This window comes from Ostrea edulis, chromosome 9 (assembly GCF_947568905.1).
Source record: "Ostrea edulis chromosome 9, xbOstEdul1.1, whole genome shotgun sequence".
Lineage (NCBI taxonomy): Eukaryota > Metazoa > Mollusca > Bivalvia > Ostreida > Ostreidae > Ostrea > Ostrea edulis.
In genome coordinates, this window is record NC_079172.1 from 21321136 (window position 1) to 21393224 (window position 72089).

General features: G+C 34.5%; 3 protein-coding genes across 5 annotated transcripts; 2 read left to right on the forward strand and 1 right to left on the reverse strand.

Moving 5' to 3' along the window:
• Positions 1-3652: 3652 nt before the first annotated feature.
• On the forward strand, positions 3653-6624 carry LOC125659926 (ankyrin repeat and SOCS box protein 8-like). The gene is made up of 2 exons (XM_048891730.2): positions 3653-3753; positions 5503-6624. Exon 2 carries the CDS (start codon positions 5537-5539, stop codon positions 6299-6301), a length of 765 nt encoding a protein of 254 aa, XP_048747687.2. The 5' UTR covers positions 3653-3753; positions 5503-5536; the 3' UTR covers positions 6302-6624.
• A 2266-nt stretch (positions 6625-8890) lies between these two features.
• LOC125660261 (protein FAM204A-like) lies at positions 8891-14650 on the reverse strand. Its single transcript, XM_056148830.1, has 7 exons — positions 14454-14650; positions 14003-14096; positions 13664-13787; positions 12381-12576; positions 11332-11388; positions 11129-11178; positions 8891-8989 (listed from the first exon to the last, which is right to left on the reverse strand). The coding sequence occupies exons 1-7, from the start codon at positions 14601-14603 to the stop codon at positions 8947-8949; spliced, it is 714 nt and encodes a 237-aa protein (XP_056004805.1). The 5' UTR covers positions 14604-14650; the 3' UTR covers positions 8891-8946.
• A 23-nt stretch (positions 14651-14673) lies between these two features.
• Positions 14674-54623, forward strand: LOC125660262 (WD repeat-containing protein 6-like). Of its 3 annotated transcripts, XM_056148829.1 has the most exons (25): positions 14674-15049; positions 17596-17694; positions 19809-20020; positions 20381-20490; positions 22521-22668; positions 23791-24030; positions 24519-24581; positions 24939-24986; positions 32463-32573; positions 33520-33587; positions 33966-34123; positions 34588-34700; positions 34922-35089; positions 36011-36244; positions 37809-37988; positions 45391-45445; positions 45615-45674; positions 46763-47153; positions 47287-47810; positions 48082-48213; positions 50824-50918; positions 51588-51658; positions 52621-52649; positions 54390-54445; positions 54572-54623. In XM_056148829.1, exons 1-24 carry the CDS (start codon positions 14962-14964, stop codon positions 54398-54400), a joined length of 3408 nt encoding a protein of 1135 aa, XP_056004804.1. In that variant the 5' UTR covers positions 14674-14961; the 3' UTR covers positions 54401-54445; positions 54572-54623. The 3 variants fall into 3 exon arrangements, 2 of the variants coding, with proteins under 2 accessions (XP_056004804.1, XP_056004803.1); XM_056148828.1 differs by lacking the exon at positions 52621-52649; XR_008798488.1 differs by lacking the exons at positions 52621-52649; positions 54390-54445; positions 54572-54623 and adding an exon at positions 50264-50395 and having other exon boundaries at positions 51588-51631.
• The last annotated feature ends 17466 nt before the right edge of the window (positions 54624-72089 follow it).

The window sequence follows — 72089 nt, forward strand, 5'->3', positions numbered from 1 at the left end:
GTAATTGACAAAAAAAAACCCATACTAAAACTAATAATAAGAACTGTATCGCTCTCTTATGATCTACTTGATCTCCATTAGATTAAGATAACGACAAACAGTAGTAATTAATTATCTCCTATCAGTCATTGGCATTAAATGTCAAAGATGGATTCGATCATGCTGCTGTCTTGTTGAGAGGAAGGTACTATGGAACTAGACCATTATGTACAAACTTTTAAATTTACCTTTGTTGGGTGATTATTAAGGAAAAAATGAATTTGCCCAACAGTATGCATTTTCAATAATATAATATTATTATTATGTCAATAAAGCTTGTTCAATGATATCAATTACTATCGACTTTTAAAAAGCATGGAAAATTACGCTAATGTAATATGAATGAAAAAGAAAAGATAACGAACAGCGATAAATATCAGAGGCATAGCTTGACAATTTCATAAAACAGTAGGATAGAAGCACCGAAATGGGATAGGTGGTGGTGGTGGTGGGGTCGTCCCCTCCCGCCATAGAGGGGTGTGTGGAGACAGTTTTGAAAAATAGGACTGATGTACGCGAATGTGGACATCAGTTTTATTGTAATAGGTTTATACTATAGTGCATATAGTGCAATTTTCATGGATTTTTAAAAGGCTATTTAGATTAGGGAGGGACTGAAATGTATACGTATACCAGCTGAGCTCATCGTCACAAGGACTTGCATATCGGTATATGGAATGAAAATGATAGGACAGGATGAAAAAGGTTTTCTTTGAATCAGATTGTTCAAATAAACAAGAATACATTCTCAAACACTCAATCTTTCGAATCTGAGAATATCGCAACCAGTGACGGTCTCTCGAAAGCTCAAGACGGCTGGACACGATTGACGGGATGTTGTAACAAAATTTCTGGAACTTTAAAATTATATATACAGTATACAAAATATATTCTTTCAGTTTTGGAATACACGTTCATTAATACCTTCTTCTCTTATCAGTGGTGGATTCTGAAATTTCTGAACGGGAGAGGGGGAGGGGCAGTGAAAGATTGCATGGGGCTTGTCTTGTTTGGACACAAATATGGTAGGATAATATGTTAGAAAATTTTAAAATATCAAATCTATGAGACAAGAATACAACGATATCAGGCCTCAACCGTGCGCAGCTACCTGTGCGCCGTAAATCGAAGGTTTTTATAAGGGGCAGATCTGTAGCTCTCTGATCTGTCCCAATATTTTTTCCGAGAGCTAGTTCTGCAGCTACCGTACAAGTCTTAATTTTCCACTTTAAATGTGATCCCTAAAATGTTTTTAAAAAACAATGGAAAATGAAAGGAAAGACATCAGTTTTAGTGTGCTAAAACTATTCTCTTTAGAGAAGTCGAGAGGCATAGCCTTGATGAAGGCTATGCCTCTCGACTTCTCTAAAGAATATGCTAAAACAACTCTTTCTATTTTCAACTTTAAGGTAGTACTCTACATCGTCATAATGGCTGACTTCCTTTAAAAACATGGATGAAAAAATCGATATCAGCAATATTTGACTTTTCATTTTCCAGTTAGATACCTAGCCGAGTAGCTCAGTAGCTTAGAATACCGACTGCAAAGAGAAAAAAAAAAAAGAATACCGACTGCTGACCTGTAGGTCGCAGGTTCGAGTCCAACAGGGGTTTTAAATTTTTTTTCAGATTACCTTCTACTAAAACTGTATTTTTTGACAAAATAAAGTAAATTTGAAATTTTTCAACTTCAAAATATTTTTGTACATATCCTCCACTTTTCATCTACATCAAATTTCTCTGGTGTAACACACCTCCTTAAATTGTCCGGAATCTGGATTTTTGATTCATATTTCACCTTTAATTAAGATGTCAATATCTGGATAAGTAGGCAATTGACTTTATTCAGAGAGTTTTATAAAATTGTTAGTCTTGTTCATAACACTGTTGCTGGAGTCAGTCGACAAATATTGATAGAAATTGTTTAGAATTTTTGCAGATTCTAAACTTAATATTTTGTGTTTGTTTTATCAATTGCACACACGACTGTTGTTCTATAGTTCGTATTACCTGAACGAAATAAGAAATACAACCGTATGAAAAAAAAATCCAAGGAAATAATTTTTTTGTTAGATTTTCAAAAATATTTAAACACTAGGAAAATTTATGAAACTTTTCATTGTGTGCTTATTTTACGTCAAAATATATTATGACAATGTGTAGGCACGTGCCAACTCGACCGTAACGACGTTAGATTCCTATAAAGAATACAAAATTATAGGGGAAACATGTACCCGAACACCTAGAGATGGGATCAGGTGCCTAGGAGGAGTAAGCATTCCGTGTTGACTGGTCATACACTCCGTGAGCCTTAAATCTTGTTCAGGTAAACGAAGTAACCCGTAGTCAAAACTTAGCATGTAAAGAACAGCGGGGTCCAAATCTAGAATGAAACATGCCTAACAGTATTATATAGATCCATTCTCTTCCATCGGCTCATACATTCACTGTCTGAGAGAGTAACGAACGACAATTCTGTATGGGATATTGCTTTAAACCTGGTGATAGTGTGATGATCAGAGAAAATTCAGATTAATAAGTTAGAACTCATTTATGCATTGAAAATCTATAAAGGTTATCAGCCAATCAAAATCAGTCTAGGTAGTATATAAATAGCGCAGTCACTGCAGTTCCTCACTTCGTTGGTAGAAGAAAAGATGAAAACACCTTAGGTAAGACAGGGATTAGACGTGGCTGAACAAGCTTTTCCTTCGATCCCTATCTCCCTAATAATAATTGGACAATCTTTATAACAAAAGATACATACTTAGTTACGGTAAGTGAGCCAGCATCTGAATCAACAAGTTTTTCCATCCCATTTAGAGTTTTTATTAGCTAAGAACCATTGCTCCGTCTCAAAGTTGTACATATATTATAATTGCTTGTTTTATTATTTTTGACATTGACGGTTCTCAGAAGTTATCTGGGCTTATACCATGAATCGGAACAAATCATTTTTTGAGCAGTTGTGGAAAATAGTTTTACTGTATTTGTATTATTATTTATTGTATTTGAATAATTTTGGTAAATCCGCTCGGTTACACGTCACAATAGCTTGTATTATTTTGTAAATTAAATCGTTATAACAATCATAGAATATTAGCGAAATGTTGTTTCTTATTCAATGAGACTGTTGAAACCTCTGTAATATAAACTTATTTGTCAGTAGCCTACCCTATTCAAAAATTGATCATACATAGAACATGCTCTCATGTATCGAATCAGTTCAGTGAGAGACATAAACACCAGAATATCGCGACACAAATATGGGAAGTTAATGACATAGCCTCAAAGCTGAAGTCATCTCGTTTGTCATATTTTGTCGTTGACGGCTAGATGTTCAATAAAATATCCAAATATGAAGCCAGATATGGATCGAAGATTCTGTGTTGTCTTTTATTTTGAGTTCTCATGAAGTTTCTACTTCTAAGTAGGCGCACAGGCTAGAACCGAATCCCCGTGCTAATAGAACACCTCTCATGAATTCGTCACAACAGCTCTCAAATATAAAATTTCTCCCCCCCCACCCCAACGATAAGACTATTTAAAGCTAAAGCTTCGTAGTAGAAGTAATCTAAAATGCATTTTACACGAACCCTCCCCGGATCGACTTGTTTATGACGTAGAAGCCGGAAGTTAAATTTTATTTGTAAAGAATCATTTGATTTGTAAATAAGGAAATTGGTCGCTCTCGGATATGTCAGGGATGTGCATGTGAGCGCTGTGTTTAACAGGTTGGGAACACTTCCCCTATAGCGAGATATTCTCGCTAAAACGCGATTATCCCTCTTTAGCGAGAAATAAACATTACCATAAACAGGTGTTTTGGCGTCTTTATTGAAAATAATGGCAAATCCCGTGCAACGCTGAATAAGTGCCGATGCAAGTTGTTTCGGCCTTTTTACAGTTCGGCCCTAGGTTCGTTCGGCCTCAAGTTTTTTCGGCCTTTTGTCGTTTCGGCCTCAGATACCTAGTCGTTTCGGCCCAAGTTTCGTAAGCGACAAAATACCGACAATGTGATGTTGTTTTTGTTAATATAGATGTGTATTGAATTTATGCTATTGTTGAAATGGAAGCTGTTCGAGTGTAAGCTTTTGAGACTTTAATGAAGAGGAAATTTTGTATGATGAGGAAATAATTGGAGGTAGGCCTAGTGTTAGAAAAGATAATGAAATATATGCAAATGCCCGCACACCGCTTGTCCTCACTAAGCTAATATTTTGTATCTACATCTTTCACATGCTGTAGGTCACATGGTGCAATTCTGTCCGCTCACAACTTCTGTCCATTGGTTGAAATTTGTCCTCGCGCGCGCGCCTCGCGATGTTTTAGATTCAGTAGAATCAAGAATATTGAGAGAGAGAGAGAGAGAGAGAGAGAGAGAGAGAGAGAGAGAGGGGGGGGGGGGGGGGAGATTTGTCATTAAAATATTTGTGCCTTAAAAATAACTGCATCATATGGTACCGGTTTATAATTTAATTAGCATCATAATGTGCAATGTTCATAACAAATATATTATATATGTTTTGTCATTTTTGTTTTTAAAATACAAGCTTATGTAATCTGTAAATAGCATATCATTTTCTTTGATGGTGTGGACTTCCTTGTTTACACCATAGACATATATAACAGTTTACACAACAAAGAAATATCAATTTTGATATAGTAAGATGAAAAAAAAAAAAGATTTATTTTTTGGTATTACAAAGGTATTTAAAAGTGAGGCCGAAACGACTAGGGCCGAAACGACATTAGGCCGAAACTACTAACGGCCGAAAAAACTTGGGGCCGAACTGAAAAAAGGCCGAAACGACCAGAAATCAATAAGTGCGACACGCACTCAACATGATGCGAATTGTTTCTATGAAATTGACAACATAGTAATGAAATTGCATACCGAAGTTGCTGCGTAAGAGGGAATCAGTCTGAAATCCAATACACATTGTGAGTGTTTTTGTTTTGATTTATATATTTGCAGAAGTATCAGACATTTTAGCACTTTTTCTTCTTTTCACGTGAATCACGAAAAGATGTACTCCGCGGGTGTTTTTCTCTGTTGTACTCGATATATTTATTCTCGCTAGAGAGGGATAATCGCGTTTTAGCGAGAATATCTCGCTATAGGGGAAGTGTTCCCAACCTGTTTAAGAAAGACATGAGTGAAAATGGAAGATGACAAATTACATTATTTAGAACGTTTCTTCATTAAAATTGGGACTGTTTGTTCTGATTGATTTGGAATAAACTGGAAGCACAAAATATTTACCATGCCAATATTTACAAAACAATATTTTAGAAAAATGAATGTGTTGTGTATATTGAATTTATTCTAATTGGGCTCATTACGAAAATAACTTTATAAATCAATGTAGGTAAAATTTAATCTACTAGGTCTAGGTTTTCTTCCTCACCTTAAATATATTATATCTTTTTTTTCTTTTTAATTAAATTATTTTCTTTCAGGTGAAAGGCTACTTATACAGAAAGTCAAAGGAAAATGGATCTGTTAAATCTTATAAAGAAGAAGTCATCCCCTCTGAAGAAATTAGAACTAGCCGTCCTAGAAAACAATAATAAGGAACTGAAAGAAGTGCTGGAAAATGGGGTGGATCCAAACGTGGAGATTCAATATCACGGAGGAAACTGTGCCTTACATATTGCTGCACAAAACGGGTATTTTCTCTGTGTGGAGACTCTGTTAGAATACAATGCTGATCCCGACAAGACAAACCATTTCAATTTGACTCCACTGTACATCGCACTCAGAAGGAATCATGCCAGGTGTGTAGAAATTCTCTTGAGAATAAACAAACCACTTCTAAGCATTGAGCCAGTTTGGATGAACATGGACAATGCAGCTCGGGTGTGGAATGATGCGAAGGATACAATGATTTCTGTATTAATAAAAGCCACGCCAGATTTAGAAAGATGTAGGAGCAACTTGAGAAGTAACTTGTTCTTCTTGTGTAAAAACAAAATGATGTATACAAGTCTTCATGCAATGTACATGGGAGGTTATAGTCTCGGTCCGGAGGAGATACAGATGTTTATGAACTCGGATCTTGAAAGTGATAAAAACTTTTATGACTGGGTGCACAAGTTTAATCGACAACCTCAGGGACTGATGCACTACTGTAGGTTATCTGTTCGTCGGAGTTTTTGTGGAAACTGCAATGTTTATTATGGAGTGCAGAAATTGCCTCTTCCCAGACTTGTTAAGGACTACATTATCCTTAAGGATATTAATGGAACTGATACGTGAAAACACAATGTGCAAAATTAATGGTAAACCAATAGACAAAATGTATAGAAAATTTGTTTGGTCTATAGTGAGATGAATATTTTAAGACCGGAGTGTCTATACAGTGAATTAATGCAGTATTGAATTCAAGACAGTTACTACGTACAGTATTTGATGTTCTGTAGTTCAATTATTATTTGCCACCGCTATTTATATGAATTAGGCTTTCGAAAATATCACCAAAGAATAAAAAGTGTTTTGAATTATATATTATCTAAAATCAAGTGATAAATCTGTTTCAAGTTCAGAAGGAAATGAAATACAAATAAAGAGTACAATTAAAATTTTGAGTATTTGTTTGGCTGATGTTGGTCTATAGTAAATCTGTTTCATTCAGCTGAATATACATGTCATTGTTTACATTCCTTTGCTTGATAAAGTTCTATTCAGTCATTGTTTATATTTCATGGTTTGACAAAGTTCCATTTAGTCATTGTTTATATTTCATTGTTTGACATTTTTTATTCACCTGCATATACTCAAAATGTCCACTAAACTTAGCATGTCCACAAAACTCAGCTTTCTACTAAACTCAGTTTGTCCCCCAAACTCAAAGTGTCCACTCAGTGTGTCCTAAAAACTTGGCATGTCTAAAATGGTCACAAACCATGGCCAAAGTGTATGATCCTCTTCCGTAGAGAGCTATACATCTGAACTCTGAACCATGGCTTGAGACGATGCATTTTGCGTTTTTGAAAGTGATCAGACATTTAAAAAAAAAAATTTTTACTTTAGTGGAACTTTGTCATTATTTACACGTCTTGAATAGACGGTACCAAATTTTAAAATAAACTCCTTTTACAGCATTTATTTGACATCGTTCAGACTTATACAGCTGTTATGGAAGCATTGAAGATGTGCTTGTGTCTTTTTGGAAGTGATCAGACTTTCTTTGAAAAATTTACACATGTAGTTGATTGATTTATTGTATCTTGCTTAACGTTCCTCTTGAGAATTTTTCACTCATATGGAGACGTCACCAAGACCGGTGAAGGGCTTCAAATTTAGGCCTTTGCTCGGTGCTTACGGCCATTGAGCAGTGAGGGTTCTTTAGCGTGTCACATCTACTGTGACACAGGACATCCGTTTTTAAGGTGGTCTCCAAGGACCTCTGACATTCACACCTGATGAGTGATGCCAAGCGTTTGGCGATGGAACTGTCACTACCTGTTTTGCAAATACATACTCTACGCAGTTTCTCACATCACTTGTGTGTGATGTCATAGCTATTTCAGGTCACAGTGCAACCTGCATGATTGCTCAAAAATCAAGCAAGTTTTAATTCTCATACATTTATGCTGATCAGGCAGTCAGTAAGATATATTCATTAAATTAGTACATGGTTTGTAGTTGATTTACAATGGTTTATACGTGGTCTGTAAATCAATTACTGAAAAAACATCCTCCTCATTGTCCAGTAAACACACCTCACATCTCGATACCACGCGACACAGGTCTGTCGTGGCCGGGATCCAAACCCCGGCCTTCCGCATGCGGGGCGAACACTCTAACCTCTAGACCACTGTTGAACTTTGTCATTTTTTAAGCATGGCCAGTACCTACTTTGCGTAACCAACTCCTCTCACAGCTTTTACTTCAACATTTTTCAGACCTTGTACATTATAGTTGTTATAAAAACACTAACATTTTAAAAAATCAGAAACACTTTTAAAATTTGATATGTAATTTTTCCAGTATGTTTTGTAAAAAGGTTACCTACATAATCTGGCTGTGATAAATGTATATGAAAATCTGACACATCTCTAGGGTAGACTTCTTAAAAGCATCACATAATTGATTCTCTATCGCAAATACTTCAGTTTATTTTTATACAATCTGGATCCATATACTGCTGTCTCTATGATAGATAACATATTTTAAAGCAACCTGGCCATTTCTGTTCTTGAATCAAACTGTCCACCCAAATAGGGGAGGATGACCTCAAAATCATGATCATAATTTGTATAAAAAAAAATTCAACCAAAGGGGATGGGGAAAGGTTGCAACACAAATAACTTTCTAGATCCACCACTATAAATAAATAGTGTAATACATACATAAGTAAGAATAGTCACTGTTTGTTATCTTCACATTTCCGTACATACTGACACCAGAATTCCAATTTTGATACTAAATGTCATCTTTCTGACCAAGAAATCTAGATTTAACAAATTGCATTTGCTTTTGACTATGGTGGACCATGGCTTAAATCTTTGTGAGGGACCCTGGGTCCATGACTTAGGTTTGTGTGGTGGTCCATGACTTAGGTCTGTGACTCTGTGTGGTGGTCCATGACTTAGGTCTGTGACTCTGTGTGGTGGTCCATGACTTAGGTATGTGACTCTGTGTGGTAGCCCATGACTTAGGTCTGTGTGGTGGGCCATGACTTAGGTCTGTGACTCTGTGTGGTGGCCCATGACTTAGGTCTGTGTGGTGGTCCATTATTTACATCTGTGTGGTTGACCATGAACAGAGTCTTTAATAAGGACATTTCTCATTGTGGAATGGAAAGAGAATGATTTGTGCTTCAAGAGTGAAAACAAGATAGAATAAGATTTAACATATTTTAATCAAACAGATACAGTGTACACAGAAACACAACTAGGCTACATCGCAGATTTTGTTTCCCATCTTTGTTTATGCTCAAACCTGAAAAGAAAATTAATTGTTTTTCATGCATAAATATCATATGCCTCACCTTTCCCTTTATCACATATACTGCCATAGAGGAGGAGCAGCCCCTTGTAACAATGCAGAGAGGGGGAGCAGCCCATTGTAACAATGCAGAGAGGAGGAGCAGCCCCTTGTAACAATGCAGAGAGGAGGAACAGCCCCTTGTAACAATGCAGAGAGGAGGAACAGCCCCTTGTAACAATGCAGAGAGGAGGAGCAGCCCCTTGTAACAATGCATGGATATCTGATGAAATCTGAATTCAAATGACATCCAAGATGTGACAATTTTCCTTAAAATTTCAGGAAAATCAAACCCCTTGCATTCTACATATCTTCAGTTTTAGTGCAATCATCTTGTGGTCCAGGAGTAAACGGTCCAAGCGTGAAAACCCACAGAGGAATTTGTTTGAAAAACCACATGCCCTTCATTGAGTGATTTGTCCAGAAACAATTAAGTACAAAAGCCCAAATTTGACAAATTGATTTGACTTCACTTGGTAATGAACATTTCTGTCAATCATTTGATGTATATTGTTGGAGATACCATATAGAATTGAAATACAATGTCTCCCCCTAAAAAGTTGGGGACATAAAAATCTTAAGGGTACCACTGTTTCATAACAAATGTGAAATGCAAGTCTAAAAAAAAACCAAATATAAGGTAGACAAAGAGAAGGGACATTTCAATTATTCTGACAGAGCTGAGACAAACAGAGATGAGCTAGCTCTCTGAGTAAATATTGGGACAGAGTACGACAGACCCAATGTTTTCTCAGAGAGCTACAGATCAGCTACTGATGATAAACATGTATAAGAGTATTTGGTCATTATAAGCTCTTTCAGTTGAAGGCAATACACAAACATGAAATTTTCAGGTAATTCAGTTTTCTTCCTGAGAATAATATTTTTAAAACATTCGAAGCTTTGTGATGAATATATCAAATAAAGGGCCATGAGCCTTCCTGGTCACCTGTCCACAAGCATAAACTTATTCATGGGCAGCTCAATCTATTATCGGTAAACAAGGTGCTAATTATTTGTTTTAAAAATATTCAGTTTTGTTCAAGAGGAAAAGAGCATTTCAAATAATTCATTGCATTTCCCCTACATACCCATTTATGCCCCATCCTAAGACCTGAACTACTTTGACCAAGGACCCTTGCTCATAATGACTACCTATGGTTTGTCTGCTACATGTAGATTTATAAAGACTGCAATTCAAAGGTTTTGATCCCCACCCAATCCCTACATTCCCTGACCTTAGGGGCATGATGTCCAGAAGTTAAGAAGATCTTCATAAAGAAATAACATATTTTCACTACACTGTATATGAAACACAGACAACCCATCCTAGCACCAGATCTCTTGACCCAGGGGCTAGGGATTTCACTTCTTATCATTACTATGTACTCAGTTTGGTTGTATGAAGTCCAGGAATTAAAATTAAGGTTTCTAAAAAATAATGTATTTTCCCTAAATGAACCATAAAGCCCAACCTGGCCTGGATTTCTGGAAAAGAACTTCAGTCGAAACTTGGACTTAAAGTCTGGGATTTTACTCAGATTGTTACTGCTAAAAGAAAGCTCAAACTTAATTAAGTCTTGATTTTTCTTTGAGAAATCCAAGCCTGACACCATATCTTCTGACCCAGGGGCCATAAATTTCACAATTTTGATAGAGTTATCCTTGATAATCATGACTAAACATACAGTTTGTCTGCTTGATACATGTATCTCCAAGAAAAGAAGATTTTTAAACATTGCATTATTTCTTTGGTTTTGACCTCAGACCTAAGTGATGCAGTGACCATGAAATTCACAATTTTGATTCCCCATAGAAATTCCATTGTAAATTTAATTTGATGAAAATAGTCATGATGTATGTCATGTACTTTCAAAGAAGGAGTTGAAGTTCAAATATTAATGGATGGTGTTTAGACAATTACTAATCACAATAGGTCACTTGTGTGACCCAGGTGACCTCAAAATAATATACACCCCCTACAAAAATTCAATTTTCTCCAAAATAATGAAACAGATCTTTTACTCTGATGTGCATAGATGGAAAATAACAGACTACAGAATTTACAGGGTGTTTTCTTTTAAAATAACATACCCCCAGGGTAATTTCTTTTTCTTCTTTTCTCTACTCGACTCCTTCTTCTCCTTTAGATATCAAATCAAAATGCAAATCATATTAAGAGAAGTGATACATAAAACATACATGTTTATGCAAAGATTGTGTTTTATCCAATTAAAAAACAGCAAGAAAACAAAATGCACTTATAGTAGTACTCAGTTGAAATCAAAGTTAAATACCTGTAACTGCTGATTAAATTTTTTGGCGTCAATAGCATCTGCAATCTTTTTTCCAAACTGTGATTAAAGAAAATGTTTGTGACAGTTGCATTATTTCTTTTGTAACAAGACTAACGTTCACACAGCAAAATATGCCAACTGAATATATTCAATAATGCAGTAGTGATAAAAAAAAAAGGATTAACATAATGATTTTAGATAAACCATTCACTGTCAAAAAATGGTTCTAACAGTGTTCTCCGATATCCGAGAGTATTAATTGATAAAATTTAGTTCTATTAACATGGCATTATTAAACACTGAATTGAAGAAAGATTTAACTCTATTTAAATAGAATTATTACTTTTCAAAATATACTTGGTGCCAATACTGTGGGGAACATGTACATGATTAATGATCCCATCCTTAGTATCACTCTCTTTCCTTCATGATTACCCATGATTGTATAACCTTGATCTCTGACCTTGAGAAATAAAGGGCACCTCCCTCTCGCCATTGGGCACATGTGTATCAGATTTGACTATCTAGCCATATTAGTTATTCTTTTTGTCCTTCCCATGTCAAGATGTTGATGGATGAACATACACACTGAAACACTGTACCATAGAATAAAACAATCTGTTTATGATGGTTGAATACATGTATCAAGTTTGACTATCCTAGCCTTATTAGTACTATCTCTCTCTTGTTTTTTTTTTACCCTACACAATTGCCCCAGTATCTTTGACCTTGACAATCCTCTCATAATTGGGAACATGGGTACCAAGTTTAATGATCATAACCGTTTTCATCAGACCCACAAAGTGCTGACAGATGGACAGACACACCGCACCATATCATATACCACCCATTTATGAAGGGCATGTAAAAATAATTGAAAAATACAGCTGACCAGACAAGACCAAGACAACTTGTGTAGTTTAATTGGTATGTCTTCTTCATAGAATAAGTTTAAAATTGACACAGACAACACATTCATCCATGTTGAATTCTGACTAAGAAGGCATGCATCTAAAAAATAATGATGCACTGTGATGTGCTAAATCTACCTGTCTAGTTGACATGTAATCACTGAGTTTCTCCGCTTTTTCAAACTCCCCTTTGTTAATAGAGTCATCGATCTTTTGTTCTAGCGAACACTTTGGTCCGTATTTCCCCGGGTCTGTGCCCGTCAGATGATCGTTCACATTTAGAAATCCTTTGATGTTCTTCCACTCACTACTCCCTGGCTCATCACTTTGTTTTCTGTTAAAATTAAAACAGTGTAGTAAATATACATCGTGTTCACAATTTCATTATACATATACCAGGTGATTATGTATACAGTTCTTGAAATTAAAAAATAACCCACCTCTGGCTCAGTGAAGGTCATTGATAAATGGGGTTTAAGCTCATCACAAAAAACTTACAATATCAAGATGCAGTGATGAAATATGAAAATTGTCTGTTGTGGTTCACTTGATCAACAAAACAAAAGTGATTAGGTTTGTTATCATGGATATATATCTCATCTTGTTGTCCATGCTGGGATTGATCAAGTTGTTATATTTCCGTAGCCATTTAGTATCAAACCTACATGTACTACATTTACTCATGGGACCAACCTGAATTGTTCAATATAACCAAAGTTCAATATAACCATGCAATTTTGAATGTTACAGAGGATTCATTTTACTTCATTATAACAGATAGTTCAATATAAGTGACTTCATTAAAACAGAGAGCTCAATATAAGTGAGCTCAATATAAGTGACTTCAATATAAGTGGAGTAGACTGTACATGTAACTAAATGTAATCATATATTACAATCATACTATATACATATATTCAAGTATGAAATAAAGTAAAATACTTTGAAAGAAACAGATATAAAGGAAAGGAACAATGAATTCAACATCTAAAGTTAAAATAGTTGAGTACATTCCTAGATGTAAATTCCATGTAGCCCATGATAGTTTGCAAACTAGACTTCACCTGAAAACTTTAACCAGGATACCAACATGGATACTAGGAGAATATAGCTTTAAGCTTTGCCAAAGTGAGTTAGAAATCCTTTGATTAGAGGTAAAACACAAATTCAAATACACAGTCATTTTGTTTACAAAAAAAAAAAAAAATAAAAAAAAAATAACAAGGTTCTTATTGTATATAACGAATTGTTTTTTGCTGGCCCTAGAGGTTTGTTATAACCGTGTTTTACTGTATATAGTCCTAACAGTCTATAATTAATACAATAGTTTTCTTAATATAGCACTGCAATCATATTTTCGGCATTGCATGTGACTTTCAACATGTTCAGTCTTTCTTTTAGCATAACAATTCTGCCCATACTTTTGACTTTCAGGGTGTTTTCTCTTCCTTGAGAAATTTGAGTCTTCTGCAACTGCTGGTCCAAATTTTACGTCATGTTGACGTAAAATATCTTTGTCCTCTTCATCTGTAATCTCCTCTTGAACTAAAAGTGAAAACAGTACACTGGTGTATGTATATCTTTGTGTCAAATTTTAATATGTGCAATCTCACTAAATCTTAAATGTGCTCCCTGTTTTGATACGAGCCTATTGAGTGACACAAATTAAAATTTATAACTATATTAAGATTAAACAGACAATTCACAGAGATGTAGCAGAATGTTCAAAAGCAGATCATAATGATAAATATTGCAAATACTTTTCTGCATCAAAGTTTTCTGTAGATGTTTAATTCTCTTTTCTGTTGACCTCTTTGTTACTTCATCTGTCTTTTTCTCCAGCATTTTAAATTTCTACAAATGAGCAATATTGTTACAAATTTCAGTGAACAGTTCAACAGTTTATTCATTCTTTCATCTATGATGTTATCATAAATACTAGTCTTGTTGGAGTTAATTAATAATTATTAGTGTTTTTGCAGTTACATAAATTGTAATACATATACTATAGTCTTCTTGCAGACTTCTTTCCTGACATTTCTTTTCAGAATGCATTTCAATTTCGTTTGTCAATTCATGTAGTTGTTCTAAATCATAGAAAATTATGAGTAAAATATGTGATACCAAATTCATACAAACAACAGCTCTGCCTTCACTGTACAGTGTACACACTAGACTACATGTACAAAAATTAAATGCATGTTGACTTACTTTCCATAGATCTGATCTGACATTCTTTGGCTTCGTTGCTGCATTAGATGAATTTTCTATCGTGTCATTTGAGTCCTCAGCCTTTGACTCACTGTTTTTTGTTGTTTTTTCATCTAAATCAGAACAGACAGGTGGAACACGGCCGTACATACTTTGTTTACAAGTTTCTACTTTCAGTTTTACAGGAAGTCTGGGTAGTTTATATGCTTTGATATCTTTCTATTTTAATAAACATTTGGTTGAAATGATGTTTTTCATTTTCATGCAATAATATCTATTGCCTGATAATAGATTCATTGATTGCTTTATGTGAATAATAATAATGATTGACAGCTGGTGATAACATTGGAGACGAATTAATCCGGAATTCCAGTTTGTCGCATTCTGACATTTACGAAAATATCATAGTCATTCAAACTCTTTAAGAACATGTGTGTAAACTGTTACATCTATATGATATAGAATGTTTGACGGAGTCCTAGCTAGAGTATTAAGAAAGGGTTGAAGTATGGAGAGGATAGCAAACGTTCAGTGTGATTTTCTGACAGGGCCAGTGACAGCCGTACATACTGTCAGAGATAATATTGTTTTGGCGGGTAAGATCTGAAGATATACGTGTCTTAAACAGTTAAACAGTATAAGAAAATGTTGGAATCGAGTTTTAACATTTCTAGACTTGTAATGTACACTAAAGATTGTTTGAATAGAAAACAGTTACGCCATTTATATGGTCTGGGTGTATATATTTATCATCTTAAAACATGTCAATGTATTGGGTTAATTTAGACATTATACACTATCAGTGACAGTTTGACAGTAATTATACCAATGTTAATTAATACCTGATACAGTACGACAGACTGCTGCAGTGGCCGAGAGGTTAGAACAATTGCCTGCATGCGGAAGGCCGGGGGTCAAATCCTGGCCGCGACAAACCTTAGTTGTTAAAACAAGTAGTGACAGTTCCATCGCCAAATGCTCGGCATCAGGTGTGAATGTTACAGGTCCTCGGAGATGACCTTAAAAACAGTAGATGTGGCATGCTAAAGAACCCTCACTACTCAATGACCATAAGCTCTGAGCATAGACCTAAATTTGAAGTCCTTCACCAATCTTGGTGTCGTCTCCATATGAGTGAAAAATTCTCGAGAGAGAGAGAGACATTAAGCAAGATACAATCAATCAATACAACAGCCATACAATGCTAGATTATCAAACATGTTAACTCAGGGCCTTTGATCCGCCTATGTAGTTCACTGATGTCATTTTGAGTTTCGTATTCTGGTAACCTGATGTTATGTCCTTTCTCATCCAATAAAATCAGCACCTTCGAATTTAGGTACATATGCTTTACAGAAAGTTTTGCATACTAATTACTTAAGAGCTGTGGTGCAGAGATGAAAAGATGAGAAATTAAGATTTATAACTGACATTTACTGATGATTTATGTAGATCTGCTACACACTTTCGTCAGACTTACAGACTGTGTTAATGGCAATGTTTAATTTAATAGAAATTTTATTCACAGAACTCAATTTTTCTCACACCAACATTGTTACAGACTTACATCAATCTGTTCAGTTTACCACTCCACAAGAAATTAATAAGTGTAAAATGCTGTTATCAGAATGCAGGGTTTGGGCAGTTAAAACCGCCCCCGGTTTTAACCAGTGGTTTTAACCGTCCCAGTCAATACTCCCCAAGTGGTCAATAATGGTCAATTGTGATTCAAACTGTCCATTTCCCTATTTTTGTACATTTCTTGCAAAGATAAAGATAAATTAAGTCTTTTCATTATATGGATCAATTGTTGATTAATATTTTTCATTAGATAATCAAATGTAATTTCATAAGTTTAATATATTTGGTTTGCTGAAACTGACCAAAATATCTTCAGTACCTACCAGAGGGTCACAGTTCTATAGCATAGCTTGACGATTAGAGACAGACCTCTTAATACATGTACCAGGACAGATTAAGAATAAAAGGTAGCTGGACATTACCTGAGCATGGGAAGCAGAGTTGACAGGTGTTAATAAGCATAGGCTGGGACCAGAGTTGACCAGTGTGCCTGTTATTGTTATGAAAATATCACCAACCCACACCCTCAAATGTTTATTCAACAGTTAAAATGAAGATTGATGAAACAATACTTATAGCTAGTTCTTGTTAAACTAAGGAATTTGAACAGAAACTTTTACATCTTCCCCAATTCAACAGAGTCATTTGTACATTATTTATTTAATATTATGACTTATAAGTATATTATAAACTGATAGTGCCAACCCTGTCAGAATGACTCATGAGTTACACCCGGCCGGTGTCCTATTTTTTCTACTGTCTAATCGTGTCTATATAAATAGGTTTTAATACCAGTGAAATTCTAGTAAGAGCTGAATGTAGGCACAGATTCATTCAGCTTTTGAAGTTACTCATGCTGGGATAGACAAATATAGCCTTGGGTCATCAGAACATGACTCTCAGTATAGGAATAGCCTTGGTCATCAGAATGTGACCCTCGGTGTAGGAGTAGCCTTGGGTCATCAGAACGTGACCCTCGGTGTAGGAATCTAAGCCTTGGGTCATCAGAACATGACCCTCGGTGTAGGAATCTAAGCCTTGGGTCATCAGAACATGACCCTCGGTGTAGGAATCTAAGCCTTGGGTCATCAGAACATGACCCTCGGTGTAGGAATAGCCTTGAGTCATCAGAACATGACCCTCGGTGTAGGAATAGCCTTGGTCATCAGAACATGACCCTCGGTTTAGGAATCTAAGCCTTGGGTCATCAGAACATGACCCTCGGTGTAGGAATCTAAGCCTTGGGTCATCAGAACATGACCCTCGGTGTAGGAATAGCCTTGGGTCATCAGAACATGACCCTCGGTGTAGGAATCTAAGCCTTGGGTCATCAGAACATGACCCTCAGTATAGGAATAGCCTTGGTCATCAGAACATGACCCTCAGTATAGGAATAGCCTTGGTCATCAGAACATGACCCTCGGTACTTCTGATTTATATGTCCTTGTGTTTTGTAATTCTAATTAGATTGTTGAAAATTAATGGGAAGAGAGATGGAAAAAAATCTATTTGCTTTGAATTACGTACAAATCTAACATGTTCAGTGTTTAATTTTCTTTAGGAATAGGAAGCTATCTTCATACTTTTGATATTGTGGAACAAAAAAGCATAGGATGTGTCTTGGTATTGCCGTGTCACAGTATCCATGGAATCCGAGAAGGTTTGTAGTTCCTTGTGACTTAATTGACATTGCCGTGTCACAGTATCCATGGAATCCGGGGAGGTTTGTAGTTCCTTGTGACTTAATTGACATTGCCGTGTCACAGTATCCATGGAATCTGGGGAGGTTTGTAGTTCCTTGTGACTTAATGAAGAACATTTACAAAATCATATGTATTAAAGATTGGGTTTTTGTCAATGAAAAGCTATTAATAATCTTGTATTTTGAATGTTTGCTATAAAACTTTTTTTGGGGGCTATCTCAATTTCATAAGTAGTACATTGAGTACATTGTTAACCCAAATAGCATTTTATATGCCCACATTCTTTATGTCAGTACAACAAAAAATATCTGGATTGGTGAAAGCTTATTTTAGTATATTCTCTTTGATTTTTTTGTCTGTCCACTGTCAGATTTAAAGGCACTGATTCATGATTTTTCCCAAAATTTTGTTTTTCACTTTTATTGATCAGAATCTGCTGCCTAATGTATTCAAAAGATTTCACATAAAAATTAAAGTTATATATTATCACAGAAGCTCATTTTAGAGAGTTTATTATTTGTTTTGTAAACAAAGATTGCGGTATGTTATTGTTTATGAAATTTTCAAAAGAAATGGATATCGACCTAAGTTTATCATATCTTTCACATTTCAAGCATTCTTCGGGTAAAATGTGGCATCTAAAAGTTAAAAGGAGTATAGTGCACTTGGTATGCAATTTCACCTACATATTAAATACTTTTTTCTTGAATATCATTTTTTACAAATATTCTGCTATACAATGTCAGTTTATACTTCTGTTTACCCAAATTACTTAATAAAGATATCTATATGTTGATAGTTTCTTTATTTGATAAGCATAAACATCACTGTGATCATATAGAGTATATAGTAGATGTAACGTAATGGGCCTAAAAAATTGCAAACTGTTGCAAAAGGCCATCCTAAACCAGAAATAAAACACTGAAATCATTTTCATCATAACTTCCAATATTTGCAAGTTACGACTTAAAGTAAAGGAATTAATTTCGAGATCACTGTAGTTCCGTTTGTTTACACTAACATGTTCCTGTGTGCACAGGATTTTCAAACGTAATGTGGCTGACGAAAAGCTAAACAAATACTACAAGAAAAAGGGCACAAATGCACAGCATGTAATAAGTAAAAATAGGTCAAGGGAGGAAAAGATCTGTTATACAGTTTGACTTCTGAAGAGTAAATATAAAAACTCATGTAGCAACTGTCATATGATATTTAGGCAAAGCTAAACAATCGAATTATCAACCAACGGCAAATGAACTGATGAAATCTATTAAAGGTGCTGCAGTCATGTCAGAAAAAGACAGTCAGTTAAGTAATGCCACATGTAAAAGGGTTGTTGTGTAATTAATATGAATGCACCTATGAAAATATTGTACTGTCCATCATTCCAAATAGGAAAATGGTTTATTAATGATTAAAGAACAACTCATATAAATGTCAGTAATGATAAACTGCGGCAGTTATTTATCTTGGTTAACGAAACATCACAAACGTTGGCCTTATATCTAAATATAACACGCCAGTCTATTATTGGAAACCGGTGTTTTCCATTTAGATTTCTGAGTCGGCCTTTTCGTCAGCAAATGCGCTATACCTCTTTGTGACTATTCAAAATTAAGATGCTTAATATTACAACATTGATATCTCACTGGTTTGTTTGTATACATAAAAAGACTCAAGTCTTTGTTTACATAACACCAATTTAAGGCTAAAATAATGCTTCTATTCTTGCATTCAGAAGGTCAAAATGTTGGCTGTCAAAATTAAATGACTTATATTTTTAATGTTTCACATCAAAAATGAAAAAAAAATATCTAGTTCAAAAATCGTGAACCAATCCCTTTAAATGGGAAGTTAATGTAAATTGTTTTCTAATCTTCAGTAGACCATTCAATCATGCTAAATGCTTACTCAGTTTTAATTACCCTATCTAAATTTTGTCTGCTTTGTCTTTTGGTGCACAGCAACATTTACCGGAGTTGTAGAAAAAGATGATTTTTTCAAGGAAATTTAGAAAGTTACTGAAAAATACTGAAAAATGTATCTATAAATATTGTATTGTCTGTCTTAGCTAGGGCAAATCAGAAGACATCATCAACTCTTGCTGTTTTTGGAGAAAAGTACATCACTGTGCTGGACCTTCATCTATTGGTAGACAATTCACAGAGGGACGCAGATGATGCAAACACTGGTAACCATCGTGACTGTGTATGCAATGTGACAACAAAAGCAGAAATGAAGGAGTTTGAGGATTGGATTTGGGATGCAATTTTTCTAGATCCTGTAAGTCTTTCATTTTTCAGAATTTACTCCATATTATACATATTTCTTTATCATTTCTCTTTATATTTAAAATTATCATCCATTGTAATTTATTTACTTTTTCACAGTAACATATGAATCAGGTGTATGTCATGTGTGGTCATGTATTTTGCTATTATAAACTGGAAACACTTAAACCAAATGGATGAATTTTTAACACGGACTTTGCAGTCATGAGTGCACAAAACTGTTTTTGCAGAGTATATTTATAGTTCCAAGGAATCACACATTTATTTCTATGTATTGTTTTATCTCAGTATCGCAGATCTCTATGATGTTGCAAGTTCATCACTTTGATGTGTCACTGATTTTTATTTACAGAGCGAGAACAGTAATTTGGCCCTGGCCCTGGGGCACAACACAGTGATTCAGTGGGACTGGAAACAGGGCCTGATAGTTGAGGCAGTCACCTGTGTGGAAAACTGTATATTGTATCTTTTGTGGAGTGAAATTGATACACCCTTTTTGTTTGTGCATTGCAAAGTGATATCTATATTCTCCTGCGAGGAAATAGTGAACATTGTATTGGATATGATGAAGTTTGTTTTTCACTGGCCCTGGGGGTTCACTATAACTGTTTTACTGTATAATGAAGTTTTTTTTTCAATGGCGTTGGAGGTTTGCTATAACCATGTTTTACTGTATAATGAAGTTTGTTTTTTACTGGCCCTGGAGGTTGGCTATAACCATGTTTTACTGTATAATGAAGTTTGGATTTTGCTGGCCTTGGAGGTTTGTTATAACCATGTTTTACTGTTTAATGAAGTTTGTTTTTCGCTGATCCTAAAGATTTGCTATAGATGTGTTTTACTGTATTTTGTGAAGCTACAGTATTGTCTTCATTTCTTGATTTTTACCTGGTAACCCTATACTTTTACCTGGTAACCCTTTACTTTTACCTGGTAACCCTTTACTTTTATGGCAAGTAGTAAAAACAAAATTGTAACAAAAATAAAGCTAGACCCATTAATAAATTGATATACAGTGAAATATCTCTATCTCGAAGTCCGAGGGACCTCGGAAAAACTTCGAGATATCCGGGGGTTCGAGATATCCAAAATCGATCTTGGATATTTTTTTTTTTGAAGGAGGATATTTGATGCATAGTATGGGATTTGCATTATAAACAAAAACCCCGTTGCCGTTTCTTATAGTTTAATACAAGTTGATAAATTAATATTGTGGAATTTCAAAGACAAACATTTCATTTTTTTAAATATAAAAACATCCAATTGAATTCACAATGTGTTTCAAAATTAAGATAACCGTGTCTGTATGCTTACTTTAAGTTTACTGATGTCCAGGCTCGACTGGGATGTAGTTTTTGCATTGTAATGAAAGAACCTATCATGCAAGAAACAAAAAAGACGGATTTAAAAAAAAACAACTTTTAAATGTTAATATTAAATAAATTTTCGTGTTTTCTCTGTACTAGTTTTAATGATAAAGCGTGTGTTATTAATTGCGTTATCGTTATTAAGAGCATTACCTTCAAGCCTACTTCGACGATTTTGTGCGTTTATCTAACCCAAATGTTAATGAAAGAGTGTGTGTCTTTCAAAACACCATCCCTGGCATAATCGGGTGTGTTAGTTCATAATTGGCGGTGAACTATAGCCGTGATGTTGGAAAACTTCACTTATCACCCAAGCTGTTGAATCGTTTATCGGAAAAGGCGCGCGTGGATTAGCGGTCATTGATTGTAATTGATGTAGCAGCGGGTGTGAATGTGTGACTTAACGCCGCCAGGTATGGTAAGCAGAGCGGAAAATTTACTGCACTTCGAGATAAACCAGGTGAATTTAGGGACATAAGCGGAGTATTCGAGATTACCGCGTTCGAAATATCAGAAGTTTTTTTAATCATTTATATAGGGAAAATGGTTGGGACCGGCGGTCGACTTCAACTCAAGTGGGGTATTCCAGACAAACCTTATTCGAGATACAGATATTTTACTGTATTTTGATCTGATTTAATCAGATTTATGTTGGTCTTACATTCTTAATACATACTTCAGTTGTGTATGGCAGTAAATATTTGTATGTACATGTATATCTTAGAATGAAACTCTTGAACTTTGTAATAAATACAGAGTCTACAGACAATAAAAATAACTGTGGTTTTCAATTAATGTATTTTATTTCTCAGTAAAAGTATTATAACTTTTCGAATTAACATAAAAAACGTGCAGATAAAAAAAATGTGTAAGGATTAAATGTCTTTAGCAGGTTGTTTGTATTATAGGGATCATACAATAGAAGCTGGGAGGGATTTCTGCATCTTCAACTTCAATGACCCCACACATCTCTTGTTAATATACCCCCATAATACAAGCGCATTCCCTAGAGAAATGTTTTTGAAAATTATCACAAATAACATGGAGAGAAATGTGCAGTGTAATCTATGGTTAATTAGTTTTACATGTATATTTGCATATGTGTGCCTTATCTTGTGTTGTTAGATATTGTGCCAAGTTGATAAATTCCAGATGGGATCATCTCTTGTTGGCTGCTGGAACTGTGTTCAATGAAATACTACTATGGGCTCCAAGAGGTCAAAGGTCACCATCTGGTCATGTGACTGTCATGAAGAGTCTAAAAGGCCACAAGGTGTATTACCAGTATTTAATTCTGTACAGTCTAAGCAGTGGTACATGTATTGTATGAGATTAAGTCATGTAATGGAGTAATAGTATTGTCAGATTAATGAGATTAAGAGTCATGTAATGGAGTAATAGTATTGTCAGATTAATGAGATTAAGAGTCATGTAATCGAGTAATTGTATTGTCAGATTAATGAGATTAAGAGTCATGTAATGGAGTAATAATATTGTCAGATTAATGAGATTAAGAGTCATGTAATCGAGTAATAGTATTGTCAGATTAATGAGATTAAGAGTCATGTAATCGAGTAATAGTATTGTCAGATTAATGAGATTAAGAGTCATGTAATCGAGTAATAGTATTGTCAGATTAATAAGTCATGTAATCCTGTTAGCCTATGTGTACAGTCAGGCCTTGTTAAAGAGAACACTTAAATAAAGAATGTTCTGCATATGTAAATAACATCTGTAAAATGCAATTACTTCAAGATGTAGTACCATGGGGATCCGGGTTAGAATAGGTTCTCAGTACCCCAACCCCGGGAATCCGGGTTAGAGTAGGTCCTCAGTACCCCACCCCCGGGGATCTGGGTTAGAATGGGTCCTCAGTACCCCACCCCCGGGGATCCGGGTTAGAATGGGTCCTCAGTACACCTTTCTTGTCGTAAGAGGTGACTAAATGGGGCGGTCCTTCAGGTGAGACTGCAAAAACCGAGGTCCTGTGTGGCATGATAAAGATCCCTCTCTGCTCACAGGCCGCAAGCGCTGAGCATAGGCTTAAATTTTGCAGCCCTTCACCGGCAATGGTGATGTCTCCATGTGAGTGAAATATTCTCGAGAGGGACATTAAACAATAATAAATCAAATCAAATAGGTGTGTTGGTGGCTTATGACCCAGGTCTGTGTGGTGGCCCATGATTTATGTCTGTGTGGTGTTAAACAATATACAATCAATCTATAAGATGAATAAATAAATTGCCAGACATTGGTTTCTAGTAATATCGTCCAGAATCTTAAACATTCAGATGAGTGGCATCTGAAATGATAAAGCCTGATTGAAATCTGACCAATGAACAGTGTAAAAGTTGAAATGAATGCAGGTAATAATCTTTTATAAAAATATTTGTAGGGGGTAATTTTTTCTGTGGACTACCTGAATCAGAAACAGCTGATGTGTTCTGCCTCGGATGACCGTAGCATTCGTCTGTGGCAGTGTACGTTTCATAGCTCTTCCACTCCATGCGGGACTGAAATACCACTGGAATTCTGGGAAAACTGTAACTGTTCATGCATCCATGTGTTGTATGGACACTCGGCCAGAGTGTGGGACATCAGGTTACTGACCTCTACTTTGGTCAGTATTGGAGAAGTAGGTCAAATGAAAATATTTGTATTTTAAATGATAAATTTCACTTAATTACCATGCATATAAGGATTTCTTGGGCACTGTCAGAATTTTTTGAACAATGCCTTCTTTATGTTGATGTAGTTTATTCAGTCTGATTTCAATTTTGTCCATTTGTGCATTGTGCATCTTATATTTCATGAAGAAAGAGAGTGAACCATGAAGAAAGAGAGTGAACATATTTGATTTAACATTAAACAATGTAATGTTTATTGTAACAATGTGCAAACCTTTTTTTACTTTATCCAGAATTTTTTTGATTTTACAATTCTAAGTCAACAAATGGTAAATGTAGATATTTAGAAAAGATGGTAATATGAATTCATCGCAAACCACGGGTTATTGTTTCATTCCATTCTATTTGTGGAATCTAATGAAACAATAACCCATGGTTTGCGACAATGATGGGAGATCTGATGATAGGATTTTTCAATGCACAAAACAAATTTTAGGATTCTATGTGCTGTGTTTGGGACTATGAAGGAGCTGTTCTTCAGAAGTTCAAAGGTCATAAGGTAAATTTTTTTTAAATACTGAATATTGATTCCCATGATTTCAAACTGCTAGTGTACTTAGTGATAAGAAAGCACTATTCAGTGATTGAATTTCATGTTAATCTAATGGTTGTATAAAGCTGATGTGTATGGTATGGTGGATGTGTATTTGTTTTAGTGTTTTGGGTCAGATTCACAATTTGTGTAATCATGGTTTAGTGCTTGATCCATGTATGATGATGAGTAGATATTTTCATATATTAATGCAACATTCAATTAGTGTTCTTACTTTACTGCCAAAAGTGCTAGAATATGAATCCTGCTAGAATAACTTCACGTACAGTATTGTTTATACAATGACACATTTGTGTATTACAGGGTAAAAGTATATGGAGTTTATCTGTAGATGACAAAGAAAAATTTGTGGTATGTGTATTATTTCTTTAATTCTCCTGCATTGTTTTCCTGTTGTTTATCATTATGTTTTCTCAAGAACCTTCACACCATTTTTTGTAAAATAATAAAAAAAAAAGACCTTGGCACAAAGTTAAAGTATCCTCTTAAATTGTCAAGAGGATTCAAGTTCATTCAAATGAATAGACATACCCCCTACCAAGGGGAGATAATGAAGATTGGAAGTAGAATGGGGTGATTAAAATCTTTTTATCAAGGATCATAAAACCAGAAACACTTGAAAAGTTTCTTCGATGGAAAAGTTTCTAGTTTGTTCAAACCCTGACCTTCATGGTCCTACTCCAAGGGTTTCAAGTTTTTGCCTTTGATATCTCTACAAATTGTAATGATAGCCATTTTCTCGTGAATGTACAGCAGTTGTGAAGAATGAACATATAATCTTATTAATTATAGCACACAACTGGAGATTCAGACAATGAATTAGAATGTAAATTGAATGAAACTAGAGCCAAGCTCGTTGCAAAGCAACGAGAGGTCTTCCGTCGGAGCTGTATGACATAAAAATCTTAAACTTGACCATATGTCCTTGGGTCAGGTCCTAATGCAGCCTAGTTAACATGAAAATACAGGAACCGTACATGAGTATGTGTGTGTGGGATCTAACTATCGCCTTCATTCCCTCTTGATATGTTATACGTAACATCACCCCGGGAAAAATTATTTGAAATACTTATCCAGTGATTTTACAAAAGACGAATACAAGTTAAGTTTTTAGAAAGAAAATAATCAACTGTGACAGGAAGATAAGTACTGTAACGATATAAGTAGTTTGGCTACGCTGGCGATTCTGACTTCTCGTATGTACTTATGAAATAGTTTTAGAATTTAATATATATCATTGAAATGAAGCTTTAAAAGTGTGCTATAAATTTTTATCGTTAGGTGTTTAATAAATTTATACTACTCAAGTACATGCGTGTATGATCTCATTCCACGAATCAGTCTTTTGAGGCGCGCGTGTTTGTGGGATTAAATTCTTTCAGCATTTAACTTTTCAGTCCCAATAATGAAGAAAAAATTACTATTTAAATTTATGAAATTTATGGCTCAGAGCATACAATAAAGGTTTATAGCTGTTACCAATATTTTATCATACAACAAAATTATGATAGCATAATATTCCGACTGAAGAGAATGATTCATTGAGTTTGAATTATTTATACATACAAATCAAATAAATTGCTCTCAAATCGTGAATATTTTATTAAACTTTAATATCTATCTGCGTAAATACATGTAGGTATATTATGTACACAGTGCGCACAGAAGTCGCGTATGAATTTCACGCCAGGGGCACGTGCCGAAGTAAGTTATACGCATATTTTCCCCCCTTCATCTACCTAATGATACGGTTACCTGTTTGCGGGTCAAGCTTTTTACTCATATATAACACAATACTCGAGTTTATGAGATCAATAAGATGTTAAAGAACAACTTTTCCAGCGAAAGCCATATCGAAATATTTACCGTTTATGAGTTATAAAGCGAAAACTTTGAAGATCCCCAGATCCCTAATTTAAGGGGCCAGCCCCTTTTTAGGGATATCAAAAGAAAGCTCTTAACATTTTGTACAACTTTTGTTCTACACGTCTTAACAAAATATTTTTAGTTTAAAAGATACAAAGGAAAATATGTGTAATTTTTTGCTCCTTTAGCGTCCTCATTTTTTAACCCTGTCAACCACCATTTCGAACGCTGTAATCAAAAAACAAAAAACAATGTGCACAACTACAATGCTACTACTTTTCATTTTCAGTGCATTTTCTGCTCAAGCTTATACAGTCTCGGAGCCTTTGTCTGGAAACCAAAGCCCCTAAAATTTCATTCAAAGGGGAATAACTCGTGAACAGAAGGGAATTTCTGAAATGTAGTACATGATTTTAAAATCGTTCTGTAAAGTTTATAAACCCTGAAAATTTGAGCAAAATCCATGCAAAAATGAGCGCGATATGAAGCTTCAAAGTTAGCGTCTAGGAAAAAGAAGAAAAAAAAGAATAATATTAAGAACTAGAGCAAAGCTCGTTGCAAAGCAACGAGAGGTCTTCCGTCGGAGCTGTGTGACATAAAAACCTTGAACTTGACCATATGTCCTTGGGTCAGGTCCTAATGCAGCCTCAATTAACATGAAAATCTGTTGTAAGTGTGAAATCTAAATGTTTCTTCATTACAGCATATGGTCAGGACAGGGTTTGTATTTTCAAAAAAGTGAACTTGACAATATGAGCATGGGTCAAGGCCAGGACACTTTCTTTGATCATATGGAAACTTTTCTTTCAGTATTAATTAAAATTTGCCATTAGTTAGATCTATTAAGACTCTAATCAATTTTTAACTTTTAGACCTTTAGAAATGGTGCAAATGACCTTACATCAAGATTATTTATGTTATTGTCATTAATAATCTTTATGTGAAGATTGAGCTTACGGTGTATTTTTAAAAGTTGCGGTCTGGGCACATTTGCACGGATAGGCGGACTTGGTGATATCTTAAACTTTGTTTGCTGGAACTATAATTAGTGTTCGGTAATATTGCTATCTGTTCTTCCGGCTCGAAGAGACAGTCTCTTTTGTTAGATTGTCAGATATTAATGGGAAGGTTTTATGAAAAGTAGTGTTTTATGATGTGGATATCATAAAAACATTGCTTTTCACCAAGGTGCAATGGGCAATAACGGTGACGGTTTTCCATTGAAATGCAACCTGTTTTTGGACCGATAAAATGCTGAAAATTGTAAATGATGTTGTTTTTCATCCTTGGATATATGTAACATCATCCCCCCTCCCCCGACAAAAATGGTTATCCTGCTTTCCCAAAGCATCCACAGATACAGAACAGGGAACAGTGGTCAGAAAGAGGACTAATATTGCTTTGTTTCAGACCATACTTTGATTCGTCGAGTCAAAGCACCTTATCCTGCTTGGTTGTTTTTTTTTCTTTGAGTTCACCCTCGTGATTTTATGATTTATTTAAGATTTTTTGCGTCTTTACTGATCTTTGAAAATGTCGATATCTTTGGGTTTCTACGCTGCGGTTAGGGGCTTAAGTCTCGAAGCCCGCGTATCAGTTTGTAGGCAGAAAGATAGGGGGTTGTGCATAATGCAGATTGAGAGGGCACGGTCGTAAATTGAGGCTTTTGTATTCTTTTGTAAAGCGTATATTGGCAAAATTAGTGGGTAGTAGGGACTTCAACTTGCTGTGCATCCTCCTTTCACCCATGTCTGTGACTAGAAAGTCATGAACTGACGTTTGTCAATTTCGATTTTCTAAACTCTTGTTTTATTTATTAGTGTTCATATCTATTACAGAATTTTGTTACAAATCGTATACATTTATATGTGGTGTTGAGGTTGTATTTATAAGATGTATAATTCATATTATATATCATTTTGTCCTAAAGGAAGGGTAGAACCTAAATCAGAACTTGTCTCACAAACTCTGCACCCTGATAAATCAATAGTTATTCATTATTTGATATAAAAACTTATCGTCAATTCATTGTACTGAAACATTGCAGGTATAGTAAATTGTCAGCAGCTCCAGTTTCTAACGATGTTCAAAAATATTTTGATCCTTTATAAGAGCATAAAATCCGACTTGACCAATAAAATGTTTCAAATCACATTGAAAATGCTCCCGCGGCGCCAAACAAAGTAAACAAAATCGAGTTTTTTTCCTTATGATTGTTTGTATGTTGTTTTTTCGGAAGGGGGGGGGGGGGGGGGGGGGGGGGGGACTGGTGTCCATACAGCACGAGTTCATGATAACTCATGCATTAAATATTTATTGATTGCTTTCAAACACTTTGTTACTTTTTCTATAAAACACATTCCCATATCTGTTATTAATGGTGTTAGTTTCTCAATGATTTAATTTATTATACATATTGTCAAATTTACTATTAGCAACATGTATACTCATACTGAAAAAGACATGTCACATTCCTTTGTACATATTTTGTTTCTTATTTCTTTGTCATGGATTTATTTATTGATTAAGTATACAATTCTGTTATCGACAATTTTTCTTTGAAATTTGCAAATAAGGCAGATTGAAAGCAGGCACGTAACATCGTTTTTGAAAGGGGGGGGGGGGCAGCCAGAAAAAAAAAATTCCACTTACCAAAAAATCTTTGACAAGCAAAAAAAAAAAAAAAAAAAAAAAGAAAGAAAGAAAACGGACAATTTCCCAAAGTCAAAAATCCTATTTCGTGGGGGGTGGGGTGGGGTAGGTTCCAACTTTTCTGTACACCAAAAAATTTGTTCTTTACATAACATTAGCGCATTTCAATACAAAAGTGTGGGGGGGGGGGGGGGGGGGGGCAACAGGCCTTCTAATGACCATTTTCATAGTAAATTAACAGTAAAACGTTAGGTTTCCTGCCCCCCCCCCCCCCGGGTTTTACGTGCCTGGAAAGGGCATGACCGTAAATTAACGATCTGTATTGTATACTGTCAAGCATATGTTGGCAAAAATATTGGAGGGTGGGAACTGGAACTTCCTGTCCTTCCACCAATCATTTGAAAAATCCGATTTTATTAAAAACATAATTTTCTGTAAATCGTTGTGTTTGCAAATTACATTAAAACGGTAATGTTTTTGTGTGTACATGTATTGCCGCTGATCGCTGGTACACATGCGATGGCTCCGAACTCGGGCAATCGAGCCATGGGTTACGTAATTGTAAACAAGAACAAACCCCGGTGTGTATGTAAAATGCTTGCAGTTAATGACTGAATGAAATGAGACTGATTCGATGTGGATTTCTGATGATTTTCTATACATGTTTAGAGTTGGTATAATCATGATAAGAACCCGTGATTTAAAAAATAAAGTTTATAAATTATTTGTTATGCTTACAAAAAGGATCCATTTTTTTCACTTTGTAGAGAATGCAGAAAGCTTGTGTATCAACTGGCTAAAGTAGAGTTAAATCACAGATTGCTTGTCCACATGTGATGAATCTCCAAAATTAAACACAATAAGACGCTTGAGATGTATAAATATATTTGGGGCGCTCTTGCCTTTTACATTTCACTTATAAAAACCGCATCTACTTGCACGCATGATTGTATTTAGATGAAATGAAATGAACCGACAAATAAATCCTTCTGTATGCAGACAATTATAAGTTAATAAAACTTAAAACTACTTCATTTTATTTAGTACGATTTTTTCTGACAATTAGAAACGTCACATACCCTTACCGTAAACTTATTGTGAGGAAAATGACAACCCGATAAATAATCAGGAAAATTGTGTAGGTTTTTTAAATGTATGTATAACTTGACACAAATATTATGAGGTCCATTGATCACTAACTCGAAATGTTTGCGGTAGCATCTTTACAATTACTTTATAATTGAAATAAAACATAATATAATTGTTAATTAAGTATGATATAATGTAAAAGGATTCAAAATGATTTCAAACATAATTTTCCAGTAATTGATGTGTTTATTTATGCGATGGACGAAAGCCGAGTTAGCTTCGATGTTTTTGTTTTGATTATGCAAGCTTGTCACTCTGGCCACCTGCGAGCGAGGCGAGAGTTGGGTTACATAACTGTATAAACAACGCTGACCGTGAAGAATGTAAACAGCTTGCAGTTATTGACCATGATTTATTTTACGTTTGAACGTTTTATTTTTATGTATATTACTTATTTTAATTCTAATATGAAACAAATAAAAGATAATTTATCTCTCTCCTTTTGTTGTTGTTGAAGGTTTGTTTATGTTAAAACGAAAGAAAAAGAGAAATGCATCACTAAATAATTTGTATTTGAACCACAGAGCATGTTAAAAACCTTATTTAAAATGAATATTAGTATCTATTGTAGTCATGTATGTTATTTTTAGCAAGTTTATTTCAGTTATACGCATGAAGAGTTCTCGCTCACTTGCCAAATGAAAATGGCTACTTGTTTACGGGTATAGCTTTTTACTCTAATATAACACAAGATTCGAACAAAATAACAATTTCATGAGATAAATAAGATGTTAAAGAACAACTTTTCCATCGGAAGCCATATCGAATTCTTTGCTGTTTTTGAGCTATAAAGCGAAAACTTTTAGGGGCCGTAGATCCCTAATTTAAGGGGCCAGCCCCTTTTTACTGGTGTCAAATAAAAGCTCTTGAAATTCTACACAACTTTTATTATACATGTCTTAACAAAATATTTTTAGTTTAAAAGATACAAAGGAAATTATGTGCAAATTTTCGCTCTTTCAGGCGTCCTGATTTTTGACCCCTCTCTATCGCCATTTTAAATGGCGAAATCAAAAAAACAAAATATGATGTGCACAACTACAATGCTTCTACTTTACCAATTCAGTGTTTTCTCTGCTCCAATTATTATAGTCTCTGAGCCTTTATCTGGAAACCAAAGCCCCTAAAATTTCACTAAAAGGGAAATAACTCGCAAGCGGAAGAGAATATCCAAAATGTTTAAAAGTATTTTGAAAGTCTTTAGTAAAATGTATTAAAGCTGAAAATTTGAGCAAAATCGGTTGAGGAATGAGTGAGATATGAAGCTTCAAAGTTAGCGTCTAGGAAAAAAAAAAAAAGAAAGAATAATAAGAATAATCTTAACCAGCACAATAAGTAGAAGGTCTTCCGTTGCTACGGAAGACCTTAATAATCTTAACCAGCACAATCAGTAGAAGGTCTTCCGTTGTTAAGGAAGACCTTAATGATAAACATCTACCATCGAATAACATAATAAGCATAAACTATCGAATGAAGTCTCAAAGTCTAAAATTTCTCAAACCACAAAAGTTTAACCCTACAAATATATGAAATGATTTTGCACTATATACATCGTGTTATAATATATTTACATGTTTGTGATATGTAAGTTTATGTTGCTTGTTTTTCTCAATTTTTTCTGATTCATTATAAACATAATTTGTTATATCCAATATTGAATAAAATCATGTTTTCAAACTACAAGGAATGAAAATCACTTCGCTCTAAGCACGAATTCATTATGAGTGTATTCATTGTAACTGTGTTATACTGTAATCATGAATTCATTATAAGTGTGTTTACTATAACTGTGTTTTACTGTAGTGTGAATTCATTATAAGTGTGTTTGCTGTAACTGTGTTTTACTGTAAGTGTGAATTCATTATAAGTGTGTTTGCTGTAACTGTGTTTCACTGTAAGTGTGTATTCATTATAAGTATGTTTGTCGTAACTGTGTTTCACTGTAAGTGTGTATTCATTATAAGTGTGTTTGTTGTAACTGTGTTTTACTGTAAGTGTGTATTCATTATAAGTGTGTTTGTTGTAACTGTGTTTTACTGTAAGCATTAATTCATTATAAGTGTGTTTACTATAACCGTGTTTTTTCGTTTTTCATTGTATCCATGTTGTCCTATATGTATATGTGATGTTGTAAGTTTATCTTTCTTGTTTTCGGTATAGGTGACGGGAGGGGGGGATGGTAGTGTTCGTCTCTGGTATTTGTCATCGAAGTCAGAAAGATCAAATTACATCACCCACTCTTTACAGTTACCACAAACTTCATCTGGGAAGGTAAATTGATATTTGATTTATTTGATATTATATGATTATTTCTCTGATGATTTTTGTTGTAGAGTTGTGTAACTTATGGATTGTTTGAAAACATAGCATTACACAGGAAAAGAATATTCAGTTATTGACTGTGAACTTACAAATAACTGCAGTACAAGTATAATAACTAAATCCTAGGGGTGGGGTTTGGGGGGGGGGGATTTGATCCCAGAAACTTGTATTCCATACTGGTTCATGTTTTAAGCTTTCAGACAGATGTCTTCCACATTATATACCCCAGTAGTTATATTCAAACACGCATCTTGAAAAGAAATAATAATAATAATAATGATTGGTTTTATATAGCGCTTTTTCCAGCGTATGCTGCTCAAAGCGCTTTACAATGCATTATTACCCCAGCAGACCTTATATCAATCTAGAACTTTCTCAGCCTCCTAGGAAGCATACAGTGCAAGCTGCCATTACAAGCGCTAGAGCACTAACATTCTAACAATATTTTTCACTGTCTATAGCCAGGTACCCTTTTACACTTGGGTGGAGTGAGGAAATTCATGTAAAGTGCCTTTCCCAAGGACACGTCGGCCCTGCCGCGGCCAGGACTCGAACCCACGACCTTTCGGTCAAGAGTCTGATGGCCTAACCACTAGGCCACGACACCATTTTTATGGTACCTTTGATCCAGGATTAAAGTAGCATGAATTTAAATGAGGATAAATGTGTTTATTCTGAAACCTGTGCACTGATTGATTTACATAATCATTAAAACTAAGTGTGGATTTTACCCAAAGATATGTATAAGAGTATTTTTAATTTGGAATGGTACTGAATATCAGCCCCTGAGAAGGGACTGGTAAATCCCAGATTTAGTGAAAGGCCATCGTGTGTTTTCTCCACAGCATTTTTTATATCATCAAGCAGGAGTCATGGAGTATTTGATTTATTTTAGGAGGATGACTATCCCCGCTCAGTGAGTCTGCTGGATTACGATGAGATCGTCATCAACACTAACGAAGGGTAGGTTACCACAATGATCCCTCTCTATATCACTTTAGGTATATCCTGATAGAGATTTAAAACGGCATTTTGGAAATCCTGTGAAGATTTTTACTTCACTCTCTAAGAAAATAGTTTTTGTTTTTGTACATGAGTAACATAATGCAGTCACATGTATGATGAGACTGTGAGTGAAATGAATTGATGAATTTGAAAACAAAAAAGTTAGATTTTTAAAGTTTGGTCAAAATAAGCCACTGCCTCAGATCTGACTGGACAAGAAATGGTGTAATCAAACATATATATTGAATAATTACGTGTTATGTTTACACTAAATGCCTCAGAACTGGTTGATCAATTCCTGACTTTTTTCACAGTTGATTGAACTTTTTATGACAGGTTTCTGTTCTTGTACGGGATTGAGAAGAACCAATGGAAGACTCTACAGACAGACCCAGAGTTCAGGTCATACACTATAATGGCTGTAGCCCCCACCAGCCACAGGTGTGTTGCACTGGGAAATATCCATGGAAAACTGAGGATTTTTATGTCAGACGGTAGGTGAGCAAACCAGCTACCCCTCACCCCATCCACCCAGCAAACCATCTACCCCCTTCCTCCACCCAGCAAACCAGCTACCTCCTCCCTCCACCCAGCAAACCAGCTACCTCCTCCCTCCACCCAGCAAACCATCTACCTCCTCTCTCCACCCAGCAAACCAGATACCCCCTCCCCCCACCCAGCAAACCATCTACCCCTCCCCCACCCAGCAAACCATCTAACCTTTCCTCTCCCCCTCTCCCTTCCCCCACCTCCAACAAATAAAACAAAGGAATAGTGGTCTTCATTAACAGACACAAAAGTACTTGATATTCATACCACGTCCAGTATTTGTTCTGTTATTGTTAGGTCCTCCGTTAAGTTGTTGTAGTATGCACTGGCAGTATTTGTTTTGATATTGTTCGGTCCTCCGTTAAATTGGAGTAGTAAGGACTGGCAGTATTTGGTTTGATATTTTTAGGTCCTCAGTTAATTTGGAGTCATAAGGACTGGCAGATATACAATGGAAAGACTATGAGCATCCATTGGTTGTCTGGTACCCGGCTCCTGACATCCGGTCCTGAAGGAGAAATTGTGAGTATCTCTGTAGTAAACTAGATTATCATTAGAAAATATCAATAATATCATTTAATGCAGAATTGCATTTTATCAATTAAACAATGATTTAATTCACTGATATGGAGTTTGTGATGTGTAAATATCTGCATTATGTACATGTAACAGTAGATTTGAATTCTGTTGGTAGTTTCATGTTTAGAAGGATTTTATTTATCTGGTTCCTTGACTTGTTTCAGAAAATATGGAATTTTGAAGTTGTGTCTTTGACTCTGGAGTGTTGTGGGCGGTACATTCTACCAGCCTGCAAACAGAGGTGGGTGTCGGCAGCTGCAATTGGTCACAGTTCATTGGTTTGTGGTGACAGAAGTGGAACCGTCCATGTGTATCAACTCACAAGTGAAGGTGTAAGTAACTATTGACTTTGCAAAGAAGTACATGCAAGTGTTTTATTATTTGCAGTTTAGTTTTATTAGCTCACCAGAGCTGAAGGCTCAAGTGAGCTTTTCTGATCAAAATTTGTAAGTTGTCTGTTGGTGTCGGCGTAAACTATTCACATTTTCATCTTCTTCTCCAGAACCATTGGGCCAATTTCAACCAAACTTGGCACAAAGCATCCTTGGGTGAAGGTCTTTCAAGTTGGTTCAAATGAATGGCCATGGCCCCTTCAAATGGGAGATAATCACAAAAATGCAAAAATAAGTTGGGGTCATTTAAAAATCTTTTTCTCAAGAACCACTGGGCCAGAGAAGCTGAAATTTACATGAAAGCTTTCTGACATAGTGCAGATTGCAGTTGTTAAAATCATTACCCCAGGGGGTAGGATGGGGCCACAATAGGGGATCAAACTTTTACATTCAAATATATTGGAAATTTAAAAAAAAAAATCTTCTCAAGAAACACTGGGCCAGAAAAAGCTGAGATTTACATGAAAGCTTCCTGACAAAGTGTAGATTCAAGTTGTTAAAATCATGTTCCCCGGGGGTAGGATGGGGTCACAATAGGGGATCAAAGTTTTACATTCAAATATATAGGGAGACAATCTTTAAAAATCTTCTTCTCAAGAGCCACTGGACTAGGAAAGCACAAATTTACATAAAAGCTTCACGACATAGTGCAGATTCAAGTTTGTTAAAATCGTGGCCCCCAGGGATAGGATGGGGCCACAATAGGGACCAAAGTTTTACATGTGAATATATATGGAAAATCTTTAGATATGGGGCCAAGGGGACTCAAGTGAGCGATGTGGCCCTTGGGCCTCTTGTTAAAACATGTGATAGATTTTCCTCTAATTATTTTTCATATGTTCTTCTTGTTTTCTTCAAAAGAATCCAACACAAAGTTTTCCAAAAATCCATGGAAAAACTGGAGTGACAAGCGTCAGTCTCTATGGAGACAGTGTTTACACCACAGGTAGAGACGGTTGCTATAGAATCTTCAGTCATGACAACGGTTGCCTTACTCTGTTAAACACCTACCGTGTGTACAAAGGATTTGAGTGGGTCGACAGGCTGGAGGTAGCTGAAGAGGAGAATGATTGTTTTATTTTTGGATTTCAATCAGTAAGAAATCTTACTAGTTACTCATTTCATGAAATACACTGTACTTTCATAATTTGCTATGTTGCCCACACATAATAAAATTTCAGTAATGATAATCAAGCATTTGCAAATGATTCGTTAAAACATGGGAGTTTACAATGATTGATAATTTTAATTCTGACATGGATTGTTCAAGATGTCTTCCAGATTTGCAAACATTGTTGTCCGCTTAATATCTTGATAACCTTTTGCTTGACAGAGATCAGACTTGATACACTGGTACATCTTTTAAAAGAAGTAGATGACCCCTATTGAGTGTGAGGTCACATGGTCAAAGGCCAAGGGTCAATCCACTTTAGACATACATGTAGGAAGTTACTGTCTGTTCAACATCTTGAGAACCCTTTGCTTGACAGACATTAAACATAATTCACTGGTTCATCTTAAGGAATGGATGACCCCTCTTGATTTTGAGATAACATGGTCAAAGGTCAAACTGGACATAGTAATTTATTGTCTCCTATGTTTTAAGAATCATTTGCTTTATTGACACCAAACTTGGTACACTCATGACTGGTACATCCTAAGGATATGATCAAGGTCAAGATATTGTCCGCTCAATATCTTAAATTTTTTTTGCTCTTCTATCAATTAAATGATGCATGTGTACAACCCTTTTCAATTTTGCACCATAGGGGGCATGCATGTTTCTGAAACATTTCTTGGTTCATTTCTCTTGCTGTATACCTTTTTTATGGGTCGTACGAGCTCATGTTGCAATTTTGATCCATTTCAACCTTTTTTTTGTAAGAGTTTTTCAATCTACTTAAAATTTAATGCTATTTGGAGGTACATCTAGTAATATATGATTTGTCCATTTAACTCCTCCCACAGTTTTCAAGTGAGGACCTTATTAATTTACCTACATGTGTAGTGTTTATATGGATTTAACTCCAGTTTTAAAGCTAAGGCCTTTGTAAACAATTTTCTATTTTTTGTTGATGTTTGAAAAAATTACATGTGGTTGAACTTGGACAATTTTGGGAAATATTTTGCACATGGATCTCTTTGTTTGTCAGTCTATCTTCTATCACAGTTTTTAAGCTAGGACATTTTATTGATGTAAAAGTATGTCACAGCACAGATTGATGATGGCTGATATTTATACCTTAAGTAAAGTTCCACAACTCTTGTAAGAAAACACCCTACATAAGCTTGTATTATATATTGATTCCCTTAATACTCTTGTCATGGAATGAAATGTAAGATATACATGTAGATGAATGTTAAACTTTTTAAATATTGAATCACATATAAAAAATGGGGAAAAAAACCTTCTGATTTTAATAAGTTGGTGGCAATATTGTTGATACTAAACCAACTTTTTTCTTTTTCTGCAAAAAGAAATTTTAACAAAGTAATACAGTATACCAATTTGCCCAGTGTTATTTTCATCAAATGCAAAAATTTGGAAAATGGTTCTGTGCAGTTTTAGATTGCCTGAAAAAATTATTCTGTGCTTAATTTACGACAGAAGAGAAAAAATGGTTTGCAGTTCATATTCTATTTATTCATATTTTTTCAGAGTGACTTTGTTCTTTGGAGTGTGAATAGCAACCAGAGACTTCTACAGATTCCCTGTGGTGGAGGTCATAGGTCATGGGACTGCAAAACAAAGGGAGATAACTTTAGATTTGTGTACCAGAAAACAGGGGAGGTGGTGTTCTGCAACACCAAACTCCAACATAGTCAATTCAAGCTCAAGGTACACGGAAATTTCTGAATTTTAATTATTGAATAATTGAATGCATGTTCAATTGATTTTATAGAAATGAATGTAAATTTTTAAAATACATGAATCAGTGCATGATGGCATAAAGCGTTGCAGTGCATGCCCTCGTGTAATTTCAAAAATTAGAATTTATTTTTATGCCCCCCTTTGAAAAAGAGGGGCATATTGTTTTGCACCTGTCGGTCGGTCGGTCGGTCTGTCGGTCGGTCTGTAGACCATGTGTTGTCCGCTCAATATCTTGAGAACCATTCACTTGATGATAATGATATTTCATATGTGGGTTAGTTATGAGTAGAAGAGGATGCCTTGTGTTTTTCAGGTCAAAAGGTCAAAGGTCAAGCTACTCTGGACATAGGAATATAATGTCCGCTCAATATCTTGAGAACCCTTTGCTTGAAAGACATCAAACTTGGCACACTGGTACATCCTAAAGAGTAGATGACCCCTATTGATTTTGAGGTCATATGGTCAAAGGTCAAGGGTCAAACTTGACATGGGAATATACTGTCTGCTCAGTATCTTTTTTTTTTTTTTTTATAATTTATTTATTTTTTTGGTTTCATACAATACATCAAACACTTACACAAACATACCTTTCATACATGCATACATCTCCCTGTGGTTTAGGTTACTTGCTGTACAATAGTGAAAGTAATAATAATAACAATAATACATGTACTAAAAATAATGACAAGTACATGTAGTATTAATTAATCAATTGCAAAAATATTTTCCCACTTCATCCATATTTTATCAAAGTTATGTATTTTAAATGCTTGAATTGCAGCATATTTCTCTACATGATATTTAAACTTTAAGTGACATAGTAATCTAACAAGATTTGGTTCTTTATTCTGCATTAAACAGATAAATATGTATTGTTTAGCATATAAAATTATAAAGTTTATGGCTTTATTATTTAAAGACAGTGGAATTTCACCAAATATTATATTTGACACATTAAAACCAATTCTTTCTGAAATTTTTCTATATATATGAAGACTTAACTCACTCCACAATGTTTGGGTCTTATTACACGAAGTAAAAATATGTGTTATTGTTTCAATATTACTTGTACAAAATCTACAGAGATCATCTGTTTTAACACTAATGTTTTTCAAATAATAACCAACAGGAAGAATTCTATGTAAAATTCTAAACTGTAGCCACTGAACAGAAGAATCACTAGATGTTTTGAAACAAATTTTAAACAGATCTTGCACTGAAATATCATCTACTCCATATGAAGATAGTTCAGTTTTCCACTTGCCCATAGAAGTTGGGATATCTTCTTTTGCATTTAAAATATTGTAAATAATATTAGAACATCTTTCATGCAATAAAACTGGTTCAAAAAATATAGGCATACATGGATTAACATTTTGTTTGGTTGAGTGTCTATCAATTGACAGACGTTTTAAATATTTTGAAATTGCAGTAATAATGCTATTGTATTTCATTACACATACTTCTTGAAGATTGTATAAACACTGAAATTTTTCTATGGTATGGAAGTTACAATCAGTATCAAAAAAATCTTGAACAGCTTTAATCCCCTTTTCATACCATTTCTCATAAAACACAGGTTTTTCCGCAATTCTAATATTAGAATTGTACCACACTGGAATATTATGAAAATTATTTTTAATATTTGGAAGATTTTGACTAGTCTTCAAATAAAAAAACCAAGCATTAAAAACATCCTTCCAAAAAACATTGCTTTTAACACATAATTGTTCCACAATAAAACTATCTCCAAAGTCATATAATTTCTTTAAAATATCATTTCCATACATGGCAAAAAAAATATTCATCCATGGTTTCTGACAGTTGGACCTAGTAAGCCTTTTAATCCAAGAGCATTTCAATGATGTAATAAAATTGCTTATATCAACCATCTTGATACCACCCGATAGATAGTCTTGTGTTATCACAGACCTCTTAACTTTATCTACACTAGATTTCCATAGGAATTCAAAAATAATTTTGTATAAATAAGAGATTGTTTCTTTCTTTGGAGTAGGAAGTGATATAAACAAATGATTCAATTTTGGAATAAGCAAGGTTTTAATGACAGTAGCCCGCCCAATGGGAGTAAGAATCCTTCTTTTCCACTGTTCAGTAAGAGCAACGATTTTTGGTATTTGAATTCCGAAATTTATATCTTCAATTTCTGTAAGGTCAACTGAAAAATTAATACCCAATAAATTAAAAGTTGTTGATCCCCAATCTAATTTCCATCTTGTATGGTGAAAAACTTGATCTGAAAATTTCTTTGAACCAATCCAAACAATTTTTGTTTTAGAAGAATTAATCCTTAGACCAGAAAAACTGGAAAAAAATTCTATCGTATCTAGAGCTGCAAAAAGCGATTCAGGTGATCCGTCAAGGGCTAGTGAAGAATCATCTGCATATTGCGATATTTTGTGTTCTGTGTTTTCTATACATATGCCTTTTATACTTTTGTTTTGTTTAATTAATATTGCAAGAATTTCTGCACATAGGATGAATAAATAAGGTGCAATGGGATCACCCTGCCTACATCCCCTTTGTATATCAAACTGTTCAGATAAGAAGCCACTCTGTAAAACTGAGGCTCTGAAATTTGTGTTTAAGATTTTTATCCATTGAATAAAGTTTTCCCCAAAACCAAAATACTTTAAAACTTTATATATGAATGACCATGACATTGAGTCGAAGGCCTTTTCGAAATCAATGAGAACTAGAAGGCCTGGGATATTATTTCTTTCAGTGTATGACATAATATCATATATAAATCGAGTATTCTCCCCTATATATCTACCTTTTAAAAAACCAGACTGTGTATCGGATATTATATAATCCAAAACTTGTTTAATTCTAAAGCTGAGACAACCAGATATAATTTTGTATAATACATTTAAAAGTGTAATTGGTCGCCAGTTTTTTAAAAACTGTCTTGGTTTGTCCCCTTTAGGTAAGCATGAAATGATTCCTAGTCTTTGCGAAATAGGAAGTTCCCTCTTATGATATATACAATTAATAGCTCTAACAACATAATATTTAATGTCATTCCAAAAAAATTTAAAGAATTCAGTTGTATAACCATCGTTACCAGGGGATTTGTTGTTTTTCATATTTTTTAATACTTTAAGAACCTCTGCTTCTTCAATATCATCCTCCAGTTTTTTGGTTGCATGTGTATCTAACTTGGGAGAATTGTAATCTGAGATGATGCTTTCCAGGTCGACATTAATTAAGTTAAAATCATTATTAGTATATAAGGCTTCATAATATTTCTTGACGCCTTCTAATATATCTGACTGATTGTAAATTGTACCAGTATCCAACTGAATTTTTTTGATAGTTTTATTTAAATAATTTCGGGATTCTAAATTACAAAAGTATTTTGAAGGTTTTTCCCCTTCCTCTATCCAACGTGCACGAGACCTTATCATGTGACCTTGTAGCTTTTCTTTTCTAATGTTTTCAAGAGCTGCTCTCTTCTCATCTAGAATATCAAAATCAATAGGAGAGTCAGACTCTAAAATTTCAATTTCGTCTAAAAGTTTCTTTTCTTTGATGTCTTTTTCTCTTTTCTTAAATGCTGAGTATGATATAGTAATTCCCCTAATTTCCATCATTAAAACCTCCAGAAATAAACTTTCATCAATATCGTTTTTGCACTGAAAATTTATATTATCTATGTTATCCAAATATTGGCTAGTAACAGATTGAATAGTTTCTTTGACCTTCATAACATATTTTTTGTCTGTTAATAAATTGTTATTAAATTTCCAAAGGCCACGCCCTCTTGTAAAGGGATTAAATTTTAATTCAAGAATAACAACAGAATGATCAGATCTATATCCTGGCTTTATGGTACAGTTTTCAACCAAATTTGACAAACTATCAGATACAAGAAAGTAGTCAAGGCGACTTTGTTTTAAGGGATTTTTTTTCCGCCATGTATAAGCTTTTTTATCTGGATTTAGCACTCTGTAGTAATCTAAAAGTTGTAAATCATCCATGATTTCTAGAACTTTAGCACGTGCTTTGGGATTATTGATTCCACAATAGTTATAAGTATCCAGTGAAGGGTTTAATGTGAGGTTAAAGTCACCACATAGAATAAAATATTCATTGTCATATTCCAAGAAAATATTTCGTACATTTTCGTAAAATTGAGGGTTATCAGTATTAGGCCCGTATATATTAATAAGAGTTACTTTGTTTTCTTCAATTGTCATATCAAGTGCAAGTAAATTACCTTCACAATCCCTTTTTACACCTTGAATTTTAAACTCAAAATTATTATTGAACAAGATGCACACACCCCTTGAGTTTGACATATAAGAATTAAAAATACATTTGTATCCCCACTGTGATTCAATATATGGTTCACATTCAGAAATAAAATGAGTATCTTGTAGACATATAATAGAAAAACGCTTTTGTTTCAAGTAATTAATAACATCTTTACGTTTAGATGGAGTTGCCAGCCCCTGACAGTTCACTGTGGCTATTAAAATATTTTCAGACAACGACATCGCAGAAAAATAAGTAAAACAACTAAACAACTAAACATCTAGACATTTTCAGCAAGTAACTTACCCGTCCATCGTTTACCCATTCACACACACTAACACTCACATAATAACACGAACACATGTAAACAATTTGTATCGGTTCGATGATCCCGATCCCGGTCCTGTCGCTCATCAGATAATGGTATTTCAAACCCGATCCAAATTTGTTGCTCCCGCATGTAAATTTAAAGTTTGTTTAGCTTTCTACAGGGTAACAGGCTGTGTCCATAATATCGAACTTGTGTCGAACACCTTTCTGGTCCAACCCGAAAATTTTTCCGTTGTAGTACCAGGCACTCTGGATTTTCTCGTCGTTGTTGAGATCTCTTAGTAATTGAGAGTTCATCTGTGTTATATGATCGAACATCTTGAATCGTTTTTTGACTTCTTCCTTAGACCTGTTTCGAATAACTGTAATTTTAGATTCTGAGTTTTTGAATTTTGCAATTACTGGTCTGATTTTTCCTTTCGCCCCTGGAATTCTGTGAATGGCTAAAATATCAGCGGGGTCGATGGTCACTTTCGCTGCTTCCTTCATTATGACACACAGTTCTTCTCGAAGGTTTTCTTGTGGTTTCTCCTTCCATCCCAGAAATTTTATATTGTTTTTCTGAGAGTACTGCTGGTTGTGATTAGCGAGGGTCTGTCTGCTCAGTATCTTGAGAACCCTTTTCTTGACAGACATCAAACGTGGTACACTGGTACGTCTTCAGGAGAAGACGACCCCTATTGATTTTCAGATCACATGGTCAAAGGTCAAGGGTCAAACTGGACATTGGAATATACTGTCTGCTCCATATCTTGAGAACCCTTTGCTTGACAGACATGAAACTTGGTACACTGGTACATCTTCAAAAGAAGATGACACCTATTGATTTTGAGGTCGCATGGTCAAAGGTCAAGGGTTAAACTGTACATAGGAATATACTGTCCGCTCAATATCTTGAGAACCCTTTGCTTGACAGACATCAAACTTGGTACACTGGTACATCTTCAGGAGAAGATGACTACTAATTATTTTAAGGTCACATGGTCAAAAGTCAAGGGTCAAATTGGACATAGGAATATACTGTCCATTCAATATCTTGAGAACCCTTTGCTTGACAGACATCAAACTTGGTACACTGGTACATCTTCAGGAGTTGATGACCCCTATTGAGTTTTAGGTCACATGGTCAATCCACTCTTGACATAGGAAGATATTGTCTGCTCAATATTTTGAATTGATGATACTACTCTCAATTAAATGATGTGTGTGTGTATAACCCTTTTCAATTTTGCACCATGGGGGGCATATGTGTTTTACAAACATCTCTTGTTTATATTTACATTCTATTTTTATTACTGTCGGAATTCTCAGCCATTAAAATAGACATACTATATTTATAAGATTCAAATACACATGATCTGTATTGTATTCATAAGGAAATGGCAATTATTACAATTGGTAAAGATACTGAAGGCAAAAACATTGGAAATGTAGATATATGTAATTACATGTACCTCCACCAAGAGAGCAGCATGTATGTTTTTGGTCTTGTTTGTGTTTACGTGTACATTGTATTGATGTGTGGATTCATAATATGTAAACAAGACTACATAAAAACTGCAGCTCCATTCAAATTTTTACAAATGGTGGGTTTGATGACTTGAAAGAGCTGATTCATTTTATTTGCATCAGAACAGATGATATTTGTGTTCTGTTTGTTTGTTTTACATTCTATTTTTGAGTCTTTGTTTTGCTTTGGGTTAGAATGACATTCTGTCAATGGATAAAATATGAGTCACATGATTGCTGTCTGAATTTCTAACAAACTTAATAAATAATATTCTATTGAATTCATAGATGCAACAAATTTTGACCTACTGTAGATTCCTAAATATACGCGAGGAATTTATTATTGCATAATTTCACGAGAAACATCATTCGCAAAATAGACTTAATATAGCTAAAATTCATGTAAAAACTCTTGATCAACTGGGGCCTCCATGGCCGAGTGCTTAGAGCATTGTGCTCAAAATCACACAGCCTCTCATCTCTGGTCGGCGGCGGGTTCGAATCCCACTCGCACCGATAAGTGAGAAAGTTTCTCAGTTTACTTTTGGAAGGTCAGTGGTCTCTTCCCAGGTACACTGTATCTGGGTTCTCTCTTCCACCAATAAAAAACTGGGCGCCACCAGATAACTGAAAAATTGTTGAGTGGCAGAAAAACATCAATCAATCAAAATCTTGATCAACAAACCACTCACGAATTCCTGTTCTCGAGATTTGACGATTTGATGCCTACCAAGTCATTTCACAATTTTAAATATACAAAATGCTGAAGTCTGAGCAGTGAGGGTTCTTTATTATGCCAACACCTACTATGAAATAGAATGTTGATTTTAAAGCTCATGTCAAAAAACCCATGACTTTCAATTTTAATGCTGAATGCTTGGTGGAGAAACAGTCATAATGAATTGTCTGGATTTGATATGGCTGCCATTTGTTTGATTCTTGGACCTCATAGTTGCAAAGCGAGCACCATAAAAAGTGATCATTATGATGATATTTGGGGAGTTTTGGCTGAGGATTACAGTCTCTGCATTTTGGTTCTTGAATTTATTTTAAAACACATGCTTTTTCACGATGAATTATGTTAAATATAAAAATTCTCTCGATTTATAAATATTTCCTTGTTTGATAAACTTTTGTTGGAGAAATCGTCTTATTGATATTAGATCTTGTAGAATATTGGACAACTTATGTAAATTGATCATGTGAAAGGAAGAATGACATTAATCCTATTTCTGGATGTTATTTACAGAGTGCACTTCATGGAAGGGAGATAACTAGTGTTAAATACTTAGACGTCGATAATGGTGAGTGTACCGCAGGAATATGCATTTACATTTCATCATCACATCATACACATGTATATACATGTATATTACAAAAATGTTCTTTGAATATCTTACATATTGAAGACAATTAAAGTACTTTTTTGTTTGTTTGTATTATATTTGAAAACTTATCCATTTTCATTTACAGATGGGTGCATGGTTGTGACAGGAAGTGAAGATACAAGCGTAAATATATCGACGATTAAATGTATCCTTTAGTATAGACTTATCATCAATTAAATCTTATATCATGTACAAATATCAACAATGAAATTCATCATCAATTAAATCTTATATCATGTACAAATATCAACAATGAAACTTATCATCAATTAAATCTTATATCATGTACAAATATCAACAATGAAATTTATCATCAATTAAATCTTATATCATGTACAAATATCAACAATGAAACTTATCATCAATTAAATCTTATATCATGTACAAATATCAACAGTGAAATTTATCATCAATTATATCTTATATCATGTACAAATATCAACAATGAAATTTATCATCAATTAAATCTTATATCATGTACAAATACATGTATCAACAATGAAATTTATCATCAATTAAATCTTATATCATGTACAAATATCAACAATGAAATTTATCATCAATTAAATTTTATATCATGTACAAATACATTATCAACAATGAAATTTATCATCAATTAAATCTTATATCATGTACAAATATCAACAATGAAATTTATCATCAATTAAATCTTATATCATGTACAAATATCAACAGTGAAATTTATCATCAATTATATCTTATATCATGTACAAATATCAACAATGAAATTTATCCTCTCATGTATGAATATCAACATTCATGTAAAAATCCTATTTCTAGTGTTTTTGCTTTGGATAGTTCATGAAGTGTGTCAGCGTGAAGCGACATAGTTCATACCCTCATGAATTTTCAAAAATAAAATTTATTTCTTTTAAGTGTACAAGTATCAGCAATTAAATGCATTCTTTCATATACAAATATCATCATTGCCTTTGAAACATATCCATTCGTTTACAAGTATCAACAATTTCATGTGTGTCCTTTGATGTACAAATACTGGCAATTAATTAGATTTATCCTTTTGTGTACAAATGTATCAAAAACTATTAAGTAAGGATATAAATATATGATTGTAACATAATGTGCACCCATCATCTAAAAAAAAGTAGTGGTTGGATCTACAAGGAGTGATTATATTACTTTTTTGACTGATTCTAAATCTATGGTTGATGCACTTCTGTTTTTATTGTATAGTTCTTAACATATTGCAAGATAATGAATTCGGGGTGAAAGAGATGTCCTGCATGGAGCACCTGAATGGACACATCTCTAGTGTACGAGCGCTAAGTTTGAGCCCCTCCTCTAAACAGTCACATGACCAGAAATCCACACTGATGTTTTCGGCAGGTGGAAGAGCTCAGTTATTGGTATGGAGATTGACAGTTAGAAAACACACCTCTTTAGTGTGTGAAAATCTGTGCAGCTACATGATTGGTCAGGCAAAACGAAGGGGGAGGACAAGAATGTGGAAACTCCAACAGATTAAGTTAAACCCAGAGACTAGGTTTATGGACTTAAGCAGTGTTCAACTTTCCAGTCTGTGGTCAGATTTCCCAAAGCATTTACATCTCCTGACTGCTGCATGTTCTGATGCTCATGTTAGGTAAAATCATAATAATGACAAAAAATATAGATATTAGATTGATCAGTCAAAACTTTCCAGCATCACAACATTCAGTGTCTAGTTTTATACCTTGCTTCCATGTTTTATTTTTTTATTTTTTTTTATTTTACAGGTTTTACATTTTAGATGAAGAAAAAAGAGAGCTTTTTAATTTCATGGAATCTGTCTTTCACAAACACTGTGTATTAAAAGTCAGTATTGTGAAAAGGAAGTGTGACACAGATTCCAGTGTTTATATATTGTCTGCTGCAACGGATGGCAGTATAGCATTCTGGGAAACAAACAAAGAAAAGATCTCTCAAGCAATTAAACAACACTCTGAACTAAATACTGAAAGAACAAATGTGGACAAAACTTCTCTGTCCATGAAGTATCATACATCACAAGAAAATAGTGATCTCGAAAAACATTGTGATAATTCAGAGGATGTAATATCTGCCTCAAGTAGCACCGAGAGTGAAGAAAGAACTCGCAATGAGTTAGAGTGTTCTCACCTCGGTGATAAAACTGGAGTCTCTAATGAAATCGACCACGGCAGTGATGTTTCTACTGGGGATTTAGAAGAGACGAAGCCGATTTTTAGCCTGAAGCATCACCAGTCAGGAGTGAATGGCTTGGATTGGCTTCACCTTAAAGGTATACACACACAACTCTCATAACCAATGTTATACCTTCTATAATTATTACATGTATATGCAAGACAAGAATTAAGAAGTTGTTGAAAATTCTTCCTGGTCCTGTTGTATTGGACGATGTGTCTAAACCAGTCATGTGGTTTGTTCTGGCTTGATACAATGTGTTCAAACCAATCATTTGTTGTCTTTTGTTTGAGCTACAATTTGATCAAACCCAATTGTTTGTTATTATATTTCAATGTGTAATTTGTTAATATTTGTAATTTTTACAGATGACGACTTTCTGATAGCCAGTGGGGGTGATGACAATGCTCTTGTAATCTCACTGGTTCAGATTAACGATGATGAAGTTAAGGTGAAGGCGAGTGGTTCCTGTGTGAGTGCTCATGCTACAGAGATTACAGGTACAACTTAATTATAACTGTCACGCAAGCTTGTAGTCTATGATAGCAGTTTTTATTAGAAAATTGAGAGAGAAAAATGGTAAGAATTAAAGAAAGAGGTATTTAAACAACATTACATGTATCTTTCAACTCTTGAACAAATAGGAGATTTTCAAGTTCTTCTGTTCCGTGCATATTTTGTGCATTAGAATCTACCTAGTAAGTCACGTGATTTGGTGATTTTTTTAAGGCATGCTTTCTTCCGGTTTAGCTAACAATCAGATGATTTCGTTCATTTACTTTACTTAATGGTTTTGATACTGAATTTAAGAACCAGTGTTATTGGTGTGTGACAGAGGGGTGTATTATGGATTTACGGAAGAGGGGGGGAAACATGCACGTAGCTTCGTACATAGTCTTGTAGGTTACTTTTATGGGAAAAGGGGGGGAAAAAAACACTCATCTATTACAAAAATTTCTTCAATTCAATACTTGCATTGAATCAACGTCCATTTTAATAGGCTATACAAAATGTAGTTTGTGATTTTATGAATACAGACAGTACAGTACAGTCAACTCTCGATAAACTGCCACCTTTTGTTCTTTTGAATTTATGGCGTTATAACGAATTTGACGATGAATTGAATGTCCGCCATCTTGGAGAGAAAGTTTTATTTTTCTTGTATACATGTATTTAAGAGTTATCTTCCCTTTACTTACAATACTTAATGTAATTACGATAATTTAAGAATATATCATAACAATTATTTTCAAATTATCTAGCGTAAATTAATTCTATCTAAAATAAGGCTTCATTATAAAACAACATTACAAATGTATACACAACACATACACTGTATACACAGTATGTTCCAAGTTATTTAAAAACCTTGTCCAGTATTGGTAGTTAGCGCACTGCATGGCCATTTCCTGGTAGGTGAGCCATCATTATTTGGACCAGGGTTGACAAGAATTTCACCCTTTGCAACCAAAATATCACCCACTGTCCCCATTTTTATGGATGGACTCTTCCCATTAAACAGTAAAATGATTTGCGATTTCCTGCTGTCTACATTTCGGATGGTTTCTGTGGTATGTAATAATCTTCAATCTTTGAATTTCAACAGAAACCTTGTATAGCGAAACCATCGCTAAACTGAGATATTTTTCTATGACGTAAAAACAACAAGACTACAGTTAGTATTGAATAAGTCTTGTTTATTACAGCAAATACTGGGATCCTGTCTGCCCAGTTGTACGCCAGAGATCAATAGTGACCAATTATCTGCTTCACTGACCATTTGCACCTATGTCAGTTTATCGAGACAATTAACACTTTTAAATAGACATTTGTACTAAAAACACTTTGGCGAATGGCGTTAGCAGATTTAGCGTTTTAACGAGAATTTTAAATAAGAAAAATGTTTCAAAAAATGTGACATTATAACAAAAATGGCGTAGAATTGAGTGGTGATAATTGGAGAGTTAAATGTATATATAGACATTACTCAGTTATTGTAGCAAAACAAAGGGGAAACTATCTTTGGATCATTCAGGGATGGAAGTGTTGATTTTAATAAAAAAGTCAGAAACGTTGTGTATAACCTTAAGATGTTCAATGTATAAGGAAAGGAGATTTTTAAATAAATGTTTATTGTTAATTAAGTCATGATGAATTTGAAATACATCAAATTAACATGACTGCTAAACGATTAGAAGCCGATCTTTTTTGCACTTGAGACTTTTTTAAAGAATTATCCACCCTGGGTGAAAATAGGAAAAATCTAATTTTTTTAAAAATATGTGCAGTAAATGATTAATCTTATTTCATATTTTCATAAAGACAGGCTTTCAAGCGGGCCCTTATTTTCCTTATTTTTCTACAAAAGCCCTTATTTTCCTTATTTTAGCTTTAGAATCCTAAAAAAGCCCTAATTTTTTGTTGAAATTCCTACATTTTCAAATTTTTAAAGTTTAAATTAATTTGACATAAAGTAAGTATTGGAATTCATTCAATTTAGTCTTAGTATACTTTTAGAAAATGAATATGTTGATTAAATGTACATCTCAGAAGACATCTTGATGGTTATCAGCTATATTCAGCATTGATTGTGAGCCATGGGAGTCCACCTGAATTATATCGTGGTTTGTGCTGAATGCCGAATATGGCTGTTGATGACCACTGGTATGATCTTCTGAGTGGGTAATTAGTTATTGTATTATTGCTCTTGCAAATTGTGAGTAAAACATATTTTCTTTCCTATTGATTTGTAAATTTAACCCTTGTTTTTGTCTAAAAATCCCTTAAAAATCCTTAAAAAAGGCCCTTTTTTATTGATAATTTTGCCCTAAAAATGGCCCTTATTTTATGCAAAATGTCACTTGAAAGCCTGTAAAGAGAAAGTCTGTGTAACTTTTTACCAAAAGATTTATATGAAATTATAATTTCTTTTAAAGATATTGTAATAAAACATGCTCTTTTCATGGGCTTCAAATTGAATTTAAAATTCTAGGTGAAATAAATCAAGTAGTAATCAAAGTTATGTAGATTCCCTAAATCTACTTATTAGATATGAAATATTATCTTTATACATTGAATACCATAAAATTATTGAACATTAAACATTTTAGGTGTGAGGTTTGTTTCGCACAGTAAACTATTATCAGTGTCCATTGATCAAAGAATGATCCTGTGGAATATTGAGATTACAGATGGCAATATACAGGTATGTTGACTAGATGTACAGGTATGTTGACTAAATGTACAGGTATGTTGACTATAGATACAGGTATGTTGACTAGATGTATAGGTATGTTGACTAGATGTATAGGTATGTTGACTAGATGTACAGGATGTTGACTAGATGTACAGGATGTTGACTAGATGTACAGGTATGTTGACTAGATGTACAGGTATGTTGACTAGATGTATAGTTATGTTGACTAGATGTACAGGTATGTTGACTAGATGTATAGTTATGTTGACTAGATGTACAGGTATGTTGACTAAATGTACAGGTATGTTGACTAGATGTATAGTTATGTTGACTAGATGTATAGTTATGTTGACTAGATGTACAGGTATGTTGACTACATTATATTGAACTATGTAGTAACCTTACTGTGTTGAGAATGGTAATCTGTAATGAACTTCATTATTAGAGTTAAATGACGGGTGACTACTTTTTCATTACTGAAGAATCATTAGATTTCAAACCACAACAAAATACACAATTTAGACAATTATTCAATGTACAGAAAACATATCAATGAAATGTCATCCCAACAAAACAATAAAATCTCCACAATACACGAAAGATTGCCCCCCACTAGGCTAATTTAAATGATATGCCTCAGATATTTTTTCAATTTCCACACTTGAATTTTGCCTACAGCTGGAACAGCTGACTTGTAAACTAGTGTGTGTGGCTGACATATCAAACATGGATATCTGGAAACTGAGCAAGTAAGTAAAAACTTTACCTCGCTGTGTTTGGATTTATAATGAGATTGTGTCCTGCTGGAGTTATCGAGTTTACATGTGGATAAAAATGTTCAGGTTCTTCTCGATACACTTGAGAATGGTATACAACCCCTAATATACATGTAGTTTTCTTTGAATTATAGCTGGTAATGCCCCATGATACGGCAACCAATAAACATGTATGAAAACTCGATGACTAGCTAAAATTCACAGAAAACTCAATAACTAGCTACAATTCATAGAAAACTCAATAACTAGCTACAATTCATAGAAAACTCAATAACTAGCTACAATTCATAGAAAACTCAGTAACTAGCTACAATTCATAGAAAACTCAATAACTAGCTACAATTCACAGAAAACTCAGTAACTAGCTACAATTCACAGAAAACTCAATAACTAGCTACAATTCATAGAAAACTCAATAACCAGCTACAATTCACAGAAAACTCAATAACTAGCTACAATTCATAGAAAACTCAATAACTAGCTACAATTCATAGAAAACTCAATAACTAGCTACAATTCATAGAAAACTCAATAACTGATTGCAGTTGAGGAAAATATAACAAAGGTCAGATCAGTAAATTACATTGGCTAACGTAGGGAAGCAAGATTTTTTTCCTCGCGAAATGGTGGGCAAGGGTCATAACTTTCAGCAAAGTGTTGATACCTGTAATGGATCAATCACATATCATGGTATTTATGTTTATTAAACATTTTTGGATTAAATAAGATCTTTAATATAGTCATAAGAATTCGAAGCCCAAGTTGAGCATAATTAATTGTAGTGTAGTAGACTGAACATTTTTCCGAGTTGTTTTTACCCAAGCCATTCTTATTTTATTGCTAGAATCTTCTATTGTAATTTAAATCCTTTTGTTCTGAACCGTATAAATTCGGTCGTTCACTAAAACTCATGGCCTTTCTTTGTTGGTCTGCAGACTGAGCTTCCATCCTTGGCCATTTCAAGGTATTGCTTTTTCTAAATTCATTTCTGTTCAATACACGAAGAATTATGTTCAGTTATGGGAGTTTGCAAAATGTATCTTTTACAGACTTCTAAATGGTGAATTATAAACTGTGTTTCTTGTTATTTTGGAATTACATGGAAAACTGAGAACCAATACGAAACTGGGTTGAAATTCAGTGGGACTCTGTCCTTTATATATACACTACAGCAGACAAAGAGAGATAACTCTTATAGTGATGATGCAATGGATGATGAAGTCATGCCACAGACATATCTATAATGGAAAAAAAACAAGGATTAACTCATTTATGTATATATTGTATGCATGTTCCATGTACTCTATAACTTGTAATTGTACTTTCACTACATGTATTTTTCTAGTCAGTCTCAAAGGGGGATCACACTTTACCTGACACCTATGTACATGTTTCAGCAGGTATTGTTTATTCAGGTGATCCCCCTTAATGGTTTGTTATACATTTTACTTAACAATTTACCTTATGTCATACAATAAATGACATATTCGACAAAACTGCATTACAGTGTTTGGTTATTTGTTACTGCTTGGATGGTTTCTTCTCATAGGAGGCATAAAATTGTCTTCCTGTAAACATAATATTGAATATTATGTGTACAGGAAGACAATTTTTTTAAATATAGATATTTAAAACGTCAAGTGCCTGTGAGTCATGCCCATCTTTGAAAACTCTTGTATTTGTCTATTATTGTTTTAATGTTCCAAGTTACATATATGTGTTCTTTAAGGTGAAGTTTGTGACTTTGGGGAGGAAAATTACAACATAAAATGGAATTTTTCAAAGCTAGAAGAATATCTCTTCCAACTGATTAGAACAAATTAACAGTCAAAATGTGCCCCATACTTATTTAAAGTTAATGACATGTACATCTACATGTATATTTAACCTATTTTCTCATACATGTATACTGTTTTATCTAAAGCATTGTTTGGTCAGTTTATTTATGTCTAAGATGAATAAGATTTAAAGAATACATAAAGATACTCATTTTTCAGAATTCTTTAGATTTTCATATCAATTCAAAGGTACATTTTATTTAGGAAAAAATTGCAAAATGAATAATGAATCTGATAGCATTTTCATGTACATATAAATGCAAGATTTTTATGGTTAGCATGGCAACAATTTTTATTTACCATCCTTATTTAAAAGATCTACAACAAAATGATGTTTTTTAATAGATCGAGCTATGATATTACATATACTAAAGCAGTCAAACTCATATGTCCAAACTCATTTCTGAGCAAATTGATAGTTTCTATGAATAGCACAAAATTAAGGGTACCCTTTGTGACCTACTTTTTAAGCTAGTGGCAACATCTTTTGGCGGTTTCGAACAAAAAGCAACAATACTTGTAGGGGACCTTTAGTACTTAATCCCAATCAAGTTTCATCAAAATCCATCAAGTGGTTCTGAAGAAAAAAGAAAAGAAAAAGGACCCCACTCCTGTTTTACAGTCTTAGAAAATTCATGATGAATCCAAAATAATCAAATTTTGTAAAAATTCTTTTACCAAAACAACTCTCTGCCTACAGATGATTAAAATGAGTCCATTTAGTGCATCGTAATCCACTAAACAAGAAAGAAAGAATGAATAAAATCCCACTATTTTGCATTGAGTTAATGATCTCCCTATACTCACAACCCTAATTATAACTTTATTCATTGTTGATTGTTCAATCATACACTCTTCCTTTGCAGTGACAGGTTGAGTGTTGTGATTTCTGGAGAAGGGTTGGCAACATTTGAAGTGCAATGTAAGTTTTCTAGAGATAATTAATGTTTATATGATAAAGAATGTGATTTTTTTTCATCATTTGAAATTTTAAGACTCTTTCAAATGAAAAGTAATGAAAGGACTACATATACCTATTTTTTTCCAGACCAAGAACCACAAGACCAGTTTGTAATTGGAGAATAAATTTTCATGCTATATTCTTTGAAATTTATTCTGTGTTTTTTCACTACCTCTGCCTTTTGAACACCAAAACCTGCAAACTCATTTGGCAAATTTAAGAACCTCGGGGAAGAAGATGCACAGGATTTTCAACCAGTAACACAACAAAATGGAAGCTGAATTCTGAATCTATGCAAAAACTGTAGTGTGAAGTGACTAGGGGAACAAGACGCAACATTTTGAAATCTGTCACCGGGCATTTCTTAGATGTAGAAATTTGTTAGAGATATTGACTGGGAGGAAACATAAAACTGACTGAGTGTAATTGTGAACAGATCCCAAAAATAGGGGAGGGGGCTCTTATGTGTCCTGATAATTGGCAAAATATGTCTATTTGTGAATTTTTTAATGGTTTAAATGAGAGGCCCAAGGGTCACAATGCTCGTGTGAGCCACCATGCTCGACTCTTAACTCCAGGTGTTAATAGCTTGAAAGTTTAAACTTTTAAAGCTCTAGGGGTCATAGTGTAAGTAGACTTTGATATACAGTATAGCGGTTTTTCTCCGCGGACCCAAAATTTGGTGATTTGCTGGCTCAAAGGTATGCAAATAATTTTAGCGGAATAAATTTTGGCCAATAGGGAAGAGTTATCTCGCTTGCAAATACTGATGTCACAATTTTGTGCATTTTGGCGAGTGAAATGTTGGTAAAAAGCTATCTAACCGCAAAAATAAGCCAGCAATACGGTACTGCATGAGAATGTATGATTGATTGTTTACGATTTTACGCCATTTTGGCATTATTTCAGCCATTTTACGGTGGTTAACTAACAGAAATATGTTTGGTTGTGAGTGTTGGAGTTTCCCCGACGTCCCCAGTGAACTTAGTACTCTGTTTCAAAAATCAGGAAACAATCTTTTTGCATGCCAAGGGGGTTGTGATCCTTGAAACAGTACACCCTTTAACGTCCCAACCAACGGACATAAAAGTAAAAAATACAAACACAGGTAAAAGTGCAGATCAGTTCATGTATATAAGCATTGCAATATAACAGATTAAGATTTTTGTGTAAAAAAAAAATGCGGTCTTGTAAAAATGGTATAATGATATGATTGTCAATATTTGGAAAAAGTTGATGCACATCATTTTTTAAAAAGTCTATTTTGTATGGTTGAAAAATCACTACTTTCTAAAAGAAGATGATGTATAGTTTAAAATGACAGCCACAAGATATACATTCAGGCTGTAAAGCAAGCAAGAATGTGTCAATTTTTAATGACCAATACATGTTCTTGAAATAATCACTTTGTCCTGGCGTTTCAGTACCACAATACTCGGTTTGTTTACTTTGTTTTCAATAGAATAAAAACTCTCAACCGGAGAGATTAGAAAATCTTCTGTGCACAGTCTTAGTCCTTGATGATGGAGGGCTTTAATATAAGAATTCTTGCCACTCCATAAACTATACAGCTGTAGTCTAGTTTAGACCGGATTAGAAAACGATACAGATGTAGAAGAGTATTATTATCTGCTCCCCATTTTGTGTTTGCAACAACTTTTATTAAAATAAAAGAAAGTTTAATATATAAAAAAAAATGACACCTACGAACTTAACCTCAATTACAACTTTAACGGGAGTACCATCTACTTGCAATTGCGGATTATCCTGGTGTTTCCATTTACAACAGAAATACATGCAAGCAGTTTTAGTTTTGAAAAATTTAAAACCATTTACATCAGCCCAATTTTTAATTTTGTTTATAGACATAGCTGTAGTTTTTGCTCATTGGAATTCATATTTTTTTTTAATTTGTAACGGAGAACAAAGTCATTGAAATATAGACTTCCATGAAAGTCGTTTTTAAGTACTTCAGTCAGACTGTTTATTTTTAAACTAAATGATGTAAGCGATAAATACTTCCTTGTGAAATGCCCATTTGTGTTAGAAATTGACTGAAAATGTAGAATATTGAAATGTCTATTATCTAATAAAAGAATCGATGAAGTTTGGTGAATGAACTTTAAGATCTATATTATGAAGATCTTTTCAGATACCGTATTTCCATGTGGTATGTATGCTTTTTCTCGGTAAAAATATAGAGACTGCATTCTCAAATGTAGGTTTCAAGTCTTACTAACTTGTCGATTGTGCTTCGATTGTTCCTAAAACCACTTTGTATACATTGTATCTGTTAAAATGTTACCATACCGAACGTTCCATGGTTTTACATACACAACTTGTTAAAGTGGCTCACCACATCCAGAAATAGTTTCTCAAATCGGTACGAATTGTTTTAATTATAAAAGATATGATGATATACAATAAGTATATATATATATGCCAAAAAGGCAAAAAATATGCAAATTTGGATAAAAACATGATTTTCAAAAAAATTATTTCAACACATATGAACTAAAGACTGGTGGATTTGAACTCGAGCTGCGGTTCACCAGTCCAATGCTTTAACCACTGAGCTACGATGATAAACAAACAAATCGATCGATACAAATAATTTCACAAAACATTTAAATCGTCATCTTGTGACGTGGTGTCATAAAGAGTATAAATATATTTAGATGGGCTAAAAATAAATTGACCTCCGTCTCGGAAAAATCATGCGAAGTGTATCTCCTCTCAACACAAGCGGCGCCTGGACACGTCACTTATCTGAGTCGTCTTGGCCCTGCTGTTGTTGAGTTAGGCTTTCTAAGATTTAAAAAAAAAATGTATGAAATATTTTGACCCCATGTTGTGGCCACAATGTAGCCTCAAAGGGTCATGACTCGTGACATACATGTCACTGAACATGAATTTACACAACATGGGAACGTCTTAATACCAATATGACTAACATATGACTTTGTTGTTCTGATGAACGCCAAGGTCACATGGCCGTAGATCATTGTATGAAATGAAAAGTCTAAAAGTGCCATAAGAAATCTATATACAAAATATGAAAGCTCTTACTACCTTAAATACCTCTGGAGTTATGAAATATGTCAGTTTTCTGTAAAAGTAGACGAAGGTTAAGGTATAAAAACTATGGTATCACAAGGTCTTGCCATAAAGAATCTATATACAAAATATGAAAGCCCTTCCTCAAATAGTGCAGGAGAAAGTTAATAGGTTATGTTTTCTTAAAAGTGCATGTACAGGTCAATCTCCAAGGTCACAGATCGTACAACATGTAGTACAAAATGAAGGATCTTGCCATAAAAACAAATCTACACACAAAATATGAAAAATCTATCTTAAATAGTTCAATAGAAATATTCCAAAAGTAAGTAAAACTTTGATTCCCAATTGTGGCCCCACGCTCTCCTCGGAGACCATTATTTGAACAAACTTGAATCTACTCAGTCTGTGTCTCGAACCTTTCATGTTGATTTCGACTGTTCTTACCTAGTGATTCTTGAGAAGATTTTCCTTAAATATCAGCATGTAAAATCTGGATCCACTATTGTGGCTCCACCCAACGCTTGAGGGCCATGATTTGAACAAAAATCAATCTACTCTATACATGTATTGGGAATCTTTATTGTAAAAACTTCTTTGGCCCAGTGGTTCTTGAGAAGATTTTTAAATGACCCCACTATATATTGCCTTTTCTTGATTATCTCCCCTTTGAAAGGGCACGACCCTTCTTTTGAACGAACTTGAATCCCCTTCATCCGAGGATGATTTGTGCCAAGTCTGATTGAAATTGGTCCAATGGTTTCGGAGATGGAAATGTGAAAAGTTTACAGACAGACAAGCAAAACGTTATATTATCACAAAATCTCACATCTGGATCTGCAAATGGCAAAACACAGAAATTGCACCAGTCTACAATTTGTATGTAAGATGCGATAGAAAAAAATGTTTTGGACAGACGGATAAAGGTAAATAATTAAACAAAATAGCAAGTTTTTATTGCCATCACAGAGGATATACAATCGCAGTAATGTAGGAAAAATTAATGTAAGTGCATGCAATCCATTGTTGTTACACTATATATACACTTCATTGCTTATATTCAGATCCATTGTATAACAAAATTCAAACAGGAACACTGAATTATAATAGTGGTAATCAAGTTGAATTGATTGCTTGGGTTCAGTCGAACTCAAAATACATACAGGGTGTTTCATAATATATGTTACGTTTTGAATCTATAATTGAACAAACACAGGAAATAGATAAATAAAAAAGTTTATATCATATAACTATATGTATCCATTAGATTCATTGTGAATAATGCTGAACCTAACTTTCAAAAAGGGAACATTTGAGTCATCAACCGAAATTTATAAAATTTCTGAATTGCGTCATTTTTATCATGTTCAATCTCATAACGTCAAATTTTACATTAACTGTTGTATATGACCACCGTCTCTTTCAACAACAAGTGAAAGCCGTTTTTGGAAATTTTTCACAACATTGTCACACATTTCTACTGAGACACTCCTTGAAATTTAATGTTCCTTTTGAGTTCGTCCAGTGTCTGTGGTTTTGGGCTGTATACCCTATTTTTTAAGAATCCTCATAGAAAAAAGTCGAAAGGGTGGGTTTAGATCCGGAGAATGTGGAGTCCAAACTCTTTGTGTTCTGTATGATATTAATCTGTCCACAAATGTTTCCTCTAACCAGTGTAAAACAGCAAATGAAGTGTGAGGTGTAGCTCCATCCTGTTGAAACCAAACAGTCGGCAGATCACCATATTTTCTTCTCAAGATAAGGAGAAATTTGGTTCTCAATAAGTGGAGGTAGCGTTCTGAGTTAACTGTTGCTGTTTCACATTTTCTTCAAAAACGAAGGGTCCAATGACTTCCTGACTACTCAATGCAGCCCATACTGTCACCTTTTGTGAATGAAGGGGTTTTTCTTTGTGAAATTCTGGTTTTTATGTTGACCAGTATCGCACATTTTGCTAATATTCACTTCACAGTCTAAGTAAAAATGTGCCTCATCCGAAAACCAAATTTTCTGGAAAACGTATGTTTCTGGAATGTGGAGGCCAAACTATTTGTGTTCTGTATGATATTAATCTGTCCACAAATGTTTCCTCTAACCAGTGTAAAACAGCAAAAGAAGTGTGAGGTGTAGCTCCATCCTGTGATTTTTATTGGTAATAGAGTTTTACAGTTTCAGCCTTCTGTTGATTAGTTAAATTTATTTTGAAAGGCATTCAAATTGTGACATCATCGTTCATGTCACAATTAAGCTTAATGACGCAAAAATTTCCTGAACCTTTTCACAAGAATAAAAATGTAGGATTGGATGTTTAAAATGATATATGGTGTGTGTAAAAAGTGTGATAAGTAACAAAGATATTTAAAGTTAAAAATGTAACATATAATTATGAAACACCCTGTATATAAAGATAAAAACTTTTATTTCTCAAACATATATAAAAAACAAAACAAAAAACAAAAAAACACACACACACACAAAAACAGCGGTCCCTTTGTGTTGTGCTAGTCAGAGAAATGGCGCGCACCTTGTGTGCAATACTTTATGTAGTTGGCCTAATATGGGTTCTACGTGGTCAGTAAATTCCATATATTAAGGTCAAATACATACATCTTACCAGCTGCCTTTTTGAAAGTTAGAAATTATAGAACTTGCATATACAATTTTGAGTAATGATTTAGGATAGACACTGTGACCTCGAAGAGAGCTATGACGTCACACACAAGTTACGAGAAAATGCGTAGCTTACGTATTTGCGTTCAATGTATTGTCCGCGTTCAGAATTAACAGCTGGAAATTTGTTTCAACCGGAGTTTTCAGCTATGTTATTGAGCAGTCCGCCGCATTAAAACCAAAGTAAATATGAGAAGGGAAATAACTCGTCCATTATCAGTGTAATACACTCTAAACCACTGACAGTATATGGAATATATGTGGTCTTCACGTGATTGATGTAAACCAATAATAATATTACAAAAGATAAGATATTATAGGGTTATTGAACTTATATTGGTGAATATTGGCACGAGTTGGCTGTGAAAATGCACGAGTTTGCGAGTGCATTTTGACAGCCAACGAGTGCCAATATTCACCTATATAAGTTCAATAACCCTTTTATTATATAGCTAGAGTATTTAGTTGTAAATTATATCCCTTTTCACTCAAACTACTCCAAAATAGACGAGAATTCATCAATATTGGCATCTAAGGCGAAGGTGTGCAATAACAGCATGCATTTCTTAACTGTTCAATATTTAACCCGTCATTAATGCATGAAGCAAACTGATTTTGTAAATGGGGACATCATAATTTATGTACAGTGAAACATTTTGCTTAAGTAAAAATCAAATACCTACTCTGTCAGATTCGGAGAACCGTCGTCTGCCATTTTGGCTTGTTTACGTCGTTACGGTAACGTCAATATTGAACGCTCATACTCGGAATGTTTCGGGCTCCAACAATTTACGCAATGCAAAGTTAGCGTTCAATAAATTCTCAGGATATTGAACGCTAACATTCTCTAGATTTTACGCAGACTTTATAATAGACTATTTATCAGCTATATAATAAATGTACATACGGGTAACCTAAAAAATTATAGATTTTCCTACGTATAATTGTAAATAAGTAAGTCCATAGTCTATATCAACATTCTAATATGTAGGCTAGATAACAAAAACATTATAATATTATATTGGAATTGATTGATTGTATATTGCTTAACGTCCCGCTCAAGAATTTTTCACTCATATGGAGACGTCACCATTGCCGTTGAAGGGCTGAAAAATTTGGGCCTATGCTCGGCGCTTACGGCCTTTGAACAGGGAGGGATCTTTATCGTGCCACACCTGCTGTGACACGGGGCCTCGGTTTTTGCGGTCTCATCCGAAGGACATGTATCAAACATTCTAATATATATAGGGTATATCTCAAACATTACATATTGGATTGATATCAAACATAATAATATATAGGGTACTATGGGTAGATATCAAACATTTTAATATATATAGGGTAGATATCAAGCATTATATAGGTATAAAATATTCTAATATATAGCATAGTATAGGTATAAATATTCTAATATATAGCATAGGTATCAGTCATGCGAAGAAAGGCTGGAGGTGTATTGATGTTAAAGGATTTTACAGGTACACAATTACCATGACAACAGCGTCCTGATGTTTAAGGTCCTTACAGGTACAACATTACCATGTGTTGAGGGATTGCATATGGTGTTCAAGTCTTTCAACTGAATGATACGCAAGAGCTTGTTCTGCGTATGATCAGTTTTTAAATCAAGACAGGCTACTGACAAATAAGTTGATGGTGCATAGGTTTCAACAGTCTTGTTAAAAGTCAACATTTAGTAAATTCTGTGATCGTTATAACGATCTAGTTTGCCAATAAAACATATCATTGGGTCAAATGCTGTCTGACGTGTTGTTTTTCTTACCAATTGTTTGGTCATTCTTTACAACTGATTTTGACATAGGGTTACTCTGTTTACCTGATCAAAATATGAGGCTCACGGTGGGTGTGACCGGTCGACAGGGGATGGTTACTCCTCCTAGCACCTGATACCAGCTCTGGTATGTCCAGGGGTCCGTGTTTGCCCAACTCTTAATTTTGTATTCCTTATAGGAGTTACAAGTATGAAATTGATCATTGTTAAGTATCCTCACTTTTTTCATTTTACAGGTGCACATTTAGTATATCGACAGTTCAAAAATATAAAAGTAGAAACTGTTTTAACCCCTGGTCCATTAAAATTCGTGTTTTTGTTGGGTTTTTTTTTTTTTTTTTTTTTGGTTTGGGTGTTTTTTTCGTATCAGGCATGTCAGGGTTTGCGGTCTGTGTGTAGGTTTAATGAAGCCCGTCCATATACCTGAACTGACAAGTCAGAAAGGGTCCCGCTATGAATGGTATATTGAATTATTACGCGTATCTGGTCAGGTAGTTCAATCCGTATGGTTTGTAGATCCACTCTTATTTTTTTATCTGGACTTGAGGATATTTTGTTTCATAGAAAGTGCTGTCATCTAATTAATACTAAAGAATCTAAGTCCCATAACTCTGTATGCGATAAATAGGGGTCTTTCTCTTTCTAATCCGATCGAGCTAACTTCTCGAGTTACCGCGTGTCATAGAAAGTGTTGAGACGGATTTATTACTCTAGGGCACCCGCCATATGATGAGACTCCTAAAATCATACTTTTGTCTAATGTAACTGGTACGTTTGTGTGTTAGAGAGAGAAGATAAATTAATATATTTTAATCACTGGTCATCTATGGGCGTTTTGAAGGCGAACATATTTTGGTGGGAGCCGCAACTCATAGACCGTTTCTGGTTAAGGTTTTGATTGAAATGACATCGGAATTTGACGTGAACTAAATGTTGACATTTTAACGTGGACACTAGATTAAAATTTGGTTGAACAGCGGTTGAAACAAGTTAAAATTGTGGACTCCTCTCAAGGAATGTCCTTAGTTTATAATCTGAGGCAGCCAGTTATAAAAATGAACAGAACCATTAAAGGTTGTCTATATACAGAAACTTGAGAGAAGTTAACAGACTGAATATCGTAATGTATTTCTTAGTTATTAATTATTTTGTTTTTGTTGTGTAAGCAATATACGTGTATATAGTGTTTATATATTTGTTTCTAAAACTGTCTCTTCAGTAAATTTTAAACTTCAAACAATTATCCGATAAACAGACGGCACAACTTACTGATAGAAATACACACAAAATTGGCGAATAGATGATTTTTCCTAACAATTACAGAGAGTTTCATTCAATTTTATTGGTTAAGATATCATTTTGAAAAGTCATCGAGATTTCAACGTTGAAAAAGACTGAATTTTCAAAGTTTTCCTTTCAACGAGGAAAAAATCATACGATCAAAAGTTGAAAATTGGTTGAACTTTCAAGATTGCGTCGATTTAACCATTATTCAACTGAGTTATCAACGTCGAAACAACGTTTTTGGGTCGTATGGGGTGTTTCTACTTGTAAATGTCGGGGGGGGGGGGGGGCTGTTCTGTGCATGGTCCGTCCTCCACTACGGTTTTACCAAGCATTTTGTAGTAAGATCAAAGTGCGTCTAAACATAGACATAATTTAACTAATTGAAAAGGCCATCCTGAAATTATTATTTCGCACAAATAGACAGAAACAGCTATTTTCCGTTGTTAGAACAATTACGACTGGTTTGGGAATCATCAATTGACATCTTATCGCTCAGTATGACGACAATTTCCCATCATTTTCGAGACAAATATGTTTTGTTAATCTGTTTAATACCTTGATATCAAACACACAAATGTAGCGGAAATACTCAGGTTAGAAGTGTGACCATTAACAGCAGGCTAGGATGGTAGAATTTCTTTGAGTAAATGATTCATTATCGATATCATTCTCCTTCCGTGATGTCTTCCATTTTGTTGGACTATATTGAGTGTCTCGAAATAAATTTAGATTAAAATGTCGTACAGCATGTTGACTATAGGTTAATTCGCATTGTTATTGAATAAGCGAATATTGTTACAAACGCATGTATAAAAACACTATATGCATTTAAAATAAGCAGGCTATACTGGAACGTACGTTTTCTAACTTTCATAGATGTACCAAATTACTGACGAAGACACTATTAGATTTAAGTCTTTTTTCAAAGATATGCAATAGTATTTTTAACATGAGTACATGCAGACATGTGTAGTAAAACACTGGTAACATCTCTGTCTTCGGCGCGTGGTATACATTACATACATGTACTATCTTCTCGACACATGGTAAACATGACGCACTATAACCCCTACTCGTGGTAGACATGACACACTATAACCCCCACACGTGGTAAACATGACACACTATAACCCTCACACGTGATAAACATGACACACTATAACCCCAACACGTGGTAGACATGACACACTATAACCCCCACACGTGGTAAACATGACACACTATAACCCTCACACGTGGTAGACATGACACACTATAACCCCCACACGTGGTAAACATGACACACTATAACCCTCACACGTGACAAACATGACACACTATAACCCCCACATGTGGTAAACATGACACACTATATATCATCTCCACACGTGACAAACATGACACACTATAACCCCCACACGTGATAAACATGACACACTATCACGTCACACGTGACAAACATGACACACTATAACCCCTACACGTGGTAGACATGACACATTATAACCCCCACACGTGGTAAACATTACATACTATATATCATCACACGTGATAAACATGACATAATATCACCTTGCTAAAATACTAATGTTTCCAACCTGTATCTGGTTCAATTGAAATGACATCATTTACAGACGTTTGAACAGTTAAACTAAATGCCCATGGACCACTTGGCTTACTTGTGCTCTTGCATTTTCGTGTGTAAAACAATGGCCCCACCTGGAGGATGATGTGAAGAAAGCTACACTAGTCTACATACATCTATATGCTCATAATAACGTGACATATACATGTCGTACACTAGTAGTTGTTGGGCATAATTTGATGAATTTTTCGATATATTCCTCTGTGATATTCTGAACTTTTAGATTGTTATCCCGGTGCCAATAAAGTTGCCAGTACACTACTACGAGGACTTGTGTGTATATCAATTTGACAGATGATTTTCAAAGAATTGACTCATTTAAAACTTAGAAGGCCCTCTTTGACCTCGCCTTGAACCCAGGTGACGTGATGTTAACAAAATTGTCTATATATTCTATAAATAGACAGACAGACATTCTTTATTTCTTTAAAAGGAGATTACTTATGAAAAATATAGTACATCGATTCACTGATTTAGAATAGAAAAATAGGTCAGTGGCCACGTGTATGTATATGAACAGAGTTTATTTTCTGTATCTTAGCCATGCTTGTATAATAATTGACAATAGTTACATGTACCGTGTGCTTCTTGAGAAGAATTTTCGTTTGATATTGATTCCGAAAGATACGTGAGGAATTTATTGTCGCGTAACTTTACGAGAAACGCTACACGCAAAATAAATTACCCACTTTTATTTTTAAATTGCTGAAATACGTGTTTAAAACTCTTGATCAATAGAACACTCGCGAATTCATATCACGCGATTTGACGCCCACGAGGCATTTCGCGATATTAAGTACTCGCGTAAAATAAGGAATCTACTGTATACTGACCCCCCCCCCCCCGACCCCCTCCTGGGACGATGTAGTGAACAAATTTCAGTGAACACAACATAAGGATATATAGTTATATAATATACACACTGCACTCTTGTAGCTCTTGAGGAGATTCTAATTGAATTAAGTTGAATATTCCTATGTACTTTTTAAACCACGAAACTGCGCTAAGACTCTATTGGTCATGGTATGAACAACCATGACTGTACACTACATGAGGATGCTTTCATATTGACACATTGAACCATGGTGATTCTAAAAAGAAGATTTAAAGATATTCAATGTATATAATAATCAGGATTGCTATTTGATAAATGGATGGTAGACATTTTGTAGTCATGGTATCATTTTATTGAACAGAAATAATCCATCATAGGGAATCACAATTTTTTTTATTGCTGCTTAATTTATTTCATCTAGAATAATGGGAAGAGTAAGTTTTGTTGAAATATTTTTAAAAGAAATTGAAATTTTCAAAATTTCTTGGTAAAAAGTTAAATATACCGTCACTGCGTCAAGTTAACACAGAGAGAAATGACACTGGTTCTGATGACGGTATTCCTGTAGCAAAGAAAAGATACTCGCATCCTGTTTATAACTTAATGCCTTTTTCTGAAATACAATTTACATGTAAGGTCATGCGAACAGTTACAACCAGATCTTCAGAACAGAAAGGTTTTAGAGAGAAAATATTTGATACAACGATTGAGCATTTGTCACGATTTTGCACCAGGTCATTTCTTCAGGTCCCCTGATCATATTCTTATATAAAAAATGTTTTTAGCATTTGTCACGATTTTGCACCAGGTCATTTCTTCAGGTCCCCTGATCATATTCTTATATAAAAAATGTTTTAAGGAAAAGATCACACACACAATGTTATATAGAAACGACCTTCATCCATACCTGATCCACGGGTTGTCTTTGACAAATAATTTGTCAGTGACCTTGCTCTATCAAGGTTATTCATGACAGGTCATGGTCACATGAATTGGAATCGTACAACATCCTAGTCCCCAACGGATTGTAGAATTCCGTAGTACTGTACAATATGTATTTTCATTACCATGTACGAGCGAGCCTCGTTCAGGGCGCATCAGCCACGTTAATTACATCATTTACGCTTCTTGGTGTGTGGTGCTGCTTTAGGCCTTTAAACCTTAATTCATATTCTTTCTTAAAATGGGTATTTGCGTGAAATCTCCAAGATCATAATATTCTAAAAGCGTCCAAGTACTCATATGACATATATTGCATATTTTATACACGATTTGTCTTTCTTCGATCAACCACGTGCGAGAAGCCATTTGATGGATTATCTTACCGAGGTTTTTTCCACGGTAATTTGTCTTCAATTATAAAGATCAAATGATAATTTTAAAAGTACATGTCATCCGCAGTATGAAAAGGGTTGCGTTTTATCCGTAATTTGGGAGAAAACCACAAAATTAAGCTTTATTTTATTTCCTCGCGGATGTTTTTATGGTAACGAAGGTCAATTATTGGAGAAATTTCGCGTGTTCTCTATAAATAATGGGCTTTCTGTTTCACGTTGACTTGACGTAAATTAATTAATTAGAAAATATCTGTACCAACAAAGTAGCTTATTAATTAATTGGAAAACTCTTTCAATAGCAATGACACGCATTATCTTGCATGGTAACAATTTTCTAAAATCCCATTTGTTTGGTTTTTAATTAGAACATATAATATTTAAACATACATGTTTCAGTCGGTGTGTTCGATATGTTGACATTTATTGATAGGAAACGGTCGTTCCATCTGACTTAACATTTCTTTGGAGTATTTTTTTTCTATGTTGTTTTTATATCGGTTCATCTTGTGAGATAAATGACTCAACATGTCACACGTGGACTAAATGAACTTGATTTGCTGAAAACCTTGAAGACTGGAAGAAACCAGTAAAAGATCAGCTTCACCACTGTGTAACGCACTGAAATTCAGTACAGGCGAATTTTTAAACGAAATGTTGCATGTTCCCCCGCAAAAGATTTGATCCTCATCGTGAAAAATTCTTTCACAAAGCGCTTTTTATTCTTTACTTATTCTAACTTTGTTAATTACTCTGCAGAGTGATGAAAATCTCAAATTTGCAATACTTAATGAGAACCGGTCGCAGATTGAAAATATAAGCGTATGAAAATATCCTCTTTACTCTTGAAAGAAAATTCTTTCAAAGTGAAATTCGTGGCCCTGCGTCAGGGTTTCGAGCTCCATGACGGGGCTTTACGTATAATCACAATGTCTTTACCGAAATTGTGGTCCAGGCCCCAGGGAGGGAGATTTTATCAAATCCTCTTTCCTTCTCAACATCAGGGACATAAACTTCGTGCCTATTTGCGTGTATGTCGAGACCTCTGTCACGTCTGTGATACTTGTAACCCTAGAGTTGGACTATTGGACTCATAAAATGAAAATGTCCTTTATATCTACGACGTTTTACAGGTACCTATTAATAATACTCATTTTCATTCATATTTCAAATCGATATATCATAATGAACTCGATATAAAGGACACCAAAGAGTCTTCCAAATCTGCTTTATATTTGGATATTTTATTGAACATAGATGTTAACAGCAAACTAAATCCACAAGTTTATGATAAACGAGATGACTTCAGCTTCTGTATTGCCAACTTCCCATATTTGTGTAGCAATATGCCATTATCATCTGCATATGGTGTTTACGAGTTTTAGCTAATTCGATATACGAAAGAAAGTTCTGCGTCTGATCAAGTTTTAAATCGAAACAGGCTACTGACAAATATATGTAAGATGATGACGTTTCAAGTCTCGTTTGACGTCAGCATCTCGCAAATTATATGGTTGTTGTAATATTCTAATTTGCAAATAAAAATTATCACTGGGTTGAATGCTCTCTGACGTGTTCTATACCAAATGTTAGGCCGTTCTTCACAAAATGATTTTGACTACGAATTACTCCTTTTACCTGGTCAAGATATAAACTCTTCCATGTCACCTGATGACACCTCTAGTGTGTCCGTGTTGACCATTCTCTTAATTTTGTATCCTTGATAGGATTTATGAGATTGATCACCATTCGCTATCTTCACTTAATACAGCTAGGTAATACATGACAAACGGTTACTCATGATCAGCAACGTACTATCACCTTAACTTTATGAGGTTATAAAAATGTCAAGACAGAAAATTCAATAAAAAGAAAACAAACACAGAAAAACAACAAACAAAATAATAAAGATAATACTGTCATGAGAGACATTAGAATCTCATGCTTAACAAACAAGTACAAATTGTGTCCTAAACATTGTGTTAACAATGGAGGAAATTCGAACCAAGAAAAAAAGATACTCCCCCCCCCCTCTCTCTCTCTCATTTGTTTGTTTCAGACTGATTTAACAGAATACTTATTCAACAACGTTTTAAGAAGATCTTGTCCAACAAATTCGAAAATATTAGTAGCTCAGATGTGACATTTGTGTTGATGAGTTGTTGTATAAGCCGTATAGAGTCCACGGGAGCTGTAATACATGTATAGTTATGGCAGACATTGAGAACGAAATCAGCGCTGATCCAGACTGATGAAAGCAAAGAAGTTTTGTTTCCGCCTAAATGGGGCATGATTAATTCAATCAGAGCAAAAGCATCAATTTATTGCAGAACCATCCATGTCGCCCAGAAACCATTAATTGACACTAAAGCACTGTGTTATCTTTTATTTAGAACTCCCAGAGCAAAATCACTCAGGAATCAAGTGGATGGTATTGAATTTTGAGAGCCAAGTATAAGTGCTGCAGTTGGCCAACTAACGCGGGGAATTTAGCGACTAAAGCGAGTCTCGAGACTCCCGCCAAGCCAGCACGCGCATTAAGTCCCATAGCTCGTTTAATGCGAGTCCAATGATTTGTAAACAGTTTGCCAATCAGGAAATAAACCACCAAGTTCACAATTTGAATGGCTGTGAGAATGGCGATTTTGATTCATGATTAATCTGGAAGAGACATATGCATATCTCAAAAAGAATTCACTATCTGAAAAAAATATTCCCGATGTTTATTTAATCATCGTCCATCAAAAGGGCACCCAGAGAACAGAAATTTTCCGTCTTTGAAGGTTTATTTTAAGTTTCCGATAATATACACTCTGCGGCCTTGGATGGCCGCCATGAAGTGTGTATAATTTAAGAACCAGAAAAAGGTGTCGCTGGATAAATCCGTATGATCGCGTTATTTCAATACCCCTTCTATCTCTTGGGAAATGCATTCATGCTTTCTTGTACGTTAGCATAACGATTCCTTATTATTGTATTAACATAAGAAATTGATTTGATATCAGGAAAGGTTACTAAGGTGCGCTATTCTATACGCCATAAAATGTTTGTGCTCGAAATACGCCGATTCAGAAGGGGATAAGAAATTTTATTAATAAATGAAAATGATTTAAAAAATACCTCGAATTTGTTTCCATTCCAAAACCTCTAGACAGTAATTCAAATTGCAGTTTATTTTTATTTTATGTTTGGGAATTAATCTATTTTCAAAGAAAAATGTTCATGACCTTGAACGTTTTTCGTTTTCACATTCACTGTGTGCATTTCACGAGAATAATAATTCTGTCCGTGTTATATGCTCTATATAAGTCTACCTATGTTGGGCTTTGCTGGGATGTAGGTCTTGGTTAGCGAAATATTATATCTCCACATCCTAAAAGTACAGCAAATAGCTCGAAATCCATGACAAGTCGCATGCCATTCCGAAAAACAATATTTGTCAGAAAATCAATTAATCAATACCACCAGGTTATTATATAACTTGAGTTCCGCTGGAACTCAACACATTTAAGCAACTCTGATTCAAGAAGCTTAAGTTTTTACATTAGTAACGAATAATACGATGGAGCAATGTTAAATTAAGAGAAAGCGGTACTGATTTTGTCTAATCCTTTTCACAACAGCTCTTAGATTTCGACAAAAGAATTGAAACTTTTTAAAACATATTTGTAAATCAGATTTGATTTTAGTTATTAACTATGTGTACCCTCTCAGTGTGATACGCAACGAAAGAGTATATTAAGATGACAACATGGGAGCAATATCCTATTCATGAAAATAATTTTGATAAGAGTTTTGGTTTATTCTTATTTTAGCTCAGTTTCTTGAGAAATGGTTGGTATAATCTGTATAAATAATGTTCATTATCCAGCTATATAGCGATCTAATTAGGAATATACGTACATCGGTGTAGGAGAAAAAGGCGAAGTACTCCCGACCTTAGCGTGCTCCGCGCGGATTAACACATTCCGACTGTTCTACTAATGGACTGATTAAATCAAATCATATTTGTCGAAACATTAAGATATCTTTTTTGCACAATTTTGAAATAGTAGACATATTGCTCTTATAATAACTAGTTTGGCATGCTGTTAAATATCATTCTAAGTGTTTCTAAATAAAATCGATATGCAAACGATTCTGAGACGTTCATTTCAACCATTAAACAGCGGAAAGGTCGTTATTAAGATGTATGTCAAGGATTGGGAACAAGCTTTGTACAATGTAATGGTTCTAGAAAATACCGGCCTCTCTCTTATAATGCTCTACAATTTTTATGAGTATACATGCAGTTTTTCTTCTTAAAGTAAATCAGAGTTTGATAACGCATGTAAAAGTCTGGATAAAGAGTGAATCTTTATGATCTTTCACGATGACTCAAATTATTTCGATTTATTACATGCACGGATAAAAAAATGGTGGGGGGGGTTTTATTGTTTTAGCACACTAAAACCGTTGTCTCCCCTTCCATTTTCCATAGCTTTTAAAAACCATTTTAGGGATCATTTTCAAAGTGGAAAATTAAACGTTACGTTCACCTAGTCGCCTACATAACAATATTGTGAACATATGATAGAATATCAAACTTACCAACATACCAAATTCAATGAAAGGCCTATGTCAAAAGACAAAAACAAAAAAGTTATGGTCCAGACAAAAATTCTATTATTTGACCTTTACATATAAGGTCAATACCAAAGGTCATCAACAATGGCTTGCGACACACTACCTTATCATGATTTACCCACATCCACATATCAAATATAAAAGGCCTATGTCAAAATACAAAAAACGTATATCCCGGACAAACTGAGTCAATATCTATATAAGAAGCGGAAGAAGAAGAAATTGTCACACTAAAACATTATGTCCCCATTCTGGGAAGGGGAGACGTAATCCCCAAGGGGGGGGGGGGGTCTAACCCTCCAATTTTTTAGGCGAAATAATAACCTATACCAGTGTTCAATCATGAAGTATTTCACAAAAATAAGCAAAAGATGTAGTTT

Bases quoted from the DNA above. Each gene is read 5' to 3' on its own strand.
- LOC125660261 (XM_056148830.1), bottom strand. From the start codon at position 14,603: ATGTACGGCCGTGTTCCACCTGTCTGTTCTGATTTAGATGAAAAAACA. The intron at 14,097-14,453 runs GTAAGTCAACAT...GCTCATTTGTAG, and splicing joins TCAGATCAGATCTATGGAAA to AAATTTAAAATGCTGGAGAA. The intron at 12,577-13,663 runs GTATGGGCAGAA...TAATTTTAACAG, and splicing joins AAACACCCTGAAAGTCAAAA to AAAACAAAGTGATGAGCCAG.
- LOC125659926 (XM_048891730.2), top strand. From the start codon at position 5,537: ATGGATCTGTTAAATCTTATAAAGAAGAAGTCATCCCCTCTGAAGAAA.
- LOC125660262 (XM_056148828.1), top strand. From the start codon at position 14,962: ATGGAGAGGATAGCAAACGTTCAGTGTGATTTTCTGACAGGGCCAGTG. The intron at 33,588-33,965 runs GTAGGTTACCAC...TTTTTATGACAG, and splicing joins GTCATCAACACTAACGAAGG to GTTTCTGTTCTTGTACGGGA. The intron at 47,811-48,081 runs GTATACACACAC...TAATTTTTACAG, and splicing joins GGATTGGCTTCACCTTAAAG to ATGACGACTTTCTGATAGCC.